The 72,089-nt window shown below is 40.0% G+C and overlaps 1 protein-coding gene across 2 annotated transcripts; it reads left to right on the top strand.

The window, feature by feature from the left end:
• The first annotated feature begins 30,718 nt into the window (after positions 1-30,718).
• LOC126457835 (COMM domain-containing protein 2) lies at positions 30,719-60,655 on the top strand. 2 transcript variants are annotated; one of them, XM_050094466.1, is made up of 6 exons: positions 30,719-30,967; positions 33,739-34,019; positions 39,912-39,989; positions 40,074-40,156; positions 55,148-55,321; positions 60,090-60,655. In XM_050094466.1, the coding sequence occupies exons 2-6, from the start codon at positions 33,983-33,985 to the stop codon at positions 60,288-60,290; spliced, it is 573 nt and encodes a 190-aa protein (XP_049950423.1). In that variant the 5' UTR covers positions 30,719-30,967; positions 33,739-33,982; the 3' UTR covers positions 60,291-60,655. The 2 variants fall into 2 exon arrangements, with proteins under 2 accessions (XP_049950423.1, XP_049950422.1); XM_050094465.1 differs by lacking the exon at positions 33,739-34,019 and having other exon boundaries at positions 30,721-30,967.
• The last annotated feature ends 11,434 nt before the right edge of the window (positions 60,656-72,089 follow it).

The following is a 72,089-nucleotide window of genomic DNA, read 5'->3' as shown; positions in this document are numbered from 1 at the left end:
TAGTATATAGATGTCTGTAACTCAGTTTCTCAAGAGTGTGTCTCAACATCTAGAAACAATCTTTGTGGCAATTAATGATTGGAAATTGATTATTTTGCTCCATTTTTTAAATATTTATGACGGTATCTGCATCAACATGGCACAAGTCGCCGCCAAGTTCATGGTAGGAGGTAATTAATACAACATGCACACTCAATTACCCCTTTGCAATGTTTACGGTTGGAGACTGGCCAGACAGACACATCTTGCAATCTTGGCTACGCTAAGACAGTGGCCTGCAGAATTTGGATATCATCCAAAAATAACATTTTTCCATAAAAACGAAAATTTATTTCTCAAAATAATTTCCATTGCTTGAAATACATTTGGTCAGAAAAATTGCAATTAGTTTTTATTTTCATAGAAAAAAGTTGCTATATATTCTGTGTAACACTTTCGTATAGCACACATAACCTGTTCATTGAATGAAAAATAATTTCCTTCCAAGTCTTGTTTTGAAGTGAACAAACAGAAAATTTCAAATGGGACGAATCTGCAGAATACAGCAAGTGTTGCGCAACTTCTGGAGCCAGCTGATCCACAGCTTTTATCCATGCCCGAGGCAGGATTCGAACCTGCGACCGTAGCTGTCGCGCGGTTCCAGACTGTCGCGCCTAGAACCGCACGGCCACTCCGGCCGGCCCTAACAGCTAAGAATTCCACTGTCATATTGTTTTAATAAATTCTTAATTTTACCATTCCCACATTTGGTAAACAACACAAGCATATCGTTACTTTTTCTTTGCATCGTATAGCCCTACAACAATGATTTTCATGATGAAGGCTAGTTATACACTTTTTACACAATTTTTCGCTAAGATAGCCATATCATGTCATTAAACTTCAAGAATACGGAAATTACATAGACCACTGTTACAACCCCCTGAGTCAAGGGTTGTAATATGTGAGAACGACCGAGATCTGTGGTTTGGGAGAGAAAGGTGACTCACAGCGAAGTGTTGAGAGAAACACTGGCAAGTGTGTCATTGACTGTATTGCATCAAAGGTACACAGCCGGCCTTTTGCTGATCCCAGTCATAGCGCCCTGTGGTATGCATGCGTTGGTCAGCGCCAGTGCCAACGCTGAAATCTGCTGCGTCTGCGTCTGGTCACATAGTCTTGCAGACATAGTGCTCCTACTCACACCATGGCTAAGTGGCCACTACGTGTGTTGGCTGTGCCAGTAGCCTGGAACATGGCTGACTGCTCCTCAAGTGAAGTTCGTAGACCCCATGTAGGGCAAGTGTGTGTTAGGGAGTGATTTGGACTAGGGTAATCGCTGTGGGTACACTAGATGTAATGCTGTGGTGGTGTAATGACTAGCATATCTGCATAATAAGCAAGGAGACATGGGTTCATGTCCCAGCCAAGGCAATAATTTTAATTCATTTCTTCAGCTTCCATCATTATCGTAGATAAAGATGTAAAGATGAGTCTCAAATGTCTCAAGCAAAATTTCATTATATCAGATCTATATTTTAGCTTTTGCTTTGATAGCCTCAATTTCAGTTCCTGTCCTTACTAGGGTCTGGACAGTAACTTTGGTGCCACAAACAGCCTTTACATATGGCCACAATTTCTTTGGGTTCTGTGAAAGATCACTTGACAATATTCTACTGTGGTAGTCACTGAAGGCCTCACGCATTGCTCTCTTGACAGCCAATCGTGTTTCATTCAGTATCTTTCTATCTATAGCCCTACACTTTGTTTTACATCTATTATACATTAACAAGTTTCTGTAGAAGTTTCTTTACATTGGCTGTATACCACCGAGGTTCCCTCCCTCCCCCCCCCCCTCCCCATTATGAAATGTTCTACTGAGTAACTATCTATCCAGTGCATGGTCAACTACTCTTTAAAACTTGAGCCAGAGGTCCTCTGTATGTTCCTGCCCTGTGCTGAAAGTTTCAAGTTCCTCATTGAGATATGAGACTACTTACTCTTTATCTAGTTCACTGAACATATACACTGAGGAGACAAAGAAACTGGTACACCTGCCTAATATCGCGAAAGTGTCGCAACACGATGTGGAAGGACTTGACTGATGTCTGAGGTAGTGCTGGAAGGAATTGAAAATATAAATACTGCAGGGCTGTCCATAAATCCGAAAGAGTATGAGGAGGTGAAGATCTCGTCTGAACAGCACGTTGCAAGGCATCCAGGATATGTTCAATGATGTTCTTGTCTGAGGGGTTTGGCGGCCAGCGAAAGTGTTTAAATTCAGAAGAGTGTTCCTGGAGCCACTCTGAAGCAATTCTGGGCGTGTGGGGTGTGGCAGTTTCCTGCTGGAATAGCCTAAGTCCGTCGGTATGCACAATTGACATGAATGGATGCAGATGACCAGATAGGATGCATACGTTTGTGTCACCTGTCAGAGTCGTATCTAAACACATCAGGTACCTCATATTACTCCAACTTCAGACGCCCTATACGACTGCAGAGCCTCCACCATCTTGAACAGTCCCCTGCTTAAATGCAGGGTCCATTGATTCATGAGATTGTCTCTATACCCGTACAAGTCCACCCGCTGTATACAATTTGAAATGAGACTCGTCCCATCAGGCAATATGTTTCCAGTCATCAACAGGCGAACGTCGGTGTTGACAGGCGCAGACGAGGCGTAAGGCTTTGTGTCGTGCAGTCATCGAGGGTACACGAGTGGACCTTCGGTTCCGAAAGCTCATATCGATGATGTTTCATTGAATGGTTCGCACGCTGACACTTGTTGATGGCCCAGCATTGAAATCTGCAGCTATTGCACTTCCGTCACGTCGAACATTTCTCTCAGTCGTCGTTGGTCCCGTTTTTGCAGGCTCTTTATCCGGCCGCAGCCATGTCGAATGTTTGATGTTTTGCCGGATTCCTGATAGTCACGACACACACTTGAAGAGGTTGTACGGGAAAATCACCACTTCATTGCTACCTCGGATATCCTGTGTCCCATCGCTCGTGCTCCGTCCCTAGTATCATGTTCAACCTCACTTAAAGCTTGATTACCTGCCATTGTAACAGCTGTAACGGATCTAACAACTGCGCCAGACACTTTTTGTCTTATATAGGCGTTGCCGATCACATCGTCGTATTCTACCTGTTTAAGTATCTCTGTATTTGCATACGCATGCATATACCAGTTTTTTTGGCGCTTCAGTGTATATCTTTCTGCTTTTCATAGTTACCCTTTGTACTTTGGTAATCATTGTTCCCACAACTGCATCATGGTCACTGATACAATTATCGATGTGGGCATCCTCAGAGAAGTCAGGTCGGTTTGTTGCCATTAGATCCAATATACTTCCACCATGAGTGGGGTTCCCAACTGTCTGTGACATTACCAAGTGAGCCTGCCTGTCCTTCGAGACTACAGCAACAGCAGGACCATCGTCATTCCCCAGGGTGTCCTTATACATACATTCACCAGCTGTACAACATAGTTGCTCTATCGACCATTTCCTCTTTCTGAGAACGCACACTCCACGAAAAACAATATCAGTAATAACGAAAAACTAACAACTCGGCAAAAAAACAACAAATATCTATATGGCAATAAAAATACATACTCTCCGATATACAAAACCAATAGAAACCCCATCAAATTACAAGTGCACAACTTACTTACGCAACCTTAACCTATATGGCACATCATGCTCACCAATTTCAAATTCCTTGTTTTTACCCATTGTAACTTTCACTTCCTGGCTTGTTGCTGATAACTGTGGTATCCCCTCTGCCATTCCTTTAAATGGTTTTATGCAACTGACGTGTATAACAGACTTTTTGTGGGGAACTATGTCTTCGTGTTGCCCGATGAGCTCATTTCCACAACCTAGTATGGTCCCTGGTAGTTTGTTAAAAATTTCTTCGTTTTCCAGTTTGACATGTTGGGACCAGCGAGCATTACCCACTGCTACATGCGGTACTGTGGCAATTTTCCCATGCAGCTGTTCGATTGTTCCTGGCGTCCTAGCACCTTGTGTTTACCTTTTGCACATTCCTCCATATTTCCTTAATTCTTCTGGCAAACTTCCTCACCAACACCCTATCCGGTCCTAATTTACGAATCAAAATGTCCAAAACGTCCTGCCATACACCATCTCAAACGGCGACATTCCCATTGTAGTATCAACCTTCGAATTTCAGGCACGCTGTACATAAGGTAACAGGTGTCACAATCATCGCGCCTGGAACCTACGTAACAGCTTTGCAGTAAACTGTCTTGTGAACATGTTGCATTGCCTGCCGGCGTGGCCGAGCGGCTCTAGGCGCTTCAGTCTGGAACCGCGTGACCGCTACGGTCGCAGGTTCGAATCCTGCTTCGGGAATGGATGTGTGTGCTGTTCTTAGGTTAGTTAGGTTTAAGTAGTTCTAAGTCTACGGGACTGATGACCTCAGATGTTAAGTCACATATTGCTCAGAACCATTTGAACCATTTTGAACATGTTCCGTTTTCCCACTGGTCTGCAGACGAAAATGACTCGTCCCTAACTTCTGCATATGCAACACGCAGCATAGTTGTTTCATTAAATCCGAGACAAAATTCGTTCCCTGGTCCGTAATCATAATCTCAGGTAACCCAGGCTTTAAGATCCGGTTCGCCGCGACTAGTAGCCGTGCGGTTTGAGGCGCCATGTCACGGACTGCGCGGCCTCTCCCGCCGGAGGTTCGAGTACTCTCTTGGGCATGGGTGTGTGTGTCGTTCTTAGCGTAAGTTAGGTTAAGTAGTGTGTAAGTCTAGGAACCGATGACCTCAGCAGTTTGGTCCCTTAGGAATTCACACACATTTGAACATTTTTCTTTTTTTTTTTTAATATCCAGTTGTTTACTATTGCCTTCGCTACTGTTCTAGCCCGTTGGTCTGGCATCAGTACCATTGCCAAAAATCAAGAAAAACAATCGATGATCGTGAAAGCGTACTTATTTCCTGCAGGTGTTTTATTAAATGACCCTAACATTGAAAATGGACTGGAAGCCTGTGGTAACCTTTGCAATGCCACTTTCTGAGAGGATCGGCCCTCTGTGCGCATAACACACAGTCTGTAACTTACTGCTCCACAACACGTTTCCTGTTTCTACACCAAAACTGCTCTGCTACACGTCTGTCCGTTGCACATCACCCACCATGACCTGACAACATATGCTCGTGAACCTGCTGCGAAACTTCCTCTCGAAAATCCTCTGGAACCACCACATTTTGTGTACACCTCGTCGTTCTGCACAACGGACCCTCGTGCATAACGACATGTGGCTGTGACTTACTGCCTGGCACTCCTTATGCCTTGTCTGTGCCTGCCGCCACTCCTCAACGCTCTTCCCCAGCGTACTTAACATTGCTACTCCGCGGCGTAACGAATCTGCATTTGCGTGTGATCTCCCTGGCTTATGGATTACATCGTACACAAATTTACTAAGCTTAAATGTCTATCGTGTTAATCTACTACGTGGATCTTTCAAACTAAGCAACTATTTCAATGAGGCATGATTTGTCACGATTTAAACTTGCTATCATACAGTAACATCGAAAATAAATAATACCATATATGACTACCAATACCTCTTTCTCCGTTGCTGAGTAGTTATGCTCTGTCTTGTTTAACTGCCTTGAAGCGTAAACTACTTGATGTTCCTGACCATCTACCATCTGTCCCAAAACACTATCGATTGACTCATTTGAAGCTTCTCATGAAAGGATAAACTCTTTCTCAAAATCCGGAAATCCAATACTGGATCTGAAACTAACATTTATTTCAATATTTCAAATGCCTCCTGACATTCCTGCGACTAATGGAATTTCATCCACTTCTTCAGTAGCTTGTTCAAGGGTCTGGCTATTTTCGCAAAGTCCTTCATGAACTACAATGAGCGACTGTACTTGCTTAGTTGTTTGTGGTATACAATAATTTTGAACTGCGTCTGTAAGACCAGAATTGGTCTGTACGCCACGTTCACTAATCAAGTGCCCCAGATAGTTTACCTGAGTTTGCACAAAATGGCACTCGTCCTCTCTTAATATCAAACGTGCCGATTGTAGTCTACTAAAGACATCATCCGAACGTCTCGTATGCTCTGGTAAATGCTTTGAACAGACAATTATGTCATTGAGATATACCAAACAAGCTTTTGGCTTTAATCCTCTCAATACTCCATCTAAAAACAGCTTAAAAGTTGCCAATGCATACTTTAGTCCAAACAGCATGCGTTTGTAATGAAAATGTTCTGCTCTCTTCAGGTGCCACCTGCAATTGATGGTATCAGCTACTGTGGTCTAATTGTAAAGACCAGACACTGACCCAGATTATCCAAAGTTTCCTTGCTGTTTGGAATTGGATAAGCATCCGGAATGGTGCGTGCATTTAGATATCTGTAGTTACAGGAAATCTGTATTTCCATGTCCCGTCTGTCGATTTGTTTGGCCCGACGATTATATTTGTGCTCCACGGACCATCACCCAGCTTTATGATCCCATCCTGTAGTTGCTGTTCAATAAATTCTTCTATCAATGGTTGCAGCTACTTTCATATATATGGTAGGGCTTCCTATAATTTGGTGCACTATCCCCTGTCAGTTTGTGACGTTTAATCAGCGGGGTTGCCAGTAACCCTCCATTCATACAAAATAAATCACTAAATCTCAACAACAAGTTCTCCATAGCCATTCAGTCACTGACCTTCAAACCACCTACTTTCCCTTGTAACACTTCCATATCGACTGTTTGCTTGTAGTTTTCCTCTGCACTCAACTTATCGAAGTCCTTATCTTCCAAGAGTTTCAAAGTGGCTGTTACCTATTATTGTACCCTTTGACAGAATCACTTCCCCTCCATCAGAGTTATCCTCACTAACCAGAATCCTCTATTACATGTTAATGTCACTCACATGTTCTAAACTCCTGCGGATAAAACAATGCAAACTATACAACTCTTCATTGGTTAAGACTGGTTCAACCGTGTATAATGTTAATTGGCAAATTGGTATCCTCTGAAAAACACACTCTGTTTCCTGAACCTGCTGGTACTCTATCTTGCTGATCGATATTTACTGAAAACGTACGCAGTTTAGTTGGTCTCACCACCATGATAGGTTGAAACGTCCCCTTTGAAAAATTGTGAATGAAAATGCTGGTAGACTTCTACGTTATTTGATTTTCAAACAGTTGAGTAAAACTCAACGTACTCAGACAGTTTTCTCTTTACTTATTCTGATCATCACTAAACTGACACACAATCTGATTTCAGTAATCCCTACAAAAGAATGCCCCTGACTAACAATAACCTATACGTTTCATGAATCACTTATCTCACAAAAACCTTTGTTACTCGAACTACCGCAATACAGCGAGCGCCAATACTGCCAGCTGAATAAAAGATTCTAATTACAGAAGGCACTAACTCCTGATAGGCACAGTTAGCAAATGAAAGATATATATATATATATATATATATATATATATATATATATATATATATATATATATATGTATGTATGTATGTATGTATATATACACAGGGTGTCCCAGCTATCTTGTCCACCCAAAATATCTCTGGAACAATAACAGCTATTGGAAAACGACTTTCGCCGGTATCAATATAGGGCTGGGGCCCATGAATGTACATATTTGAAAACATTCTAAAACGAAAGCATATGTGTTTTTTAACACAAACTTATGTTTTTTAAATGGACCTCCTATATTTTTTCTTCAGCAATCCATAGCATGACAAAGTACATACACAATGGCGTTGATTGCATCGCAATATTCCCATTACATCCCGAGATATTGAGACGCGAAGTTGACGCTTCAAACACCCGACATGCGCTGCTAGCGCACGTTCTGAGGCTCAGGCGTGAACCCCATGCTGCCCGTAATCGCGATGTGATTGACATGCGTAATCACACCTCCATACTTATCAAGAGGTCCGAAACGAATAATACGGTCTACTGCGCGTCAACTTCGCGTCTCAGTATCTCGGGATGTAGTGGGAATATTGCGATGCAATCAACGCCATTGTGTATGTGCTTTGTCATGCTATGGATTGCTGAAGAAAAAATATAGGAGGTCCATTTAAAAAACATATGTTTGTGTTAAAAAACACATATGCTTTCGTTTTAGAATGTTTCCAAATATGTACATTCATGGGCTCCAGACCTACATTGATACCGGTGAAAGTCGTTTTCCAATAGCTGTTATTGTTCCAGAGATATTTTGGGTGGACAAGATAGCTGGGACACCCTGTATATATATATATATATATATACAAATTTTATTTTTCTGGCGGACACACGTCCAGATCGTCCGCTTATAGCAACTTCTCAAAATTCTGGCATCACTCTCTCCACATCCACCACTGCTGGCGGCTCACCTCCAACTGCCCAACGCTACACGCTGTTTACATTCAACTGCCCAACACTACACTAGCGAATATTCCAACAATGAGTCTAACCAGCCATAGACTGCACACAGCACAGTCAGCGATTTGCATACAGAGCACTACGTGGCATTACCAACATAAAAACCTAAACAGCCTAATTACATAGCCCCCATGCTCACCACAAAAAATTTTACAAATTGTTTTGGGCAATGACCACTACGTATTTGCTAAAAAAATTTATATTAACGCTAATAAATAAATCAAATGCATACAATTATTCTTACACTGTTGGTCAAAAGCAAAATTGTCCTCACAGTCCATAAAGACAGTCCTGATCATTCATCACAGTAGTGCAAAGTCTGAGCAGCAAAAGAAAATGCACACCGAAGTAGTGGATTTCCATGCAGTCTTCAAGAAGTAGTGTTGTCCCTCCAACAGAAAGACAGTGCTGACTCTTGACATGCAGACAGGTAAAGGGGCCACAACAGAGCAAACCCACAGCAGAGTCAGTCGAAGCTTTGAAGAACATTGGTAGGTAGGTCATCGCAGAGCAGACCCATAGTATTTCTTGTAGAGATAATGGTATTGTTGGGCCACCAAATGTGCAGACCTACTGTAGTCCTTGTAGAGGTGGCTAGCAGCCATCTGTTGCGACTGTGCGGGTGCACAGTCAACATCGAAGAGTCTTGCGGTTAATACAGCAAGTCCATAAACCACCAGTTGGGCACTCACAAACTTTTTGGAATGTCCTTAGAACCAGCAAGGCTGTTAACCAGTCCCTTGCTGAATTATCAACACATGTGACAGTGCTAACAGTCCCTTTTTTTTAACTTCTAACATATTGTCCATATACTATGAGCAACAGAAATGAGTGCAGTGAAATGAAACTTAATTTGAAGAACTGGTGTCTATATAATTACTAATTTACAATATAAGAATACAATTATAAAAATACAGAAAACATCATTAAAGAACATAATAATACAGACAACATTTGTAGTAATACAGGCTTTACACAAGAATAGAAATAAATATGTACATCAGCGTTACAGGAATTATGACGTAAGTAAGTAAATATAAAAATGATAATAGCTTTCGAAACATTAACTTCACACATGTGCATTAAAACAGAACAGAATAAATAATATATAAACATCTTTACACAGTAAATAACACATTATTAATGCAAATTATATTTGAGGATAACAGTATTCCTCATCACAGTGAATGTAGCTTAGTATCAGAAAAATTCTACAGCATAACTCTTATCAGATAAACACATAAAGATAGGAAGAACACAAATACGCAAGAGTACACAAACACATAGCGTAATAACACATAATGAAAGGACAGGGTTTGTTTTCAGTATAACATTTGGTAATGTAGTATTTATAGTATTTAATTTGCAAACAAAATTTTCTTTACTTCTCGGAGATCTCCCTTAGTTCATTATTTGTTTACAAGAAAATACTACCTAAACCTGTTATACCTGAACCCTACTTTTTTTTTCATATCCTCGTTCAAAAAAATTATTCTTCACTGTACACTACTTTTTTGGCCAGACCTTTTTCTTATAGCTTCTCAACGCGTTTCTTCGAGTTCATCACAACTCATTCTCTTATATACCCTACCCCCTCATAAGATAACTTAAATCTGCTGAGCTCAGGTATACAGGGTGGTCCATTGATCGTGAATGAGTCAAATATCTCACGAAATAAACGTCAAACGAAAAAACTACAAAGGCACAAAACTTGTCTAGCTTGAAGGAGGAAATCAGATGGCGCTATGGTTGGCCCACTAGATAGCGCTGCCATAGATCAAACAGATATCAACTGCGTTTTTCTAAATCGGAACGCACATTTTTTATTACATATTCGTGTAGTACGTAAAGAAAATAAATATTTTAGTTGGACCACTTTTTTCGCTTTGTGATAGATGGCGCTGTAATAGTCACAAACATATGGCTCTCAATTTTAGATGAACAGTTGGTAACAGGTAGGTTTTTTTTAAAATTAAAATACAGAACATAGGTACATTTGAACATTTTATTTTGATTGTTCCAATGTGATACATGTATCATTGTGAACTTATCATTTCTGAGAACACATGCTGTTCCATGGTGTGATTACCTGTAAATACCACATTAATGCAATAAATGCTCAAAATGATGTCCGTCAACCTCAATTCATTTGGCAATATGTGTAACGACATTCCTCTCAACAGTGAGTAGTTCACCTTCCGTAATGTTCCACATGCATTGACAATGCGCGGATGCATGTTGTCAGGTGTTGTCAGTGGAACACGATAGCAAATATCCTTCAACTTTCCCCACAGAAAGAAATCCGGGGACGTCAGATCCGGTGAACGTGCGGGCCATGGTGTGGTGCTTCGACAACGAATCCACCTGTCATGAAATATGCTATTCAATACTGCTTCAACCACATGCGACCTATGTGCCGGACATCCATCATGCTGGAAGTTGTGACGACTGTGATTCTACCCTGTCACGAAGTATCGCCAAAATACCCTAAAAGTACCGTGTTAACTAATGCAGTCCAAATGAAGTCGAATCTAAATAGACATTTCTCCAAATTTTACTTCCCAACACAATATCTGACCTTACATTTATCCCAGTTTAGCATAGATTAACCATATTAAATAAGATTTAAGGACATTGACAAAAAAATTTGTTGCTTGCCATTAAATTCAATTTTCACCAGTTCGTAAAAGTCACAACTCGCACAGTAAAACATGTATCTGCCTCTCTAGCTACCCAACAACACAAACCCCTTTGCTGGATCGACTATCGATATTGCTCTCTCTCTTTCTCAATACTCTCGCCCACAGTTTATACAACATCAAAGTAAATTACATATATCTTCACACAACTATTTTCTACCAAACTTATTACAGCAAACGATAAAAACAAAAAAATTAAAGCTTTCCTCAATCAATAAACTCCAAACATATTTATCTACTTACAAAAAAGAAATAATTTCCAGTTACATATTACATCTAGAAAACAACTTTTATCTCTATATTACAGGACAAAAGAAAAAAAAATGCACTACAACACCAAACATATATGAACAGACGGGAAAAAACAAGATAAAAATGTGTATCTACCGCAAAATAACGATGTCTTCACATGCGCCCCCCATTTTATCATGAGATGTTCCCAAAAAACCTTTCAAGATAAAATGTCCATGACCCATATGAGACAACTGACCTCATAAAACTAGATAATATTCTGGTATATGTTGACTTGACTTATCCAAAGCTTCTATTTACAAATATTACCTCAGTAACTTCTTATATTATTTAATAACGTATAATCTACCTGACAATCATGAAAACAATATTCAACAAAATTCCTACAGGATAATAATTTCAATTAAGCAAACCAATTAAATGAATGATTATTTTATGTTCTGAATCCAGCACTAAGAAATGTATGAGCAGTAACAATTTAAAAAAAATTCTCATATAAAGAAATAATTACAACAAAATTATACAATATCACTGAAGACTCGTTAGTCCATTCCTCACTGTATACATCACTTTTTATCACATACTTTCGAGTCTTTGTAACAAGTCATGTTTTCACACAAAATTTTATGGCTCTAAATTATCGAGTCTGTCACAATGTTGTGTATTTTAGTGTACTCAAATAATTGATTCTACAACTAAAATTATATTGCCTATAGCGAATAATATAGTCCTATACTCCTTAAACATGTCCCTCAGTTCATTAAATTCTGGTTCAGATTTGAAAAAGAAAAGGGAGAAGGGGTTCATCACCCATACCTCATGCCCTGGGTTTATATGGTTTCAAATCTACTATATTCTTCAAACCAAACTTCTTTTTTGACTTTGGATACACCAGATAATAAGCATTCGGATGCAGTATACCCACTACCTCAAACGGACCTTTAAACACATCAAAAAACTTTGATATCTCATTGTTAATCTCCTTAGATTTTTCATAAGTCTGCACCAATACCAGGTCTCCCACCTTAATTTCAACCTTCTTTAATTTTTTATCATGCTGTCTCCTCCTCTCCTCTAACCTCTTTTCCACTAATTCTCACAGTCTTTTCTTCTTCTCATCCCAACTTAACTCATCCCTTGATGGAAACGACAACTTCTCCTCTACAAAACTCAAGGATCTTTCTCCCTTCATAATCTCATATGGGGTAAACCCAGTTACATCATGAGGCACTGTGTTCATTACATCCTCAATATTTTCCACATCTCCACAGGAACTGTGATTATTACTACAATACATGCGGCATAACCTTCCTATTTCCCTCATATAGCGCTCAACCGGGTTCCCGGCTGGGTGGTAAGTTGACGTATATATTACCGCCATTTCCTGGTCAGTAAGACCTTCCTTCCAATGCTTACTAGTAAACTGGGATCCGTTGTCAGAAAGTATTGCTTTTGGCTTACAAAATTTTACAAAATAGTCCTTTTCAGGTTTAGTCAGAATTGCCTTATCAGTGGCTTTACACAAAGGGTACAACCTAATAAATCTAGAAAATATTTCCAATACCACAAAAATTTAGGAAAAACTTCCTTTTGTGTTTTGCAAAGGGCCATAGAAATCGATAGCTAATAACTCCATCAAATCATTAGGTTTTACATTCTGCATAGGAAGCCGGCATGTCTGATTTGTAACCTTGGCTCTCTGACACTTATCACATGTCCTAATCCTGTTATTTACCCTTTTTACCATGTTGTCAAAGGCCACACATTCTCTTAATTTCTGTATACATTTCCTTGCACCTATATGCCCAAAACTCAAATGAATGTAGTCAATTATTTCATCAATGCAGTCACTAGGCCAACACACCTTCCAATCCTCTGAACTTTCATTAGTTCGCCTAAACAAGATTCCACGATGCACTTTATAGTATTTCGGCAGTTTATCATTACCATTCGGCATATCTAACTCTCTCTTAATCATTTTCCAGATCCCATCATGGTTCTGATACCTTCTCATGTATTTACATATATTTTCTATTTTCTTTTCCCCTTGAACTCCCTTAATATAGAATAATTTCACATGCTCTTCATCTACATCTTGTCCTATTTCCCCATTTTCCCCTAAAGCTAATCTGGATAATGCATCTGCAACTTTACTTTGAGTACCCTTAACATACTTGATTTCAAATTGAAACTGTTGCATGAACACTACCCATCTTGTCAACCTAGTATGCATCAACCTAAATTTCTAGAAAAATATCAAAGCCCTATGATCAGTATAAATGATGATTTTATTTACCCACAGATAATCCCTAAATTTTCTAAATCCCCAGATTATTGCCAAAGCTTCTTTTTCTGTCACACTATAATTCTTTTCATACTTAGTTAATGACCTGCTCACAAATGCAATTCTTCTATGATCTTTCTTCCCACCTTCTCCAAAATCCTGAAATAATTCTACTCCAATACCATATCGACTAGAATCAGTCCCCAAACAAAAAGGTTTAATAAGGTCAGGATGATGCAAAATCCTATCCTCTTTTAAAGCTCCCTTAAGCTGCGTAAAAACTTCCTGACACTCACTGGTCCAAACAAATGGCACTTTAGGACTCATAACTTATTTAAACTTGGATTGTTAAATACTTGTCCTGATACAAAATTTCTATAAAAGTTACATAAACCGAGAAAGGACTTCAATTGTTTTCGATTCTTCGGAGATGGGCATTCTTTAACAGCTTTGATCTTCTCAGGGTCAACTTTGATACCCATAGTGGGCAAGATTCTACCTAAAAACTGTATTTCCTTCCTCACAAACTCACATTTCTTAAGTCTAAGGGTCATGCCCCCTTTTCTCAAAGCCTGAAACACATCATCCAATAAACTACAATGTTCCTCCCATGACTCGGTGGCAATCAACAAATCATCTACATACACAGTTATTCTTGAACTCAACTCTGGTCCCAAGACTTGGTCTAATGCTCGAATGAATACGGACACATTAATATTCAAACCAAAGGGTACTATAGTATATTGGTAACATTTCCCATTTACCAAAAAGGCCGTATACTTCCTATACTCCTCTGCAAGTGGAACCTGCCAGTACCTGGCCGTGAGATGGAGGCTAGTCATGTAGTTCATATTATAATACTTCTGTAATATCACGTCCACATTTTTGGGGCGATTGGTCTCTCTACTCACTATGTCGTTCAAAGCTCTAGCATCAATAACCACTCTTACACTACCATCTTTCTTGCCCACCACTATTAAGGGACTATTGTATTCACTCTTGCTTCTTTCTATAACTCCACAGTCTACCATTCTCTCACTCTCTCTATGTACAGCTTCCTTCAACACAAATGGTATAGAAAACGGCTTTCTTGCAAAGGGTTCATGCGGTTTCACATCTAATTTACACTCAAAGTTCTTAACTGTACCAGGTCTGTCTGAAAATACCTCTCTATTTATCCATAATACTTCCCTTAACTCTTCTTTCTGTTGTTTACTTAACCCTTCTACCTTGTCTATCTGGTTCTTCAATTCTTCTATTATCTCTCTCTCCTCTCTGCTACCCCTATAATCCAAGTTAAACTCTAAATCTCTCATATTGACTCCTACTGTCATCACTCTCATTTTCAACAGACCAACTAAATCATTGCTACTCACTATCATTCCATCAAATTTCACACTTGTTTCTAATCCTTTATTATAAAAAGTGACAAAACCGTCCCCACAATTTACTCCTGCTTTACACTCTGTCAACCAGTCTATGCCCAGGATAATTTCCACACTGAGCCCAGGAACAACAAAAAAATTATGTACTAAGCTTATGGCCCCAAGTTCAAATTCTAAGATGATCTGTTGCTTGACTGCTTTGCTCAACTTGCCCGTAGCACCCATTATTTTTAACCCCAACACAGGTACGTCCATTACCTCATTACCTTCCTTTATACAGTTATATAATTCCTCTGATACAGCACTTATTTCACTACCTGTATCCAAAAGAGCCTTTTGTTCCCTGCCATAGGTTTTCATTTTCACAAAAGGTTGTCCAGCTTTAATATCCCCCATATCTTCACCTTCATGTAACAAATCTCTTTCAATATTATCATATTCCCATTTTCTACAACCTATCTCTGAGCTTTCCTCTTCTCTTGACTCCCTTCTAATTGCACATAAACTCTCTTCCTCCTCGCTACAAGTTGCGACATCCTTATCCTTGCCAATAATAAACACATTAATTTTTTCCTCATCATCAGCATCTACACCATGGTTCAAGGAATCGGTAGAAATCTCTCCCTCAATAACTTCAGAAACTGGCCCGTTCTCTTCCCCTTTACTCCTATGCAAATTACTCTGGAAAAGAAACGTATCCTCTGGTACCTCTTCTTCTCCCCCTTCACTGTTACTACTAACACTACTTGTCTCTTCCTCCTCACTTTCAATACTTTCCATTTGTATCACTTCATTCTCCTTCTCCCTGTCTATTTGCTCCTTTTCATATTCTGTAACACCATCATACATTTGAGAAAATACCTCCATACATGAACCTCCCGAGTCTATATTATTCCCACACTTAATTTTGGGCCCTACCTCTTCAATTACTAAGTTCTGACTTCCACACCCCCTATCACCATGATTAGTACTACTATTGCTGCACATCACAAAACATCTGACATCATTGTGGCAACTAGCAACATTGGTAGGCCCTGATACTTGACCCGGCCCAGCATGGGCCCTTACTGTTGCGCTGTACCGTTTCCCGTATTAAAACTTCCTCTCCTATCATAACCTCTACCATTACCCCTAAAATTCCCTCGACCTCTTTCTCCCCTAACTCTCACATTTACCTGATTCACTCCACTGGTCTGTTCCCTGTTCTCTTGGTACCTCCAAGAATCTCTATTTACATTAAAAGAACAATTTGTCTGCCATCTACCCACATCTCTCACTCTATTCAGAAAATCTTTCAGATTATTATTATGCCCTATTAATCCACATCTCCTATTAGGAGGTAACTTCCCCGTCAATACTTCTATTGTATCTTGATCACTCCAAGTACTGTCCAAATGCTTCAACCTATTGATCCATCTTTCACAATATTCTCTCATGCTCTCCCTATTTCGGTTATCATACCATTGTGCCTTCTTAAAAGCCTCAAATACATCACTCTGTTTTTCTTTAGACCAGTACTCTGCTAGGAAAGCTGACACAAAATCCTCAAAAGTTTCATATCTATCTGGTGCATCTGCTCCCCAATCTAAACTTTCACCCTTTAAACATGCACCAACCATCCTTAATTTATCTTTCTCAATCCACTCTACAGTAAACTGACTTCATAAACTATTCACAAAAGCCACTGGATGGACGTTGTCTTTAGGATCAAATACTATATTATTAAAAGTACTACCATCTCTCATATGTACTACCACAGATGGAGCTGTACAATTCCTATCTTCTATTTTTCTTTCCAAAGTTCCTACTCTTTTCTCAATCACAGAAGTGGACTCCCTGATTCATCCCACTTTTGCTTGAGCTTTCTCACTATGTCCCTCTAAAATTCTATCACAATATTCCTTCACTTCTGTCTGTCTTTTATCACACACTTCAGCCTGTGCTACAATATTCTTATCCAAGCAATCTACCCTTCCATTTACCTCCTCCCTAAAACTCTTTTGCATTTCCATCAGCTCGAATTCAGTTCCTTCAAATTTCTCTTTAACAGCATATTTAAATTTGTTAAAATCTTTGCCTATATCCAACTTTATATTTGAAATCCTCTTTTCTATCCCATCATCTAGTTCCCTTTTAAAATCCTCAAACCTTTGTTCAAATTTCCTATCTAAATTCTTTAGTTCTTCTCCCATATCCTTTTGTGATTTGCTAACAGCTTCCATTTTCTTATTTATACCCTCTATATCTTCTCTTAAACCTATATGGCCCTCTTTCATTCCTCTAATTTCCGCTAACAGCACAGCAAACATACTTTATACCCCTCCTGTTCCATCTACATCTTTATCAACCTCTGGTTCTGTCTTAATTACTGTATCCTTTTCCACCTTTTCCATAGCAATTTCATGTTCTTTATTTTCCCCTTGCTCGTCATCCCACTCTTTAAAACTGGCTACACGTTCATCCTCTTTAATAGTCATCTTGTCTATTTTCTGATCCTAACACCAACAAACCACTCCCACTAATTATCAAAATTTTTGAAACTGAGACCCGAAGATTGCAATTCTTTAAGACAGCGTCAAAATACCCTGTCCTGTCGCTCCACGGTCGCCATATGTGACGTCCGCGATTCTACCGTGTCACTAAGTATCGCCAAAATACCCTAAAAGTACCGTGTTAACTAATGCAGTCCAAATCAAGTCGAATCTAAATAGACGTTTCTCCAAATTTTACTTCCCAACACAATATCTGATCGTGCATTTATCCCAGTTTAGTATAGAATAACCATATTAAATAAGATTTAAGGACACTGACAAAAAAAATTGTTTCTAACATCAATAAACAAAAGAATACCAAAGTTGAGTGATGAACCCACAATTTTACACGACTCTCATTCAAAGTAATCACAACCCGTGTGGTTTGACAGCTACCCACCTTTGAATTACCCACTATAGAATGTTAGCACCAATAGTAAGCGAGCTTCACTGTCATTGTTTGACGTTTAAGAAATTAATCGCGGGCGCCCTTGTCCAAGTAGCAAAGCATTACAATACTTCTGGTAAATGCTACGGACACGAATTTACACACATACCCTCCAAAAGTTATAAAAAAAAATACACATGCAGCGGCAGTGGATTTAAAATGTAAAAAAATGAAAATGGAAATAATTATAAGAGAAATGGCTACTGCTAATGAAAGTCAACAATGTCAACATAGAACACACCACTTTGTGGGGAACACTTTTATTCTAAAGAAGACAAATGTTACGTGTATGTCAGCCAAAAGGAAATTAAAATTGTTTGCAATAATTTTGAGTCTTTGAGAGGAGAGCGCTGCTTTTAAATCTTATCTTGTGTGTTGTGAGGATGGTCACGACATCGACGGCAGCTGGCTGGTCCTGGTGAAACGCTGAGATCTGCTCCCATGGTCGTGTGATTGCAGCTTGTTAAAAGAAAAGAAAAAAAAATCCTTTAGGTCCATGTTTGTGTGCTGCTCTATGACTCTGGTATCAATATCTTTATTCTTGGCTTGTGTGTAACTTCTGTTTTTTCTTTCAGTAAATGTGGTTTTTTTCGTATCCAGGGTGTAATTACAAAGCTAATAAAATGTTTTCTTGCCTTTAAATAATATTTTTCATCAGGTTATGGGCCCAGTACACGTGTAAAGGCAAACAACATAGTTTAGTTAAAACAATGTTTGAAATGAGCTTATGTCTGTAAAGAAACATGACTGCTAGCGGCGATTATAAGGTCAGCATTGATAAGCTTGAAGGACCTGACGACTGGGCCAAATGGAAATGGCATATTTCTATGGTGCTGCGTTCATATGGACTAGAAGGTATTGTTAACGGTACACGTGAACGTGTAGAATTGCCGCAAGATGCGACAAGTGCACAAAAAGAAGCGTATGTGGAATGGCACAAGGACGACGCAAAGGCAGCAAGTCTTATAGCAAGTGCACTAAGTAAACCTGTTGCAGAACTCGTCTTAACGTGCAAGAATGCTAAAGAAATCTGGGACAAATTACGCGCCCGATTTGAACGTTGCAGTACTCAGCGTTTGAATATGTTGATTGAAACATCTTTTCGTGTTAAACGTGATGAAACGGAAGATATTAGTGCACATGTGGCCAAACTGTAAAAGTTATTTGTGGACCTGAACGCTGAATTAGCAAAACATGAAGAAAATACGCTATCTGAAAGAATCTTAAATGGTCGAATTTTGTCTACACTGGGAAAAGACTACGACAATTTTAAGGATCTCTGGGATACGATACTGACAGAAAAGCAAAGCTTGAATTTATTGATTGAAAAACTCCGTACTATTGAACTGCGTGAACAAGACATTAATGGACGTGCAGCTTTTGTCGTTTCTAAAACAAGAAAACGGCAAACAAGTAATCAGCAAGTAAAGATGACAAAGTCACAATTAAAACAGAAGTTTCCCCGTAATATATGCAAACAATTAGGTCACTGGGCAGCAGAGTGTCCACAGAACACTCGTGACAGTAATGAAAGAAAAGCGAAGACGCGAGAAAGTGAAGAGGCTGCATTTACTTCATACGCTATGGGTGTGTGTACCAGTAATCACAGTGACCCAAATAAATGGTATTGCGACAGTGGCGCTACAAATCATATCACTCCCAACAAACAGTATTTTGTTTCGTATAGTGAATTTGATGTTCCTCAAGTCATTTCATTGGGAAAACAAGATGTCAAAATGTGTGCGTACGGTCAAGGAACAGTTTACATCCAAATTAGACGAAACAATAAATGGTACAATGCTAGAATGGACAATGTTTTGTACGTCCCTGATGCAAGTGCTAATCTGTTCTCTGTGAGAGCCATTGCCCGCAGAGGCTACAGTACTAATTTTAGTTATAATAATGTCTGTGTTCGAAAACAAGTCAGTGGCAATATTGTTATGACAGGTTATGTGAAAAATGGACTTTATGTGTTGAACATGCGTGTTGTTAGAAATGCAAAAATTAATCGTGTGAGCTTGATGACTTCATCCGAAACATTGCAAGTGTACCATGAACGGTTTGGTCATCAAAATAAACAATGTGAAGAATATTTTAAAAGGAATGAACATTAATGTGGAAGATGCCAAGAGTGGATTTTGTGACGGCTGTGCGGTTGGAAAGATGCATAGGCTGCCATTCAAAACACGAACAATATGCGCTACCAGTACTGGGGAATTAATCCATGCAGATGTCAATGGACCAAAGAGCACGAAATCTTTTGGAGGCAAGCATTATTATGTATGTTTCAAAGACGATTTTAGTAAATTTCGTCGAATTTTCTTTTTAAGACACAAAAGTGAAGTGTGTACTGTGCTTAAGCAGTTTTTAAATGAAGCACGAACTAATGGACATGTTGTCAAACAATTTAGATGTGATGGTGGCAAAGAATTTAACAATAAGAATGTCAGTGAACTGCTTGCAGACAGGGGAATAGAGCTACTGATTCCTCCTTACACTCCTGAACAAAATGGTGTGGCTGAACAAGAAAATAGGAGCATTGTTGAAGCTGCCCGGTCAATGCTAAATCCGAGTAAATTACCTAAAGGGTTGTGGGCAGAGGCATGTAGCACAGCAGTCTACCTATTAAATCGTACTGGAAAATCTTCAGTTGAAAATAAAACCCCTTATGAACTATGGTTTAATCGACCAGTAGGGCGACTTGATCATCTCAGAATTTTTGGCTCAGGATGCTATGTTCACATTAACAAACAATTCCGTTCCAAGTTTGATGATAAGGCAGTTTTTGGACGACTTGGATATGTTAATGACAAAGATGGGTTTAGAGTTTGGATTCCATCTAAAAGAAAAGTGGTGTTGAGTCACGATGTGAAATTTAAGCCAGAAATTGTTTGTGATTTACATAGTGATCATGTTGAATATAGTGATCATGTTGAATTTGAAGTCCCTCAGGAAGAATTTAATGATCCGAATTCATCTAAAGACGACCAATGTAAATCTCCTAGGCTGTACACTTCTGGAGGAAGCCAAACTCAAGAAAAAATTGGCACTCTCGATTCTAGAGAAAGTCAAGAGTCGAGTGAATCTGATGAAAATAAAGAATTAACAGAATTTCTAAAAGCAGAAGCTGCTGAATCTTCTAATGAAGAGAAACAGAAGAATAAAAGACAATGAAGAAAACCAACCTGGATGGAAAGTGATGAATTTTGTATGGCAACAAAAGTTGATGCACTTGAATACAAAGATCCAAACTGTTTTTCAGAAATATTGCAGTCAAACGAGAAGGGAGAATGGATGCAAGCTATTAGTGAAGAACTTCAGTCACTAAAGAAAAACAATACCTGGGTGCTGGTTGACCGTCTGAGGAATGCCAAAGTATTGCAAAACCGCTGGGTTCTACGGCGAAAGGTCGCAGTCAATGGAGGTACTCGCTTTAAAGCCAGATTGGTTGCAAAAGGCTGTATTCAGAAAGCAGGAATTGATTATGACGACGCCTTTAGCCCTGTGGCACGTTATGACACCATACGAACTCTGTTGGCTGTAGCTGCTTCAAAGAAAATGCTGCTAGAACAATTCGATGTAAAGACAGCTTTTTTGAATGGAATACTTGAAGATGAAGTATATATGGAACAACCAGAAGGTTTCGAAGATAGTACAGGTCGAGTGTGTTTCTTAAAAAAGAGTCTTTATGGGTTGAAGCAAGCGCCACGTTGCTGGAACAAACGTTTTGTTGAATTCATGAAGAAAGCTGGTTTTTCAAACAGTGATGCAGACCTATGCCTATTTTGTCATAGACAAAATGGAAATATCTTTTATGTGGCAATCTACGTTGATGATGGCCTGATTGTCGGCAGTAACAAGAAAGAAATTGCTGTTTTTATGGATGTTTTACAACATGAATTCGAAATAACAACTGGCAGTCTTGACAATTTTCTTGGCATAAAAATAAAGCAGTACGAAGAGGGAGCAATAATGATAAGTCAAGAGAAATACACAGAAGAAATTCTGCAAAGATTTCGAATGGTAGAATGCAATACAATCTCAACTCCTATTGGACCTGAGGACAATAACAAAACGAAGAAGTTTCGTCATCTGTACCCTACCGTGAAGCAATTGGTTTTCTCATGTACCTTTCAACAGTAACTCGTCCAGACATCACTTTTGCAGTCAATAAAGCTGCTCGAGCTATGGAGAAACCAACCACTGAAGACTGGAATAGAGTAAAGCGCATTTTCCGGTATTTGAAAGGGACCTTAAATTTTGGAATTGTATACAATAAAAAAGAAGAGTTAAAGATTTACGCTGATGCAGATTTCGCAGGTGATAACCGGACAAGGCGCTCAACAACTGGAATTCTTGCAAAGTACTCAGGATGTGCAGCGTCATGGACAAGTCAGTTGCAGAAAGTAAAGCAATAATTTCATGATTTTTTTTTTTGGAGGAAGTGTTAAAAGAAATGAAAAAAAAAATTCCTTGAGGTCTATGTTTGTGTGCTGCTCCATGACTCTGGTATCAATATCTTTATTCTTGGCTTGTGTGTAACTTCTGTTTTTCTTTCAGTAAATGTGTTTTTTTTTTTTTGTATCCAGGGTGTAATTACAAAGCTAATAAAATGTTTTCTTGCCTTTAAATAATATTTTTCATCACAGCTGATGATTTTTCCTCATAATCGGGTGGGCGGTGGTATTCATTAAGCTGCAAATCTGATTACAGATGCGTTTTGCAGGCCACAGGTTGGTCGATGTAATTGTTGTTACAGATGTCCGTATGTGCACAGTATTAATGTTTCTGGCACACACAATTTAAGTTTACTTATGCCACACACAGTTTATAAAACTTGCCGACGGCGAATTCTATAGAAAGTCAATTCGTATTATGACTGCCGCGATCGCGAAAAACCGTCCTGGGCAGGAATGTACTCACACACAATAGACAGTTCGTATAAGCTCATAACCACTGTTACTGATTGTAGGCGTCCGACAGTTCATCGAAACGCGAATAAATATGTAAGTTCACAGTACTTGAGTGTACGAAAACACAGTCAAAATACAAGTGCAGTTCAATTCACAGACACAGAGCTACAATACCGCCCATTCTCGGTTACATTGTCATAGTTACTTCGTCTCACGGCACAGCCTCAGTATTTACTACGCCCAGTTTCTACACTCACTATCATCATATCACGTACTGGTATAAAACAGTCATTCAAAACGTACATCGCTTGCCACTAAACTCAATTTTCACCAGCTCGTAAAAGTCACAACTCGCACAGTAAAACATGTGTCCACTTCTCTAGCTACCCAACAACACAAACCCCTTTGTTGGATCGACTATCGATATTGCTCTCTCTCTTTCTCAATACTCTCGCCCACAGTTTACACAACATCAAAGTAAATTACATATATCTTCACACAACTATTTTCTACCAAACTTATTACAGTAAACGATAAACACAAAAAATTAAAGCTTTCCACAATCAATAAACTCCAAACTTATTTATCTACTTACAAAAAAGAAATAATTTCCAGTTACATATTACATCTAGAAAACAACTTTTATCTCTATATTACAGGACAAAAGAAAAAAAAATGCGCTACAACATCAAAGATATATGAACAGACGGGAAAAAAACAAGATAAAAATGTGTATCTATCGCAAAATAACGATGTCTTCACAAAGTACATCGCCATTCTGTCATGCAGTGAAACATCTTGTAGTAACATCGGTAGAACATTACTTAGGAAATCAGCATACATTGCACCTTTTGGTTTCCATCGATAAAATGGGGGCCAATTATCCTTCCTCCCATAATGCCACACCATACATTAACCCGCCAAGGCTGCTGATATTCCACTTGTCGCAGCCATCGTGGATTTTACGTTGCCCAATAGTTCATATTATGCCGGTTTACGTTACCGCTGTTGGTGAATGACGCTTCGTCGCTAAATTGAACGCGGCAAAAAATCTGTCATCGTCCCGCAATTTCTCTTGTGCCCAGTGGCAGAAGTGTACACGACATTCAAAGTCGTCACCATGCAATTCCTGGTGCATAGAAATATGGTACGGAAGCAATCGATGTTGATGTAGCATTCCCAACACCGACGTTTTTGAGATTCCCGATTCTCGCGCAGTTTTTCTGCTCCTGATGTGTGGATTAGCCGTGACAGCAGCTAAAACACCTACTTGGGCATCATCATTTGTTTCAGGTCGTGGTAGACGTTTCACACGTGGCTGAACGCTTCCTGTTTCCTTAAATAACGCAACTGTCCGGCGAACGGTCCGGACACTTGGATGATGTCGTCCAGGATACCGAGCAGCATACATAGCACACGCCTGTTGGGCACTTTGATCACAAGAGCCACATATCAACACGATATGTACCTTTTCCGCAATTGGTAAATGGTCCATTTTAACACGGGTAATGTATCACGAAGCAAATACCGTCCGCACTAGCGGAATGTTGCGTGATACCACGTACTTCTATGTTTGCGACTATTACAGCGCCATCTGTCACAAAGCGAAAAAAGTTGTCCAACTAAAACATTCATATTTCTTTACGTACTACACGAATATGTAATAAAAACCGAGCGAGGTGGCGCAGTGGCTAGCACACTGGACTCGCATTCGGGAGGACGACGGTTCAATCCCGCGTCCGGCCATCCTGATTTAGGTTTTCCGTGATTTCCCTAAATCACTCCAGGCAAATGCCGGGATGGTTCCTTTCAAAAAGGCACGGCCGATTTCCTTCTCCGTCCTTCCCTAACCCGATGAGACCGATGACCTCGCTGTTTGGTCTCTTCCCCCAAACCAACCAACCAACCTATGTAATAAAAAAGGGGGTTTCTATTTTTAAAAAAACGCAGTTGATATCCGTTTGAGCTATGACAGCGTCATCTAGTTGGCCAACCATAGGCCGGTATTACACTATCAAATTTCTTTGTCCAAGATCTTTGTCCAATATCTTTGTCAAAGATATTTGATAGTGTAATAGGGATCTTTGACAAATGTCGTCCAATATTTGATCAAATCTAGGCCGAGGCCGTATATTTGATCAAAGAAATCGCTTGTCTTCTGTTCACTGCAATGCGATATGTTACCACGCCGAGCGCCAGCATCGCTGGAGCGTTCTGTCATCTTTTGTGTTTGTAAACATGGCTGCTAAATACAATTGGTGTGTGGCGTCTACCACAAAATTAATTGAAATGTACGAAGCGGATGAGGCGCTTTACAATGTGAGGCACCCTGAATATAAAAATAGGTTAAGAAGATTGGAAAGTTATAAAAATATTGCAGAGATAATCAGCCGAGACATACGGCCAGGATGTATGGCCGAGGACATAAAGAGGAAGATAAATGGCCTCCGTACTAGCTACTCGTACGAGAAAGCAAAAGTACGTATTGACATATTCATTTATATTTATTTATGCAAGTAAAGTTTACATGTCATACAAATGATTAGCATTAATTTGTTCACTGCAGCGACTTGAAGCATACAATAATGTTTACGTAACCTACAAGTAGTTAAATTATTTTCATTATTAATATTGCAGATGAATAAAAGCAAAAGTGGAGCCAGTGCGCAGGCGGTGTATACACCACAAGTGTACTGGTTTCAAATGCTGAAATTTCTAGACCAGTCTACAGAGGCCGACGAGAGTATGTGCAATTTGGAGAGCACGGATAGTGAAGCTGGAAGTGAACGTGCCACACCGACGTTTGAGGATATGTTAGCGGTATGTACATTTGTTTACATTTTACGTTACTAAATGTGATTATCTTGCCAGGGCACCTTCCCAGCGCCATTGTAAAATGTCTTAAAGTATTCCCTAACTGCTCTCCCGTGTACTGTACGTCCAGAAGCAGCTTGGCAAGCTATTGGTTCCATTTGCTGTAGGTCCTCAGTGGTTTGTGTCTCAAAATAAGTGCAGTCTCCTACTACGGCAGACACAGTTTCCTGCCGTGTGTACAAGTGTTTTCTTCTCTCAGTTAACAAGTTGTGCAATGTGCAGGCAGCCAGTGTTATTGTGGTAACTTTTTCAGGAGGCAGATTAATGGTAGTAAGAAAAATCCTGAAACGACTTGCAAGAATGCCAAAGCTGCTCTCCACTAATCTTCTCCCTCGTGACAGTCTGTAATTGAAAACCTTTTCTTCTTTTGTGATTCCTTTTAAGGGGTATGGCTTCATAATGTTATAACTCAGAGGAAAAGCGTCATCTGCCAGTACTACCATTGGAGTTGTAATGTTTGTGTTCCCAAGCTTCCTGCCTTCAGGAATGTCGAGTATAGATCGGTCAATGAGACACTCACGTAGTTTGCTTTTTGAAAACACTCCAGCACCACCAACACGCCCATTAGTTCCTACATCTACATACAAAAATTTGTAGGAAGCATCTACCATGGCAAATAGAATGATACTATTGAAGGATTTATAATTAAAAAAGTGCGATCCACTAGCTTGTGGACATTTAATACGAATGTGCTTTCCGTCCATTGCTCCTATAGTGTTATAACAGTTCCACTTCTTCTCGAAATCCTCTGCAATTTGCTCCCACTCTCCTCTGCTTGTGGGTACCTGTAAATAAATAAGATTTATGTATGTGCAAGGAAGTACGTAACTAATGGCTTTTATCTTTTATTTTATAGCATGAGATGCAAGAGCCTGTCGCATGTAGCAAGGCACAGCCACAGCCCCTGCGTCAAGAGCAGCCTCCCACTAAAAGGAGGAAAGTGACGCCAGACGTGGCAACTAACGTCATACAGGAGGCCAGCAGGACACTTCAGGCTATGGCTGATGCTGCCAGAACCATGCCTGTCCATGATGACCGCTATAGTACCCTTGGCGCCCACATCGCAGCAGATCTGCGTGAAATGGAAAGAGTGGGCGGCAGGGAATACACCACTGCCACTATGCACAGTCTGCAGCGGACATTAATGGACAGGTGGGATTTACTGCATGCGACAGTCCGTGCACAACCGTCCACCTCTGGATATATCCAGGTTGCCTTGCAGCAGGCTGGAATACAGGATGAAGATTCCCTTCCATAAATATATATGTGTCTATAAATTTTGTATCTCTCCAATCTTCTTAATCTATTTTTATAATCAGGGTGCCTCACATTGTAAAGTGTCTCATCCGCTTCATACATTTCAATTAATTTTGTGGTATCACACATCTCATTTGCCATGTAAATAAAATTAAATAAATAAAATAATAACAATTTATCTTCATGAACATAAAGTGTATCGAACAGTTATTTACCTTCAGACAATAGTCCTTTAGTGCTTTGTAAATTGCTTCACACGTTTCAGGTATTATTTTACTTAATGTGCATTGTGGAATTCGAGTGCTGTACTGTAAGCTAGAGTAACTTTCTCCTGTAGCAAGGAATCGTAGTGTTACAGTGAGCCTGTCTTCTGCAGATATAGCAGTTCTTAGGTGAGTATTGTGTTTTGAGATATGAGGAATCACTTCACTGAGAACATACTGAAAAGTATGCTCATCCATTCGCAAGAAATTGATGTATGACTTGACGTCTTCCACTATTAACTCACGTAACAAGTTTTGATGAATGCTTTTTTCGTCTCGTCGTGAAACCCACGGCTTCACCCAGGTACGTTTCCTTTTTTTCCCCCGCTTCTGTATCTCATGTGCACACACAGCAATTGTGGCACAAGCAGCAGCTGCTGCGGTTAATAACAATATGTTTCTGTCAGCCATCTTGAACTTTGACGAAAACTTTGATGACAGTGTAATACCCCTTCTAGCGCTACGTCAAAGATCTTTGTCAAATATATTGGACGGAATATTGGATCACATCTTTGATCAAATCTTTGACAAAGAAATTTGATAGAGTAATACCGGCCATAGCGCCATCTGGTTTCCTCCTTCAAGCTAGAAGCGTTTCGTTCTTTGTAGTTTTTTCGTTTGATGCTTATTTCGTGAGATATTTGGCCCGGTCACTATCAATGGACCACCCTGCATATACCAGAGACGAGGCAATGCAGCAGCACAAAAGAATTAACACAAACAGCAATGACAAAAAAATGCAAATTGGCAAAGCAAGCAGCAGTATATCCAAATTAGCAAAACAAATGCAACATTACAACTAATATGAGCCAATGTGCAGCAACAAGGAAAATGAAAATTAATAAATTAATAATCACACCACATACACATAACAGAGATCTATTCATCAATAATATATTCTCCTTCACTATTTACAACAGTCTGCCAACACTGTGATAACTTTTCGATTCCACAACTTCAAGAAATCACATGATTTTGAGGCAAACAACTCATCGAGCCATTTTCGGAGCATATTTCATCTGGAAAGGAAGTTCCTTGACTGCTGTTCGATATAGAATGGAAAAGGTGAAAACTGAGGGCGCACACGATCAGATGAGTGAGGTGGATGCGGAATGACTTCCCAACCCAACTCCTATACAATATTCTTGTCAGTCTAGCAGAATGAGAGCACGCATTTTCATGGAGAAGCACCACTTCACACAATCTTCAAGGTCGTTGTTCTTGGACTGCATCTGCAAGTCGTCTCAGTTGTTAACAATGAATGTCAGCAGTGATGGTTACACCTCGAGGAAGCAATTTTTAGTACACCACGCCGTCACTGTTCCACAGATGCATAACATTATCTTCTGAAGTTGCAAGCAAATCTTTGTACAGAGACTCGTGCTTTGTTTGGACTCAGCCATTCCTTTCTTTTTCTTATGTTAGCGTAAAGACACCATTTATCGCCACCAGTAACGATACAGGATAGGAATGGTTAGTGTTGTTCAAGATCAAATTGATAACGAGCAACTAGAGACGCACATATGGCTACTTGCTGAGGTTTGCGAGTTTGGCTTCGAGAATGCGGTACCCGTACACCCATTTTTTGAACCTTTCCCACTGCATGCAAATGTGCTAAACAGAGGAAGGATCACTGTTCGTCACATTTGCCCATTCTCAAGTACAATGACGTGCATCATTATGGAGTAATGTGTTTAAACGATTTTCATCAAATACTGAAAATCTTCCTGAATTTGGAGAGCCACTAATGTGAAAACAATCCTCCTTAAAACGAGAATGAGATTTTCACTCTGCAGCGGTCTCGGGACCTTCATGCTTGGGTAGCTCAGTCGGTAGAGCACTTGCCAACGAAAGGCAAAGGTCCCTAGTTCGAACCTCAGTCTGGCACACAGTTTTAATCTGCCAGGAAGTTTCGAGAAAACCATTTTCTTGCCGTGCTCTTTCCAATGACAATATCCCCATTCGGATTTCTCCACTTGGCACTCCATTTCCTAGCGTACACACCTCTACACACTTTCTCCAAATGACAAAATGATAATATGTAAATTCAAATAATAATACTGAACTACAGATAAGAAATAGAAATCGATAAAAAAACCTTAGCAACCAGAATGCCAACATGCAAAACAAATACACTACAAACTTATGCAGCAACCTAATATACAGTATTTGAGAAAACTCAACAGAGAACAAAGATAAACATCTCGTCGCTGAGGTTCACAGTCACATAAGATTTTGTGCATGCGTCATGGTCGCCTTTCGTTTATAAAACTCTTTATTTCTCAAATCTAGTATTGCAATTTCGACTGTGTGGCTTTTATCAGTGGAAATATTTACGCTTTAGCACATGTCAGAACCTAAAAGTCATCTGACATAATGTCACAAAGAAGAATGTTACATCGTATTGTGTCCTTGATTAAAATCTTCTTGAGGGTAATGAGGTCTTTGAATTGCATTGTAAATATGTTGCTCGTATTCTGCTTAATTTTTGCTCGAATACGTAATGTCTTGGGGGGAGAGGGGGTTACCTAAATGATGTCGCTCAGTATTTTTGTTTCATGTAAGACACTAGCTGGTATCTTCGCATGGCATTCTGAAGACTCAAGTCTATTTGTTACTGCTTACGAAACCATGTGTGAACAGCTCGATTTTAATGCATTTTAAGTATATTACCTATACGTTATTTTTGGTCGCACACATTATCATACTTCCATGCATTTCATGGAGGCTACAGGCATGTACATTAGAGAGGATGGGTTGGGTTGGGTTGTTGTGGGGAAGGAGACCAGGCAGCGATGTCACCGGTCTCATCGGAGTAGGGAAGCTTGGGGAAGGAAGTCGGCCGTGCCCTTTGAAAGGAACCATCCCGGCATTTGCCTGGAGCGATTTAGGGAAATCACGGAAAACCTAAACCAGGACAGCCGGACGCGGGATTAATTGCGAGTCCACTGTGCTAACCACTGCACCACCTCGCTCGATGGGAGAGGATGATTCTAGTACGTGCATTTCAGCTAAAATGTATTGTTTAAGTATCTGTAAATAACGCGTGAACACGTTTGCATAGCTACTACAGTTCAATTTTTAGCAATAGCAAGAAAGAATGCTCTAACCACTACGAGTTCAAAGAGTAAGCCTACTCGTCGACATCGGCATCCATACTCTGCAAATCATTGTGAAACGCCTGGCACTCAGTGGCAAGAAGTATCATCATTCAGAGCACAAGTGCATACTCGTTCCATAACAAGGTGCAATAAAGGTGAAAACCAATTCTGTCATAAGTTACTAACATCGAGTGATCCATTCACGCAGGTGGCGAACCTGCCTTGCCAGCAACAGTTTGTAAAGTTAGTAGGGCATCTTTGCTGATGGATGTATAAGAACTTTGATGAAAACTTGTTTACCTTTCGCATCTGTCTTCTGTCAGTAAGTCAGCTTCATAAAGGATAGGGTACAGATAAATTGTTCCTTAACTGCAGTGGAAGAATAATTAGTTGAGAATTGTGAAGAGATTTTTTGTTCGAGCATATCGTATTTCAGAATAACAGTGCCCTCCAATATGCTGCTGACACTAACAGATGACCACAAAAAGCATTTAAGTTTGTTGATTGCTCAAACTCCTCAAGGTACGCCCTCATATTTCATACAGAAAAGCATACTCATTTCGTAACAGGTACTTGGCCGCGTGACATCGGCTGAAGTAATGTTACACTCTGCGTACTGAATCCAGTGTGCAGTAGCGTAGGATGCATCAGAGGTATTGTATGGTATACAACCTCAAACTGGAGTTGAAAACATTTATGCACCTTTCTAACAGACTGTTGATAACAGATGATTACCTTGCAGCTCGTAGAGAAATATAATTGAAAAGTTGTGTATTGATACATTTGCAACCACGTTAATTTTGAGTAGATACTTCGTGTGTTGTAACTATAAAAGTGCAAGAAAGCCTCGTTATATGACGCTGCCATTACCTTAAGCACAATTTATATTTCCACCGAATATATATATAAAATTTATGGAAGGATTTTCCAAACAGCAAACTTTGTCTCATCTATTGGAACCTTACCAGCTTCAGAACATCTATCCAGAGTATTAGATGCACATATTTTAAACTGTCATATAAACTACACAATATATGTTGTCATGACCTCTGTAGTTCGTAGGGGGCTAGAGTGGGATACATCCAGCACCACAATTTGAACAGTACCAACCAAAGTTTATTATTTGAACGACATATTAGGGCGTTTACATTGTATGTTTGTAAAGATAAAATTGAAAAAATGTGGTAAGGAATGTTATGACACAACATAAATAATTTCGAAGTAAAAGAGACCATGACAAGGGAAGATGCAGATATAATTTTTACAGTTGACAAACATATTACATTGACTAATATCCTTTTTTTTATCTCTTAAGTGTGATACATTTGGCTGTCAGCTTTTTACAAAGTTTTACTAAAATTTTTACATTGAGAACTGATAGTAAAATCATTTAAAGAATGAATAGTTTCATGTGCGTAATAGCAGAATGTTGGTACACCAGTACTGAATGTGCCGAAGACACTAGTCTTCCATTTAGGATTGTGGATGAACTCAAAATCAGGTCATATAGGATGTTTCCTCCAATGTGGTCGCAGCCATTTTCATTGCCAACAATTTCATCCGAGATATAGCACTTTCATTAGTAAGAATAGTATCAATGAGATGTTATACTCCATCTCTTCTGTCGCTTCTGAAAGACAGTGAAATTTATTAAGCATAAAAACATTCAAAACCTGTTGTCCTCTGTTTAGCTGTTTGATTTTGATTGATGTTTCTCACTTTATATTGAAACTAACGTGATGAGGTTTTAACCATAAGTTTGTTGAACATGGCACCTTGTTACAGACTTTGATCTTAAATAGTATCTTTTTCTCTTTATCAGAGTGCTGCATTTCAAGATGTCTAGGCTGGAGCTCAAATATTTTCATTCTTCAATGCTAAGAAGATTCTGAAAATAATTGATTCGAGAGAGAGAGAGAGAGAGAGAGAGAGAGAGAGAGAGAGAGAGAGAGAGTGCCTGTACAGGTCATGCTGTTTCCATATAGTACATGCTGGTGGTTTGAGTCCACACAGCTGATGGTATCCCTGGTATATTACATTTGGTTTAGATCAAGCATACTTGGCAGGCAAGAAATCAGCATGCATTCACTGTCATGCTCATGAGACCACTGTAGTGTGATTCCATCCTTGTGACATGGGCAGTTATCCTGCTGGAAGCTGCAATCTCTGTTGGAGAAGATATATATCCACAATGCAACTGGCTGGCATTAAATTTTGTGATGGGCAGTGGTTATAATGTTTTGTCTCTTTAATGTAAACCAGGATGTGTCGATCTCAAGACATGATCCTTAATCCAAATCCCATGCATATATATATATATAGGTCCAAAGAGAGAGTGATTATGTTTCTAATGACATACATCACTCTTCATGAATTCCACTTACCTTGAATTACAAGCAGTGGCAGTCAGAATGTGTGCTGCTACCACATGATCTTGTAGACATAAAGGTTCATGGAGACCTCTGTAGACAAGTCCTCTTCATTTCTGCTGTGTGTTGGAGATATTTAGTGTGCATAACATTCTGTAAGTTCTGTGACACCTGCTGCCAGGGTTGTCACATAAAGTCTTATACTCAAATACATTTTTGTAATGAATAGTGAACATATGAAAACTGGCTGTTTGTGTCTACCTGTTCTCCTAACATGCATCTATCCCTATTCCTTCATTCCTCCAATCCAAAACTATTAGCATTTACTCAAATATGATTTGTTAATTGATAAGTCCATGATCAACAACTCTTTTTTTTCTGCACTGATATATATTAGCCCATATATCAAAGGATCCAGACAGCACACACACAGAGAGAGATCGTGATGGAATTTTATGGCAAGTGTCAGGGAGTTGTTGTAGACTTAGTCGAACAACATCCCTAAATGTAATGTGTTACAGATATTTGTTACACTGAGATTGGAACTTTCTCCCACTTGCATGTAGTGTTTCTATATATCTTAAAGCCTCTACACACATGGTTGAGTATCAATCCACTTTGAAATCAATGCATATACCTCAGAAATAACAATTGCTTTCCCATACATACAGACTTCATTCATTTGTACTCAGCTGAATTGTTGGTGACATCATGCAATTTTTGTTTAATCACTCTAGAGGCATAACTCAGCATTGCAATAGGGTTGGTATCAGCTGCCTATTTTTCCTTCTGGTAGCCTATTCTTGGGGATACTGATCGGTGGGAAGTTGCAAATTATTGCATTCAAGTGACCAATTCCCCTAAATGGTTTCAGCTTACTGGAAAAACAGTATGTATAAGGACTTTCGGATTGATGTTTAACAGGCATGTAGGACACCTCAATTACTGGGCTGTGTCAGAACACTGAGAGACAGTATACAGGACATAGTGGATCTCATCACTGGTGATTCACCAATCTTTCCAACATCCATCCCAAGATCATTGTCAGCTGAATGGACAACCTGTCCTATAATGGAACGCAAAATGCCACTTGACCAAGAGGGACAGCTATGCAGCCCTGCAGACATTTGAATGCAACTCACCAGCAGAAAGTGTAATAGCCTCTAACATGGAAGGAACAAAATACCACTATATATTAAGAAAAGGCAACTAAATATCTTGGTATGAATGGTATCTTGGTATACACATGTAGAACTATTTGAAGATGACAGATTATTTGCCACTGACTAGTTGACTCAATGAATGTCTCACTAAAAATTAAAAGGTTTGGGATCCAATCGGCGTTCAGTTCTAGGATGTTTCCTGTCACTTATTGCTTCCTTCACCTCCAACAATCACTTGTTAATGTGAAAAAATTCCTGGTTGCACATTGGTTTGGGGTCCCTCTGTAACTGGCTGGTCAGTCAGTCCAAAGCTCAGAGGAAGGCAAGGGCATACCACCTGCAATGCCTATTTAAATAGATCAACTTTAAAAGTTGTGGACAGTGTTATTTCAATGTTCAACAGGCATGTGTTGCTGTTACCCAGCTCTGAATTTGTCTACAGAGCCTGGGGAACCATTGCTCTGAATATATCAGCACTTCCATTTCGTAAGACAAGATCCGAAAGTACTAACTTTGCAATAGGCACTAGCATCTGATGTGATTCATTGTCCAGTTTTGATATGACTATCAGAAATGACCAAGCGTTTTTGATTCTGTAAGAGTTTCTCTTGGAGCTGAGTATATCAGAACTCGAGACAATAAGTCAAGATTGGAATAATGTATCTACGTGTCTTGTACAGAAAGTGTGATTCCTAAACATTCACACACTGGATGATCATCTCATGACTTGAGGAAGCTGTAAGCCAATAGGCAATGTTCTATCCTTACCCTTCTAAGTGTCACTATTTTCCAGTGTTGTGTGTTAAAGACTGAACATGGCTGGATGGTTTTTTTTACTGTTAGAAGCCTATTTGCTGTTTAACACTCTGGTGGGCATGCCTTCTGATTTCACGCGAGTGGGCATGCCGCGGCATTTCCACCATAATTTCGTCTCCACTTTGTTCTCAGTTTTAGGCAAACCAAAGGGAAAAAACTGAAATAAAACAGCATATCATTGCATTAATTATTTATTTCAGATAAAAGTAAAAGAAAAAAATCAGTCAACTCTATTAATGTAGGTTACATAAATAAACATCTTCAGCCAGAACAAATTTCCATCTGCTGGTCTTTAGTACCACAAGAGAAACACACAACATTCTGACGAGAACGCTTCTTGCAGACATTACTTCCACAGTTGTCACATGATGTCTTCATCATGACTTTTTGTGTCGTCCCCATACGTGACATATTCCAGGTTTGTCATGAAGTGGGCCTCCTTTTCTGAATTTTTCAAGGAATATTTGTATATCTTTCGGAAGATTCGTTAGTTTCACTCTTTGTCCTAGATGATAGGTTTTCTAGAAAAAGCTGTCGTCTGTTTTTATTATCTGGGCGGTTGTGGCTAAAGATGACATTCAAATTTATTCCTGCGATATCAGGATGTTGATAGAATAATGCCATCGGCCATCTCCTGGTTATTCTGCTTGTTGTATGACACACACATCTGATCCACAGTATCCACTCCTCCCATGGTTCTGTTATAGACCAAATTTATTGCTGATTTCCCACTTTTTTTTTTTTTTTAAGTGACAGTTGAAGATAAACAGAAATCGTACTGAAAGCCACTGAGTACTGATTTGCTTTCCCTTGTGGTTACTAGCCTGAAATTCAGGTGGAATTTCCTTCTTGGTTTTTTTAATATTTATTTCAAAGTTCCGATGGTGGTCAACTTTATCTTGTAGATTCTGAGCTAGACTATAACTGGTGTAATAGTTATGTCGTAACATTCCTGTTCATGCCCTCTGTGGGAGTTACCAGTCTTTTGACAATATCTGCAGATTTATTTGATTTTAGATGTGGCCAAGCGAACTGTTTGCCACTTTGAAATTGAGGGTATAACATGTTTTTGTGTCACTAAGGGCATATATTTTGATACCATACTTTGCAGGCTTATATGGAACATACTGTACAAACCCACAATGGTCTTTAAAAGCCTCCAGCATTTCATCAGTTGTCACAAATTCACTGACCTTATAGTGAGCAATACAGTTATTTACAAATTCTTGGTGAAACTCACTAAGAGGAGCCAGTTTATCTGTAGACCTTCATTCAATTCTTGTTTCTATATTGTCAAACCTAATTGCTCTAAGAAGAAAAAGGAAATGTTTATAACTGAAAAGTGATCATAAGATAGTCATACCAGTACCATCAGATGCCAACAGTTGGCATGATGTTCTTTCTTTTTGCCAGCCAAAAAAAGTGCAGTGAAAAGAGCATGAATTTCTTCTGCTGAAGTGTCTTTGCAGTGGCGAGCTCTAGAATAGTCGGTATCATTACTTTTTTTCTCAATCCATCTGTTGGTATGAGCTACGATGTCTTCTATCATGTTTTTAGTGATAAAAAGATAAAATGCATCTAAAGATGTAAGTGCATTTCTGGCAGTCCCTTTCGGGCTGAGCAAATTTCTGATATGTTTTTAGCACTTGTTTTCCCTGCAGGTAGGGGCTGACTAATCCAAACTGTTTCACCATCTTTTCCAATATAAAATGTATAGTTACCTTCCGTAACATCATGTGCTACTGTTTCCTGACTGTCATCTTCGTCCTAAGACTGTTCTGATCCACTACTGTGGTTGTTTCCTTTTCCCCATCAAAACCGAGTGAGGTGGCGCAGTGGTTAGACATTGGACTCGCATTTGGGAGGACGACGGTTCAATCCCGCGTCCGGCCATCCTGATTTAGGTTTTCCGTGATTTCCCTAAATCGCTCCAGGCAAATGCCGGGATGGTTCCTTTCAAAGGGCACGGCCGACTTCCTTCCCCGTCCTTCCCTAATCCGATGAGACCGATGACCTCGCTGTCTGGTCTCCTTCCCCCAAAAACCACCACCACCACCCCATCAAAATTGTATTCAGATTCATCACGCGTCAACTCATCTTCTGAAATTTCCACTAGAATTCATAGGTTCTCTTCAGGATCCTTTACAATATCACTTTGCCTGGAAATAAATATAATGTGCCCACAAAACAACAAGTTAACACTCTAAACAAGAATAAATGATGAAAATGTGTGTAACAAATTGTAAGCATGTAATGTTGAACAAATACTTACATGACAAGGCGTGTTGCGGCAATCGCACCGCAGAGGCAGAACTGAAGTTAACAATGTTGTTGCAACAGAACAATGGCCATGTCTGATTTCAAACGAGGTTCCACACTCCATCTATGATGAAGATTGCATACTAGATTCCATGGAAACCAACAACTAGCACCAGCTAGTGAACACTCAGAAAACTAAAATTTGCGGTGCGTATGCCATAGTGCACCCACTGGAGCGTTAAACCATTTGCTTTACCATAGACACATGGTCTTTGTAGTCAGCAACAAGATGACAATGTGCGATTAAGGATGGTTCCCACATTACGGTGTTCGGACGAAACTGTTTTTGCTTTGGGAGCCGATTAACTTTTCTGCATTCAATTCATCCAGGTACTGCAGAATGCCATCCTTGCATTGTTTTTGTACCTATTATAAGGTATCTTGAATCATTTTCTGCTGGCTACATTTCAATTTTTTTTTTTTTTCTTCGCATCCATTCCAATGTCTTAAGGAGTGAATATACATCAATGTAATGATTTGTTAGTCACTCAGAAAGATGGTATCTGAGGACACTGTGAAGGAAACCAGCAGAGCATTAAAGGGTATTCCTCTGGCTAGACCTAGCACTGGTACATAGCAATAAAATATTGAAATCCCCCAGGGCAACAGGTTATTCCAACCTTGACTTATTAAGTTTTGACACACTCAACTCCAAGAGAGATTCTTACAGCACATGTCTGGAAATACCCCAAAAATGGATGACAAATGTTAAACATGAGACAGTGGCAGGTGACATAGCTTACCCATAGCTCACTGCACTTGAAGCGACTGGGCTTGTCGATCCTACTGTCACTGGTAGGGGGCATTGTTACACATTGCTCTGCTTGGATACTCTGTTTTTGAACACCTTTTGTAAATGAGATCTGCTGTAAACATAGAAGTTGCAGAAATATTGTCCTCACTGTAACCAAACAAAATCTGTTCTGATTTTGTGTTTCTTTCCTTTTGTCCCTTCTTTTATTATACAGGGTTTATTTAATAAAGAATATGCAGATCATTTACTGCTAGTGATTCAAATTGGAGGCTTATATTTATTTATTTGTGATGCAGTATGGTAGATTGTTCTTGTACTGCTCTGTGCAGTGAACCAGTGGAGACCATGAGGCTGTTAAATACAATAATAAATCATACCTAAATGTAGACACAAGGATATCTAATAAAATGAAAAAAAATAATAATAATAATACTGCCTACCAGATGCAAGACTAAAACCATGACACGAAATGCTAAAGTCACACACATAAGCTTAACCCACACTGAGGTAAATACTTGACTTGGGTTGGGATGATTGTGTGACAGACCAACAGGCTCCACCATTGCAAGTGCAGTAGCAAGTCATCAAGTCATACAGTGACGTCACACATTCAATGTTTGACATCCACTTTTGAGGTATTTCCTGACATTTACTGCCTCATGTATCTTTATTAAATTATTTGTCTGAGCATTATCTACATTGCTTTGGGGAGTTTTAAACATTAATAGGAACAATTTTCATCATTCACTCTTTGCTGTGGACATCCAAATGACTATGTAATTTTTGGAATGCCCTCAACTTGAAGCAGTATGAGGACGGACAGAATGAGTGTTGGCATTGGTTTGTTGGCTCTTCTTGCACAGTTGGGACCCTCCTAGCTGTCTCTGACAGATGTTCTTCACTGTTAAGCTGATTAAATGCACATGTTTATATTCAGCAAGGATGGCGATGGAGCACGTTGTTGAATGCTATGTAGTCGTCATATGTAATGTGGTATGAGAGGTTATTTGAAATTATTTGATAGTATTGTAAATAACCTTTCCTATCTTTTGCCTTTTGTATGGAGTATAGCTACGTATGGAAGTGAAACGTGAATGATAAATAGTTTAGACAAAAAGAGAATAGAATCTTTTGAAATGTGGTGCTACAGAAGAATGCTGAAGATTAGGTGGGTCTATCACATAACTAATGAGGAGGTATTGAATAGAATTGGGGAGAAGGGAAATCTGTGGCACAACTTGACTAGAAGACGGGATCGGTTGGTAGGACATATTCTGATGCATCAAGGGATCACCAATTTAGTATTGGAGGGCAGAGTGGAGGGTAAAAGTCTTAGAGGGAGACCAAGAGATGAATACACTGAACAGATTCAGAAGGATGTAGGTTACAGTGGGTACGGGGAGATGAAGCAGCTTGCACAGGATAGAGTAGCATGGAGAACTGCATCAAACCAGTCTCTGGACTGAAGACCACAACAACAACAACAACAACAACAACATCTTTTGCCTCACATTTTATATTGTTGCTGGTTCTCTTGTAAAACAACATGCTGAAATTTCTAATGTATTGGAAGGAGGTGAACCAAAAATTCAAGGGGGTGGTATAGATCTAATATATAGTTTCATTGTCTGATAGCTCCTCACATTGTTGTAGTCTTAATGGACCACTCAGTAATCAGATTTCTTATCTTGTGCAGAACACCTGGTTAAGGGTTTCAGATAGTTTAAAGTATTGTTTATGATTGACTGCCATAAAACATTCTGATGTCCAAAGTTTTCTACACATGTTCTATCCAATTTTCATATTCCACGTTTTTCATAAATAATTTACGGTGAATGCCAGTGTGGTTCCTTTTTTGGAGGGAAGCAAAAAATGTGAATGCTAAAATCATATTCTGGGCATCACGCTTCTGGCTGATGTCATACAGGACCAATATACTAATTACATTCACATCACCTGACTTCTAGCAAGTGTGTGTGTGTGTGTGGGGGGGGGGGGGGGGGGGGACCACTCACATAAATGTATTGAAATTTTATGTTTTACAGTTCTGCAAGACTTCTGCAAGCTGGCACTGGACTTCCTACGTAAAGGTGCAAACATGAAGTTGTACCATACTGCTGCAAGTTAGTATTTTATAAGTAACTTGTTATCTAATTTTTATGAAAGATATAACAAATTTGTTTTAAAAAAATATTTGATTCTTTCAGATAAACTTGGGGTTCAGCCCGAAGCAATACGAAATGTTGTTGAGGGACTTGTCAACCTGCTTGTAGAAAGCAGTAAACATGAGGTACTTCCTGCTTTGCACATGTCTGAAGAGTAGTCATAAGAAAAAATTTGTAGACATATTTGGAATAAGGGAAAGTTTTAAGTAGCATAGTTATTCATTTGAGAAATAATTGACAGTATATTCAACTTTATTTGTATATTTCACAGTAACAGAAGAGTTACAGAAGTAGTAGTGAGACAATAGTAATAGAGTAATAAGCAATAAGTACTATATGTAGATCACTGTTTGCCTGTCATATTTTAGCTTCATGTGATTGTTATACTGAATCCTCCAATAAAGCCATAGCTGTAGTCATCTATTCTTGGTTCAGTTAAAACACAAGCAGCATCGTACATACGTAACTAAAAATGTCACCAAGCAAGTAGCAACTATAGAATTCATCCATATACATAGTGTGGCCAAGTATGATGATTTAAGGTAATTTAAAAACTTTGTAACTTTTAAAATACACCCAGTTGAATAATGTCCAACGTTTACCATTATGTTGTGTGGCAGTACACAGTGATAAATTCAGATAATTATGTAAAATCTTAACCAGAAAAAGATTTTATCTTCGAATTGTAATTGTAGCTTTATACCATATTTACAATTTTATAAATAGTCATGATGGCTCTCTTTTAATCCAAAAGTCTAGGGTTTGTTTTCTATATCCACACTCTTTATTGACAATTACTAAATGCACAAAAATTAAATCAGCTAATTACTGCATGCCGAATAATGACAAAGTTAGAGACACATTAACATAACTAATAACTGTCTGGGTACTGACTGCACACTGGCACGGAGCTGGTCTGACTTGAGAACATTTGCATATGGTGGAGAAGGTGCAAGAGGGCGAGGCCCTGCTGTCAGTGGCCCAGCACGTTCATATTTTCTGGCCAGGACACTGTGTGTGGGTGATGGTGGCACATTTGCTTCATCTGGCTGCTGCTGTTGTCGTGTTCAAATGCTGCAGTTGTGGATTGTACGGGGGCACCGTCGCATCCCTCCTCTCTTCCGCAGAGCTGGCTCCACGGCTATCAGTGCACAGAAAAGGAGGACCACACTAGCCAGACTGCTGCTGGTGGAAGATTGGCACAGACAAGGAAGCCACCCAATCCACCCAGGTGTCCTGACAACAATGATAGTGTTGATGGCGGCAGTGCAGTGGCAACTGCAGAGTGACAGTGCTGGCTTCTATTGGCTAATCAGCATCTGCAGAGGCACCACCCTTGCGGGGACTGGCTGTCTGCTGTCTCCAGCCCATCGAGGTGTGCAGTCGGCTGTATTCCAGACAATGGTGCACGTGCCTCGGTGATGGCCCCTCGCATGGGGCCTCTGTGGACTGTGCAGTGGCAAGAGACAGAAGCTGCGATGACTGGGTAACATCGGTCCAGGGGCTCTGATGAATAGGGGGCAGTGGGAGGGTGTGGTTCCTGCAGGAGGTCCCTCTGACGGTGTCTGCTGTGACTGCAGTGGGTTGTTGCCCCACTGAGGGTGGAGTTAATTATGACAGTAGGAGAGAGGTGACCTGCTGCTAACTGCAGTGAATGTTTGCCAGCTGTGCATCTCGCAAACTGTAGACAGTGCCCGTATTGGCCACTGACTGAAAGTACGTGCCCAGGCTGGATTGCCCACAGCATATCAAGAAGGGTGCAGCTATGCCACAGGCCATGACGCAGGATGGAACAGGTGTAGCAGCATCTGCTGGGCTGTGGTCTTTTATCGTGGTGGTATTGTTGATGTTTAGGAACAGACACAATGCCATATCAGCAGGCGAGTCCATCAAGCACTTTGCCAATTGCATCCCAAATGTATGCACCACATGTTCCACATCATCATTCGATTGGGGTAAAGTGGTATGGATGTGAGGTAATACCGCTCCAGATGCAGAAATCACTGAACAGTGCAGAGGCAAATTGTGGGCCAGTCAACGCGGAGTGGGACACAGAGCAAAAGTTTATGTGGTGGCTGCCTGATGCTTGGCACACTGTTTGTGCACACAGACAGGCTTCTCAATCGGTGAATCAGCTCCAGGCCAGTAGAGAAAATGCTTCACTAGCATTTTAAAATGGGTTATGCCACAATGACCACAGTGGAGAAGTGCAAGAATATGCTATCATAGGACTGGCAGGATAACAGTGTAGACCTTGTCTGAATGTGTGCTAAGGAGATGTGTTCAATCAACCATCGCCAGCTGATTACGAAGAAGGAAAAAGTTGCGGAGCAGACCTGATTCCTTAGTGAATAACCATTCGGGCCAATCTTTAGAGACACAGTGGGAGACCTGACAGGGCACTGCATCTTGTTGAGTGGCTTTCTCTGTGCACTTTACTGTGAGTGGGAGCCTATCCAATGCCTGGTGCACATGTTCATTGATTTAGAAGCACCTAATTTCCATTTTGTCAAATTCAGAGTCAGGGTCAATGGTAAGTGTGACAGCGCATCTACATTGGCATGATGAACAGTGAGATGGCGATGACTCTTGCACTGATACACACTCAGAAATAAAGCCCACTGCTGCAGTCTTTGTGTGGTCCTGTCAAGAAGCAGAGAAAGGGGGCAGATAAGTGCCACAGGCAGTTTATGGTTGTTGATGAGATGGAATTCATTTCCACTAAGGAAAATGTTGAACTTGCAGACTGTGTAGACAGTCACCAGTACTTCATTTTCTATTTGAAAATAATTTGTTTGAGTAGCTGTCCACATCTTTGAGGCATATGCCAAAGGTTGTTCACGTACATCATCTTCCCTATGAGACAAAGCCACTCCAAGTCCATAGTGGGACGTGTCTGTGGCAAGAACCAACTCTTTACTTGGTGCAAAGGTACCAAGAAACGGGGAAGACAGTAGAAGCAACTTGATAGGGCGAATGCATTGGTGCAGTCCACCAACGAGGCAAAAGGAACACCTTTCTCCCATAAGTTGTTTAAGGGGTGAATGACATCCACTGTATTGGAGATAAATTTTGAATAGTAACTGACTTTTCCCAAAAATGCTTAGAATTGTTTCAGGTTTTGTGACTTAGGAGTGTTGGCAATAGCCTTTAGATGATCATATGTAAGATGGACACTGTTCTTCAAGAGATGACGACACACATATTCTACTTCTGCCTGAAAACACTCTGACTGCAGGTTGCACTTAAGGCCTGCCTCTTGCAGTTTAGTGAAGATACTCCAAAGGTTGTCAAGATGTTCCTGCCTTGGGAACCCTGTGACTAAAATGTCATCTAGACAGTTTGCACAACAGGGGATGTTGCATGTTAACTATTCTAAGAATCGCTGAAAAATAGTCAGGGCACTTGCTATGCCAAAAGGCAAGCTCGTGTAATGATGTAACCCGAATGGGGTGTTGGGGATTGGAATCCAGGGGAAACTGTAGGTACGCCTCCACCAAATCAATTTTTGAAAAAAGCATTCACCACTTGCCAGTTTCATGAGGCTTTTTTTTGGTCTGAAGAATCAGATAAGAATCCAATATCGACTGAGTGTTAATGGTGGACTTCAGATCTCCACACAAACTGGAAGTTTGCGAATGACAACTAATGGTGTAGGTCATTGGCTAGAGGTGACTGGTTCAATGATACCAAGACCCTGCAGTCTATTAAGTTCCTCCTAGACTGCCAATCTCAGTGTGAAGGGGAGAGGCTGAACAAGACAAAATATAGGTCTGGCTGCCTGTTTGAGGGTGAAGTGTGCCACTCCCAAACCTAGCGAAAACAGTGGACCAAACTCACGGCAGAGGATAATAACATCTACTATTTAGAGATTTGATAAAAGACTAGCAATGAAAATAGAACAATCAACTAGACAGAAAGCTAAAATTATGCAATAATTTATGCCATGTTCTTCAGACAACAAAATCTTTTTTCCAATTTTCAAGCCTCTAGGCCCTGGTTGTTCCTTGTAGCTAGATTCAGATTTCACCACAGCCATTTTTGTAAACAGTTGCACAAACTGAAAATTGTGGAGTCTCCTTTCTGTTCAGGCAGTTGACACAGTCAGGCTCTTCTATGGGTGTTGTGTCATACGACTAGTGTCTGTGATCCTATTAACAATCATACAGCCACGTGCAGAGAGTGGTTGTCGTCCATGGCTGCTTGCTGCACGGCCTCAGGTGATCACAGGTACACATAAACATGCAGGATTATTTTCCTTCATGTCTCCAACAGTTGCCTTGGCTCCTTATGATGCGACCCTTGCCACAGGTGGGACTGACAGAGCTGACATTAACACTACATTGATGGCCCCCAGTCACTTGCCTCCAAGTACTATTCCCTGTATCCATCCATGCCCTGGCTATGTCACCACTCGACCAATCTATAGCTGACTTTCTGTGGTCCCTTAATACAGAGCTCCCTTTGCCAAGTGTTCCAGTCACTCTGATATCAATACTGGTTGCAGCTCGCGGCACCTCCAGTGAGTGTCCACTGCTGAAGGTTGAGAAGCGTATCGCAGGCCACATGTGAAAGCACTGGTCCCTCGCCGAGTGCCTCCTCGGCACGTTTTATGGGATACTGCCTCTGTCATCATCTCCAGGCTCTCCACCTTGTGGGATTTCATTCTACCACTGATTGTGGCTAGTTACAACCAATAGTAGAGCATCACAGTATGCAGTGATGGACTCTAAGCCAGCACCCAGTTATGACTATTGTTGTGTTGTTCAGCAACTTAATAAAGTTGTATGTTCTGGGCTGCCTGGGCTCATATGTAGCAAAATCTCATTTCATCTGTCACAAACACAAAAATGGGTGTCCCAAACTGTTGTGTACATAGATCCACGTAGTCAGTGCGTACACAACTTTCCCACCAGAGCGCGCCCCGCTAAGCACAACAGCGCAGGCGCAGCGCTCGTCCATCTCCGCACTACAAGATGGCACTGCCTAAGAGACGGACCAAATTCTGCTTCCGCCGATCCGCGTATTAATATGTAACGCAGCCAATGAGATTGCTGCTAACGTAGATCCTTTTCTCCTCGCGGATCACACTCGCGCAGTGATACCTGAACGCGTGAGGTATTATGACGAGTGTACAGACCTCCGATTAGTTAATCTGCATTAGTCTGTACCAGTGTATAGTCTCTCTCTCTCTCTCTCTCTCTCTCTCTCTCTCTCTCTCTCTCTCTTTCTCTCTGTGTGTGTGTGTGTGTGTGTGTGCGTGTGTGCGTGTGTGCGTGTGTGTGTGTGAGTGAGAGATAACACTATCCCAATAACTGGCAGTGCTTGTTTGAGAGAGAGAGAGAGAGAGAGAGAGAGAGAGAGAGAGAGAGAGAGAGAGAGAGAGAGAGAGAGAGACATCATTGGGTAAGTTTCAAAGAATTTTGTGTCTGAATACACCACTCCTTTTTGTGCCACATTAAGGCTGAGTGATGGATGGTGAAAATCTTTTTACTTCTATTATTATATTCATGAATGTCTTTAAGTTGTGGTTGACTGGTGACAACAAACTTGTAAGATAGTAAATGCACTGTGGTATTGTGTAGCGGTTGTCAGAATGGCTAGTTGTTTAGAGAGATTTCTTCTAAACCACCATTATTACCCACTTCTGTGCAACAAACTCTTCTTCCTCGTTGTTGAGGTACTTCTCAGTATGATGATCCCATAACACATTAGTGAATGGAAATAGGAAGAGTCAGTAATTTTATTTGTAAAATTGGTTGAAAATACAAGTTTGCTAGAATTGTGACGAGGTTAACGTGGGCCATCCAAAGACTGTGTTAGCTAATTTCCTATATGTTTTGACTGATACTTCATTTTTATTATCACTGTTGTTTGTGGTAGATGACAGCATCATGCATTTCAAGGCAGTTTTCTTCCTTGTTGTTAAGGTATCCCTCAATATGATGATCCCGTAATACATTGTTGTTGTTGTTGTTGTTGTTGTGGTCTTCAGTCCTGAGACTGGTTTGATGCAGCTCTCCATGCTACTCTATCATGTGCAAGCTTCTTCATCTCCCAGTACCTACTGCAACCTACATCCTTCTGAATCCGCTTAGTGTATTCGTCTCCCTCTATGATTTTTACCCTCCACGCTGCCCTCCAATGCTAAATTTGTGATCCCTTGATGCCTCAAAACATGTCCTACTAACCGATCCCTTCTTCTAGTCAAGTTGTGCCACAAACTTCTCTTCTCCCCAATCCTATTCAATACCTCCTCATTAGTTACGTGATCTACCCACCTTATCTTCAGCATTCTTCTGTAGCACCACATTTCGAAAGCTTCTATTCTCTTCTTGTCCAAACTATTTATCGTCCATGTTTCACTTCCATACATGGCTACACTCCATACAAATACTTTCAGAAACGACTTCCTGACACTTAAATCTATACTCGATGTTAACAAATTTCTCTTCTTGAGAAACACTTTCCTTGCCATTGCCAGTCTACATTTTATATCCTCTCTACTTCGACCATCATCAGTTATTTTACTCCATAAATAGCAAAACTCCTTTACTACTTTTAGTGTCTCATTTCCTAATCTAATTCCCTCAGCATCACCCGACTTAATTTGACTACATTCCATTATCCTCGTTTTGCTTTTGTTGATGTTCATCGTATATCCTCCTTTCAAGACACTGTCCATTCCGTTCAACTGCTCTTCCAAGTCCTTTGCTGTCTCTGACAGAATTACAATGTCATCGGCGAACCTCAAAGTTTTTACTTCTTCTCCATGAATTTTAATACCTACTCTGAATTTTTCTTTTGTTTCCTTTACTGCTTGCTCAATATACAGCTTGAATAACATTGGGGAGAGGCTACAACCCTGTCTCACTCCTTTCCCAACCACTGCTTCCCTTTCATGCCCCTCGACTCTTATAACTGCCATCTGGTTTCTGTACAAATTGTAAATAGCCTTTCGCTCCCTGTATTTTACCCCTGCCACCTTCAGAATTTGAAAGAGAGTATTCCAGTTAACATTGTCAAAAGCTTTCTCTAAGTCTACAAATGCTAGAAACGTAGGTTTGCCTTTTCTTAATCTTTCTTCTAAGATAAGTCGTAAGGTCAGTATTGCCTCACGTGTTCCAACATTTCTACGGAATCCAAACTGATCTTCCCCGAGGTCGGCTTCTACCAGTTTTTCCATTCATCTGTAAAGAATTCGCGTTAGTATTTTGCAGCTGTGACTTATTAAACTGATAGTTCGGTAACTTTCACATCTGTCAACACCTGATTTCTTTGGGATTGGAATTATTATATTCTTCTTGAAGTCTAGGGGTATTTCGCCTGTCTCATACATCGTGCTCACCAGATGGTAGAGTTTTGTCATGACTGGCTCTCCCGAGGCCATCAGTAGTTCTAATGGAATGTTGTCTACTCCCGGGGCCTTGTTTCGACTCAGGTCTTTCAGTGCTCTGTCAAACTCTTCACGCAGTATCTTGTCTCCCATTTCGTCTTCATCTACATCCTCTTCCATTTGCATAATATTGTCCTCAAGTACATCGCCCTTGTATAGGGTAAACCCTCTATATACTCCTTCCACCTTTCTGCCTTCCCTTCTTTGGATAGAACTGGGTTTCCATCTGAGCTCTTGATATTCATACAAGTGGTTCTCTTCTCTCCGAAGGTCTCTTTAATTTTCCTGTAGGCAGTTTCTATCTTACCCCTAGTGAGACAAGCCTCTACATCCTTACATTTGTCCTCTAGCCATCCCTGCGTAACCATTTTGCACTTCCTGTCGATCTCATTTTTGAGACGTTTGTATTCCTTTTTGCCTGCTTCATTTACTGCATTTTTATATTTTCTCCTTTCATCAATTAAATTCAATATTTCTTCTGTTATCCAAGGATTTCTACTAGCCCTCGTCTTTTTACCTACTTGATCCTCTGCTGCCTTCACTACTTCATCCCTCAGAGCTACCCATTCTTCTTCTACTGTATTTCTTTCCCCCATTCCTGTCAATTGTTCCCTTATGCTCTCCCTGAAACTCTCTACAACCTCTGGTTCTTTCAGTTTGTCCAGGTCCCATCTCCTTAAATTAGCACCTTTTTGCAGTTTGTTCAGTTTCAATCTGCAGTTCATAACCAATAGATTGTGGTCAGAATCCACATCTGCCTCAGGAAATGTCTTACAATTTAAAACCTGGTTCCTAAATCTCTGTCTTACCATTATATAATCTATCTGATACCTTTTAGTATCTCCAGGGTTCTTCCATGTATACAACCTTCTTTCATGATTCTTAAACCAAGTGTTAGCTATGATTAAGTTATGATCTGTGCAAAATTCTTCCAGGCGGCTTCCTCTTTCATTCCTTACCCCCATTCCAGATTCACCTACTATGTTTCCTTCTCTCCCTTTTCCTACTGACGAATTCCAGTCACCCATGACTATTAAATTTTCGTCTCCCTTCACTACCTGAATAATTTCTTTTATCTCGTCATACATTTCATCTATTTCTTCATCATTTGCAGAGCTAGTTGGCATATAAACTTGTACTACTGTAGTAGGCATGGGCTTTGTGTCTATCTTGGCCACAATAATGCGTTCACTATGTTGTTTGTAGTAGCTAACCCACACTCCTATTTTTTTATTCATTATTAAAACTACTCCTGCATTACCCCTATTTGATATTGTATTTATAACCCTGTAATAACCTGACCAAAAGTCTTGTTCCTCCTGCCACTGAACTTCACTAATTCCCACTATATCTAACTTTAACCTATCCATTTCCCTTTTTAAATTTTCTAACCTACCTGCCCGATTATATGAACTTTGTTGCAACCATTGAGCAGTATTCCATGTGGCCATCAGACTTCTTGTTACCTTTCATTTTAATTAAAAGTATATCTAAAGCTAATGTTCTCTGTCTCAGAGCCTTTCTCTCATACTGAGTCCTCTGTACTGATACTGTTACTGTTGTTGTTGTTGTTGTTGTTGTTGGTGGTGGTGGTGGTGGTGGTGGTGGTGGTGGTCTTCAGTCCGCAGACTGATTTGAGATCAGTTCTCCATGCTACACTGTGCTGTGTTAGCCTCTTCACCTCCACATAACTACTACAACCTACATCAATTTGGAGCTGCTTACTGCATTATAGCCTTGCCCTCTCCCTTTCTGTAAAATTTTTACACCCCACACTTCCTTCCATGCCGCAGAATGTGTCTTATTAATCAGTTCCTTGTTTAGTCAAGACTTCCTATAAATTTCTTCCCCCCCCCCCCCCCCCCCCCATTTAATTTAGTATCTCATTTATTATTCAATCCATCTTATCTTCAGTATTATTCTGTAGCACCACATTTCAAAAACTTCTATTCTTTTCTTGCCTGAACTGCTTATCATCAGTGTTTCACTTTTGCACAAGGCTACACTCCAGGCAAACACCAAGGAACATCAGGTGAAGTAACAGTAAATCTTATTGCACCTTTGAGGTAGTGCACCTCGAGTTACACTGACTTGGCTATGCTGCATTTCACCATTAGGTGCCTGGCAGAGGATTCATCAAAACACTTTTACTATTCCTCTGCCATTCCATTCTCTAAAACTTTCTTGAAAAAGCCTTGATGCATCAAAAACACCTTTGTTTTCATGATTGACACCCCAACTCGCACATCATATCCCTGACACTCTCTCCCATATTTTGTGATAGTACAAAACAACCTTAAATTCTTTGAACTTTTTCAATGTGTTCCATCAATCCTGTCTGGTAAGGAGACCATACCGCACAGCAGAATTCTAGCAGAGGGCAGACAAGCATAGTGTAAGCAGTCTCTTCAGTAGACCTGTTGTATCTTCTAACTGTTCTGCCAATAAAAGTCAGTTTTTGATTTGCTTTCCCTAAAACATTATCTGTGTGATTGTTCAGATTTCAGGAACATTGCATCATAATTCTGAACAACACAGGCACTATAATATCATATTAATCCACTGACACCAGGCAGGCAACTTTCATTTAAATTTGGCTCCTTTGTATGGGAATGTACATAATGAATGGACGAGTGCATTTTGTAGACACATGGAAGTTTGGTTCTGGCCATGGGACATGCTCGGACAGCGTAGTGGTAAGGCAGCAGCATGCAATTAGAGGGAAATTTGGGTTGAGTCCCAGTCTGGCACAAATTTTCATTGTCGTCATTCCGTTACACAGCTGATGGTTGTTCGTATTTGCGACTATGACTACATTTCATGTACTTCTCCCTGTGTTAACCTGCAGACAGATTTGATAGCATACTCTGACTCAGTTCTGTCCTACGCCATAATCTTCTGATGTGTTGGAGTCAAATTGAAAAAGGTATTTATGCTATAGAAGGTGCAACAAGATTATAGTGACAAGTAGATAAGTAAATAACTTGAAGTTTCTGAAGGGAGCCAAGAATTCGTATACATACTTGTCAATATGTATACTCTATACTGGTATTTCTGGTTAGTAACAAGACTGAATTTAGGGTGAATTCAGGAATTCACTAACACAATACGAGGTGTAAAATATAACTTCTCCATAGACTGTGTATTAATATCTAGGATTGAGGGTGGAGCTATTTTATTCTGGTGGGAAGGGTTATAACTGGTTGTCAGTTGACTTCTGACAGAAAACTGAAAATTGACAAATATTTAAAGTAAAAGTAAAAGAATACATTAGTCACCCTGTTTACAATATATCAGAACACTTGTACTCAAGAACGTAAATTCCACATATCTCGCTGAGCAAGGTGGCACAGTGGTTAGCACATTGGACCCACATTCAGGATGACGATGGTTAAAACCTGCATTCAGCCATCCCGATTGTTTTTCGTGATTTCCCTAAATTGCTTCAGGCAAATGCCAGGATGTTTTCTGGCATTGTTGTGTTGTGTCGTGGCCGACTTCCCTCCCCGTCCTTCCCTAATCTAATGGGACCGATGACCTCGCTGTTTGGTCCCCTCCCCCACATCAACGAACCAATCCATGTATCTTTGCCATTATATAAACAGCTGGTTGTCTGAATAAAGGTGCTGAAACACTTTGTTTGAAGTGCTAAATTAAAACAGCCGCTAATTAGTTTAGGGAGAGGAGTACCTTGTTTTCTATTTTCTTTTTTTCCAAAGTAGTTGTTTCCCTCCTAACATAAATATACAAACTAATCTAGTTCTAAGTACCATAATTATAGTTTGAGTAGATTAGTGCTGGTAATAGTTTCTTGTTAGTATATTTCAAGGAAATGCAATATTCCAGTTCCAAAGAACGGTGGTTTTGACAGGTGTGAATATTATCGAACTATCAGTTTAATAAGTCGTGTTCGAAAAATACTGACAGGAATTCTTTACAGAAGAATGAAAAACTGGTAAAGCTGACCTTGGTGAATATCAATTTGGATTCTAGAGAAATGTAGGAACATGTGAGGCAATACTGAGCGTATGACATCTCGTAGAGGATATATTAAGGAAAGACAAACCTACATTTACAGCTTTTGTCATTTGTAGACTTTGAGAAAGCTCTGGATACCTATAGAAACAACTTTTTAACCTTTAAATTTATATTAAATTTTAACATATACCTCTTTTATCAGAAATAACGGAGATGGTGATTCACAGGTAGGCACAACAAAAAGATGTTTAGAAAGTGAGCTGTTGGCCAACAAGGCCTTCATTGAAAACACACACACACACACACACACACACACACACACACACACACACAAGCTTCTGAGGCTTCAGCAGTCTGTGTGTGTGTGTTTTGTCTATTTTTAATGAAAGCCTTGTTGGCTGAAAGCTCACTTTCTGACAGTCTTTTTGTTGTTTCTATCTGTGACTCAATGTCTCCGTTATGTGGTGAGTAGCAACTATCCTTTTCATAATATTGTTATGTTCCATCCTGGATCTTCCACTGTTTGTTTTTTTCTTTTTCAGAAATACTTTTTGAGCTATTGCCAGTCTGCATTTTATGTCTCCTCCACTTCGGCCATCATCAGTTCTTTTGCTTCCCAAATAGCAAACCTCTTCTACCACTTTTAATGTCTCATCTCCTAATCTAATTCCCTTAGCATTGCATTATACAAGTTATCCTTGTTTTATTTTTGTTGATGTTCATTTGATAATCTCTTTTCAAAACTTTATCCGTGCTATTCAAGTGCTCTCCCAAGTTTTCTCGCATCTGACAGAATTACACTGTCATTGGCAAACCTCAAAAGTTTTTGTTTTTCCTCCCTGAACTTCCAAATTTTTCCTTGATTTCTTTCAGTCTTCAGATTGACTAACATTGGGGATAAGCTACAACCTGTCTCACTTGCTTCTCAACTATGGCTTCCCTTTCACGTCCTTCAACACTTATAACTACCGTTGGGTCTCTCTGCAAATTGTAAATAACCTTTGGCTTCCTTTATTTTATCCCTACTACCTTCAAAAATTGACCACGACTTATTAAATTGATGGTTTGGTAGTAGAATTGCCGGCTGCGGTGGCCGAGCAGTTCTAGGTGCTTCAGTCCGGAACCACGCGGCGGCTGCTGCGGTTGCAGGTTCGAATCCTGCCTTGGCCATGGATGTGTGAGATGTCCTTAGATTAGTTAGGTTTAAGTAGTTCTAGGTCTAGGGGACTGATGACCTCAGATCTTAAGTCCGATAGTGCTTTGAGCCATTTGAACCATTTCTAACTGGGTGTTGTGTGATGTCCTTAGGTTAGTTAGGTTTAAGCAGTTCTAAGTATAGGGGACTGATGACCATAGATGTTAAGTCCCATAGTGATCAGAGCCATTTGAACCATTTTGAACCATTTGTAGTAGAATACACATCTATCAGCACCAGTCTTCTTTGGAATTGGAACTGTTACATTCTTCTTAAAGTCTGCGAGTATCTCACCTGTCTCATTTATCTTGCACACCAGGTGGAATAATTTTGTCATTGCTGGCTCTCCCACAGAACTCATTAATTTTGAGAGAAGTAGTCTATTTCATGGGCCTTGTTGTGGTGTAGGTTTTTCAGTAATCTTTCAAATTCTCCTTACGGTATTGTATCTCCCATGTCATCTTCACCTTCTTCTCCGTCTCTTCCTCTTACATAATCTTCTTCTTCTTCTCCCTCTCTTCCTCTCACATCGTCTTCTAGTTTGTTTCCCTTATAAACACTCTATATATTCATTCCATTTTTCAGCCTTCTCTTCCTTGCTTAATCCTGCATTGCCATTTGAGCTCTTGATATCGTACAGTTGCTCTCTTTTGTCCAAAGGTCTCTTTGATTTTCTGACACCATCTATCTTTCCCATAGGTATGCATGCTTCTACAGCCTTGCATTTGTCTTCTAGCCATTCCTGCTTTACCATTTTCTGCTTTCTGTCTATCTCATTTTTAGATGTCTGTATTCCCTTTTGCCTGCTTCCTTTGCTGCATGTTTATAATTTCCCCATTCATCAGTTAAATTTAGTATCTCGTTTCATCCAAAGATTTCTACTAGACCTTGTCTTTTTACTTATGATCTCCACTGCCTTCCCTATTTCACCTCTTAAAGCTCTCCATTTGCCTTCTATTGTCTTCCTTTTCTTTGTTTCAGTCCAGCGCTGCCTAATGCTCTTTCTGAAACTCCCAACAAGCTCTGGTTCCATTGATTTATTAAAGTCATATCTCCTTAATTTCCTACACCTTTTTGCAATGACTTCAGTTTCACTCTGCAGTTCATAACCAATACATCTTAGAGTCCACATCAGCCCCTGGAAGTGTATGCATACATAACCTCCTTTCATTACTCTTAAGGCAAGTGTTAGCAATGGCTAAATTACAATGTGTGTAAAATTCTACAAGGATCTTCCATCCCCCCCAGCCCATTGTTCTCTTCCTTCGTTCTCTTTCTTTTCACATTATTGAATTCCAGTGATCCATCACAATTAAATTTTCTTCTCCCTTAACTACCTGAATAATTTCGTTTATCTCATTTTACATTATTTCAGTCTCATCAGTTTGTTGACATAGTAGCTTGTACTACGGTGGTGGTTGTTGTCTTCATGCCTGTCTGTGATAAGTCACCACACTGTTCAAAATAGTTTAGCCACATTGCTGTTTTCTTTTTTATTACGGCTCCTGCATTATCACTATTTGATTTTGTAGTTATAACCTTACACTCATCTGATCAGAAGTCCTGTTGTACTTGCCACTGACCTTCACTAATACCCATGGTAACAAACTTCATGCTATCCATTCCTGTTTTAATTTCATTAACCTACCTAACATTTCACACCCTGACTCACAGAATGTCAGTGATCCTGATGGGGAGACCATTTTGCCTCTGGAATATTTTACCTAAGATTATGTGATTGTCATTAAGCCATACAGTAGAGCTGTGTACCCCTGGAGGAAAAAAAAAAAAGGGCTGTAGCTTCATCTTGCTTTCAGCCTGGAATATTTTACCTAAGATTATGTGATTGTCATTAAGCCATACAGTAGAGCTGTGTACCCCTGGAGGAAAAAAAAAGGGCTGTAGCTTCCTCTTGCTTTCAGCCGTCTGCAATACCAGCACAGCAAGGCTGTGTTGGGTGGTAATGTTACAAGGCCATATCAGTCAGTTACCCAGAATGTTGCTCCTGAAACTACTGAAAAGGCTGCTGCCGTGCTTCAGAAACCACTGGTTATTATGGTTGTTCCACAGTACCCCTCGATTGTGGCTGTCTGTATCACTGAGGCACGTAAACCATCCCACTTTAGTAGGGACCATTGTTCATGGGTAATCTACACATTGCTTCCATAATTATCATGTTTCATCTTGCTCTTTCCTTTATCATCATGTAAGGATCCAGGCCATTAGCCTGATGTGGACCAGTGCGAGATGCTCCTACTCACATTTTCTAACTTCCCCCTTATTGTTCCTTAATCTACTTCTTAGTCTCCTCTTACCTTTTGGTCTCCTTGTGTCTTCTGTGTACATTCCATCCAACATATCTGACACAACTACTCACTCTAATTGGGTCACTGTTTTGAGAAAGAGTATTGGGTGTGGATGGATGGATATATGTAACACTATTACATGCTTAGGTTCTGCAAGCCCAGCCCTATACTTCCCTGCAAACATATTGACTTTTGAAACAACGTAAATCAAAATTTGTCTAATCCTATGTTTGTTTTGCAGCTTACTGCAGCTGACTTTAAGGACACTCTAGTAACACTGGGGTTTACTGACCAGCATCAAGAAGTGCTATGTTCATTTTATGAAGGAGTGAAGTCTGAGATCAGAGATGTTCTCTCTAATATGACAGTTAGTCTTCCACATTATAAAAATCTTGAATGGAGGTTTGAAGCTCAAGTAAGCCAGTTTTTCTTTTTATGTGTGTGTTAATGGTATTGCTAAGCATACTAGCTTTTGGATGTATTGATAGATAATGTAGTGTAATAAATTACACACTGTTATTTTGAAATTGTGCAGTGCATTTGACTGACACATTCAAAATGTATTTTGTGAGTGCCTAAGATCATCTTTAAAAGATCTATTGTTGGAGGGCCAACCTGATCTATGACCATTCATCCATCACCATAGATGAAAATGTTGGAGCTTGAACTAGTGCAAGCACAGTTCGCTCAGTAGTGTGTGTGTGTCCAAAATGTGCTCTATGTAACTGAGGCAACAAAGGCAGTCATCTGCGAAGTGTGATCCACAAACCATTCTGTAACAGCCCTGCAGAGATGGAGCCATGAGATGAAAGTCACCGTAGAATAGAGTAGATGAATGAACAGATATATATGAGTGACAGTATGTTCCTTTATTGTTAGGCAGTGATAAATGATGGCAGATATATCAGAGAGCTGAAACTTTCTGCCAGATCAAAACTGTGTGCTGGACCAGGACTCAAACCTGGAACTTTCCTAAAACTGTCAGCTGCACTTTACATTGTTTGGAGACTGTTCAGTTCACATTATGACTCAGGGGATTACACTGTGGCTGTAATGGTTTTACCCAGGTTGAGGTATTCACAATACACCTTTGATTTGGTGACATGTGAAAATCCCAGTTTCTGGGATAGTGCCCCTATCCTGAGGAATTCACAACCTGGACATTATTAAATGAACTGATATTGCATTCTGACACTTATACTGCACTAGGCCAGGGCTTCACAACCAATGTGCTCTGCAAGCAGTTGGCAACCACTGGCCATTGAGCACCAGTCACTGCAACCACTCTTATCACAGGGAAGGGTGGGGAACCATGTGGCGACCTGAATGGGAACAATGCATTTAATGATGCAGTTCCACATATTTCTGAGGCTAATTTATTTTGCAACCAGTAGCATGTAAGTCACAGTAAATGAGATTTCACTGCTATATGGAAAACAAAAAACTTAAAAAGTACAGCTACCTCTTAATTTTATTATTGCTCATTTCAGTTAATCAGATATTACAAATGTAATGATTTTTAACCAAGTCTTGCACTCTTGGTCCTCTTTGTGCATCCTTTCATGTGCATTACAGGTGCAGTGTGCAATTCAGGTGATCATCTGATATTTTATTGTTCTTCTTTCATGAAAACAGTTGCCCAGGTATAGATGGAACCATACATTGATAATTTGACTGCAGCCATGTTGTGCACATTAGGAACTAGATTCGGAGGCATTTTCTTTGTCCAGCTAATTCATCCAAAGTGACAGTTTCATTTTTAATGCACAAGCATCAAAAATGAAACTGTAACTTTGGGCAAATTGCTCAAAGAAATGAGTTATCAGTAGATCCTTGCCCTCAAATAAAATGCTGAAGTTGTTCAAAATGGCTGATTATTTTGACAAGGAATGTCAGATCACTTTTCCATGAGTACTTTTTTGAGTTTAGAAATATACCCATTACTCATTTCGAGAAAAATAGCACTTTGATCCAAAAGATAAAAAAAATCAGTTTAACAATTGGCCCCAAATAAGGTCTGCACCTCATTGCAATAAGGAAGAATTTTGTACTGGTTGTTGATATTTTCAAGAAAGTTCTTGAATTACATTTTTGAAAGTGACATTCTTTGCACATAAATTCCTCAGGTGAAGCTTGCAATGAACACCTGTAATTTCATTGGGTACTGGAAGGTTTCCCATTTAGTCTTTCACTTGCACTACGAATCCCCTCAGTTATTTCACAAGATGGCTGCACTCTGTCTGTGCATACAGAAAACAATAGATCACATGAGTTTTCATATTCTACATTGTTACTAAGTCCAGAAGCTCTTACATGACCTGTTGTTCACTGTTTACATGTTTGATAGGTAGCTAGCTAGGCTGTGTCCTTAATGTCTGTACTTTCTTCAATTACGACAGAATACACAAAAAACTCTTTACAAAGATTTGCAAGCTGACTGCCATATCCTGTATGCAATGCATAAGTGCCATTTTTGGTAGTAGCACCATCCAAAATGGTTCTTCTGAACTGGTCATAAATGTTCAGCTGCAACTACTAACCAGTTTTTATTAAATCACTGTCAGTGAAAAGTTGCAAGAACTCTGCTAAAAGTATTGCAGTTGTGTAACTCTCCTGACCAGCAGGCTCACTTCATTTTTCTGTCTTTATGCTCCTCTTCAGAGAGCTTACTTTCAAGTTTTAAGACTGCTTGTACACTCTCGGGTCCTTCACATGTTCCAGTTCCATATGCTTTGATGTGACAAGACATGTAACATGTAAAGTTGTTGTAAATTGAATTTCTGAAAAGTATCCCATGTCTTCCACCAACTACAGTACTCAGGGCATTCCATCGTGGCTAGTTTCTGTGCTCCCACTGAGAGAATCTCTGCTCTCTCCTATCACTCATAATCTATTCTGATATATAAAAAGATTTTAACCATTTCTTCCACCAACTCTCCACAGTTTGTGTTCCTGTTCCTTTACCACTATTGAAGCCACCTCCCCGTGTACTAACATCCCTTAAGTCTGTGGCCTTACTGCTATTGAACACTACCTTTGTCAGTGCCCGACTGTCTCCATATGTACAATCTCCTTCCTGGTCACCATGAACAACTCCATCCCCAGTCACAATTACTTCACCCTTGAAGGCATTACATACAAACAAATACATGATATAGGAATGGCCACCTGTGTTTCACCATCCTGTGCCAACCTGTTTATTGACCATACAGAGAAATCCTTTGTGACCATTCAGAATCTCAAACACTTCATGTGGTCCAGATTCATTGATGGCATCTCCATGGTCTGGAATGAGGGTGAGGACACCCTATTCACATTTCTCCAGAAGCTTAACATCTTCTCCCCCATTCGCTTCACCTGCTTCTCCTCAACCCAACATGTCACCTTCCTCAACATTGACCTCCACCTCATAGATGGCTACATCAGTACTTCTGTCCAAATCAACCTACCAAACACCAGCAATACCTCCACTTTGACAGCTGCCAACCATTCCACACCAAGTAGTCTGTTCCATACGGCCTAGCCACCTATGGACATGACATGTGTAGTGATGAGGAGTCCTTCGCCAAGTATATCAGAGATCTGCTTAGGCTTTCGCAAGCTGAAACTACCCTCCCAACCCTGTAAAGAAACAGATCTCCCATGCCTTACCTCTCTAGTCACCTGCCCCTCCCACATGCCCTCTACCTGGCCACAAAGGAGAACTCCCCTCATGACTCAGTACCAACCAGCATCTGAATCACATTCTTCACCAGGGTTTTGACTAAATCTTGTCATACCCTGATATAAGGTATATCCTGTCCGTTATCCTTCCCACCCTCCCTCCTGGCTCATATCCCTGAAATAGACATAATGCATACATTGTCGTACCACCATCACTTGCTGCAGTGTGGTCACAGACATCACCTACCCCATCAGAGGCAGGGGTACTTTTGAAAGCAGTCATGTGATATACAAACTAAGCTGCAACTAATGTGCTGTTTTCTACTTTGGCATGTTAATAAGAAGCTGTCTGTCTGTATGGATAGCCACTGACAATCTGTTACCAAGAGACAACTGGACCATCCAGTTGCTGAACATGCTGCCCAACACATTGTGCTTCAGTTAATTGACTATTTCATAGTGTGTGGCATCTGGATCCTTCCTACCGACACCAATTTTTCTGAATTGCCCAAGTGAGAACTGTCCCTGCAATATATCCTATGTTCCCATAACCCCCCTGGCCTCAACCTATGCTAGTCCCTGTCCTTCACCCACCTATCCTTATCTGTACCACTCCAGCACTGCACAGCCTTCTATTCCATCAATACGCCCACAAGTCTGTTTCCCCTCCTTTATGTGTCTCCTTTTTGCGCTCCCCTTCCACCTCCCCCCCCCCCTCCTCAAACCTCACAAATGAGCTGAGCCTAGCAGTCTTACCCTTTCCCTACCATGTGTCTGTATACTCTTACAAGCAGCAGTACACACTCCCCCACCCCTATACTGCTTTCCCTCCCCTCATCCTGTTTTCCCTCCCCCCATCCTGTTTTCCCTCCCCCCATCCTGTTTTCCCTCCCCCCATCCTGTTTTCCCTCCCCCCATCCTGTTTTCCCTCCCCCTCCCCACCCCAGCCCTTTCTTAACCCTTCCTGCCCACAGATTGCTTCTCCCATCAGGCACCCACAGATTGATTCTCTCATCAGGCATAGTCAGTCTCTCTCTCTCTCTCTCTCTCTCTCTCTCTCTCTCTCTCTCTCTCTGTGTGTGTGTGTGTGTGTGTGTGTGTGTGTGTGTGTTCTCTCTCTCTCTCTCTCTCTCTCTCTCTCTCTCTCTCTCTGTGTGTGTGTGTGTGTGTGTGTGTGTGTGTGTGTGTGTGTGTGTGTGTGTGTGTTTTAGGAGGCGGCCGCCTATTAGCTGAAAGCTCAAATGTGTAGCAATCTTTTTCTTGTACTTATCTGCAACTCAACTTCTCCTCTGTATGGTGAGTAGCAATGTATCTTTCTTACAATATTACCAGTAGTCCATCCTGATTTTCCATTGTTTGAAATATACTCATTACACTGTTTGATCATGTGTTTACCATAAATTGCAATTACACTGAAGCCTTTGGGAGAAAGTAATATAGCATATTATTTGTTCTTTGTTACAACAAAAAATATTATGTGTGAGATAAAAATGGTTTGTATGTATTCCTTTTCTTTTCAGGTAGCATCAAGATCATTAATGCAACAGGTAACTCCCCTTATAACAATGAATCTTACATTGACAGAAGCTGGTAAGGGTGATAACAATATTTGCCTTCAAACAGATCCAAATAATTTACTTCATATTACACAAGTACTTGAAGAAGCCCTCCGTGAAGCAAAGAGTCAGCACACACGCAGGGTTTTACGGAGCTTTAAATAGAAAATATCCTGTTTGCTCTCTCTCACACCTGTTTACAGTGCTTTCATATTGAAAGCAAATATGTTGCTAACTGTGGAGCTTACAGACCAGAATTACATGCATATTCTTACAGAAGATTTGGTGCCAAAGAGAAATGACATGATTTGGATAAAGTTCTGATTGCTGGAAGCAGTACAGTTATTGCAGTTTGTCTGGTATCTGAAATCAAATGAGCAAGAGATAAATTACATATGTTAGAATTAATGGACAATACTTTCCAGTGTTTTGCTCACATTGTTACATGCATAATTGTTTTCGTCTTTTTTTAGGTTTCAAATGCTGTAAAGCGTATATATTCCAAATAAAATATATACTTTTTGTTTTTATTTTTAAGTGTAATTCATTCTTCACCAACATTAGTCAGTTTACTTGTGATCTCATTTGTTCATTCATTTCTTAACTATTTGAATCTTTGAGTAGATGTATCTATCCACAGCAGTCTTTCATTCTTAATATAATGTGAAGAAGTAGGACAGTAATCGTCTTTACTTGATCCAGCCATCTGCCTACTTGTCCTGCAGTATCTCCGTCTACCGAAATAGTGTATCCCCATTTCGGTAATGATATTTTTATCTTTGTTAAAAAAGTTTCAGTAAATCTAAGTATGTAGAAAAGAAGGGCTAATGGGAAGTGGAGGTGTTCATTGATTACAGTAGAAAAGAAACTCTAATTTACTGATATTGTAATTGAAACTGCTGAGGCAAGGTTCATTTTCATGGCTGGGCAATAATTCATAACTGGGGTACCTGACCATCACTTTCACCTTCAGATGTAACAAAATGTGAAAATTTAGCACTCTGTAGGAGAATGTGGTGGGACTACACTATGTGATGAAAGGTATCTGAACACCCCCAAAAACATAAGTTTTTTATATTAGGTGTGTTGTGCTGCCACCTACTGCATATTAATGACTTCAGTAGTCATTAGACATAATGAGAGAGCAGAATGGGGCACTCCGCCGAACTCACGGACTTCGAATGTGGTCTGGTGACTGGGTGACACTTGGGTCATACGTCTGTATGCGAGATTTCCACACTCCTAAACATCCCTAGGTCCACTGTTTCTGATGTATAGTGAAGTGGAAACGTGAAGGGACACGTACAGAACAAAAGTGTACAGGCCAACCTTGTCTGTTGACTGACAGAGACCGCCAACAGTTGAAGAGGGTTGTAATGTGTAATAGGCAGACATTTATCCAGACCATCACACAGAAATGCCAAACTGCATCAGGAGCCATTGCAAGTACCATGACAGTTAGGTGGGATGTGAGAAAACTTGGATATCATGGTCGAGTGGCTACTCGGAAGCCACACATCATGTCGGTAAATACCAAACAATGCCTCGCTTGGTGTAAGGTGTGTAAACATTGGACAATTGAACAGTGGAAGAAACATTGTGTGGACTGACGAATCACGGTACACAATGCGGCAAGCCGATGGCAGGGTGAGGATATGGCGAAAGACAAGTGAATGTCATCTGCCAGTGTGTGCAGTGCAAACAGTAAAATTAGGAGGTGGTGGTGTTATGGTGTGGTCATGTTTTTCACGGAAGGGGCTTGCACCCCTTGATGTTTTGTGTGGCACTATCTCACCACAGGCTTACATTGATGTTTTAATCACCTTCTTGATTCCCACTCTTGAAGAGCAATTCAGGGATGGCGATTGCATCGTTCAACACGTGGTTACACAACCATAACATCCCTGCAATGGAGTGACCTGCACAGTGTCCTGACCTGAATCCTATAGAACACCTTTGGGATGTTTTGGAACGCCGACTACTTGCCAGGCCTCACCAACCGACATTGATACCTCTCCTCAGTGGAGCATTCCATGAAGAATGGGGAGCCATTCCCCAAGAAATCTTCCAGCACCTGATTGAACGTATGCTTGCGAGAGTGGATGCTATCATCAAGGCTAAGGGTGGGCCAACACCATATTGAATTCTACCATTACCGATGGAGGTCACCACGAAATTGTAAGCAATTTTCAGCCAGGTTTCCGGATACTTTTGATCACACAGTGTATGTTTAGAATAATAGCGGACAAAGCACCGGGCAGATATGTACCTTGTTGAATAGTTCATAACGGGAGCAACCCTAGTCTTCACGGGAGTTTTAACCTCTTCACAGGCAGTGGGAAGTATACTTAGCACCAGTGAAGCTTGGTGGCAGGAGGAACAGGACTTCTCGTCAGGTGTGCACAGGTTTGTAAACACATAATCAAATAGGGATAATGCAGGTGTAGGTTTAATAATGAATAAGTAAATAGAAAAGTTGGTAAGCTAATACAAACAGCATAGTGAACACATTATCGTGGCCATTATAGATATGAAGCCCACACCTAGCACAGTAGTATAAGTTTATATGCGAACTGTCTCCAAAGATGACAAAGAGATTGATGAAATGTATGGTGAGATAAAAGAAATTATTCAGATAGTGAAGGGAGACAAAAATTTAATAGTCATGGGTGACTGGATTTTGATAGGAGGAAAAGGAAGAGAAGGAAACGTAGTAGGTGAATATGGAATGGGGGTAAGGAATGAAAGAGGAAGCCACGTGATAGAATTCTGCACAGAGCGTAATTTAATCTCCGCCAACACTTGGTTTAAGAAATGTAAAAGAAGGCCGTATATGTGAAAGAGACCTGGAGACGCCAGAAGGTTTCAGATTGTTTATATAATGATTAGACAGCGATTTCAGAACCAGCTTTTAAATTGTAAGACATTTCCAGGGACAGATGTGGACTCGGACAACTATTTATTGGTTATGAACTGTAGATTAAAACTGAAGAAATTGCAAAAAGGTAGGAAATTAAGGAAGTGGGACCTGGATAAACTGAAAGAACCAGAGGTTGTTGAGAGTTTCAGAGGGAACAGTAGGGATTGATTGACAACAGCAGGAGAAAGGATGGTTCAAATGGCTCTGAGCACTATGGGACTTAACATCGATGGTCATCAGTCCCCTAGAACTTAGAACTACTTAAACCTAACTAACCTAAGAACAGCACACAACACTCAGTCATCACGAGGCAGAGAAAATCCCTGACCCCGCCAGGAATCGAACCCGGGCGCGGGAAGCGAGAACGCTACCGCACGACCACGAGCTGCGGACGCAGGAGAAAGGAATACAGTAGAAGAAGAATGGGTAGCGTTGAGAGATGACATAGTGAAGGCAATAGAGGATGAAATAGGTAAAAAAAAAAGGGAAGGTGTAGCAGAAATCCTTGGATGACACAAGAGATATTGAATTTAACTGGTAAAAGGAGAAAATGTAAAAATACAGTAAATGAAGCTGGCAACAGCGAATAAAAACATTTAAAAAAAAAGAGATTGACAGGAAATGAAAAATGGCTGAGCAGGAATGGTTAGAGGACAAATGTAAGTATTTAGAAGCGTATGTCACTAGGGGAAAGGCAGATACAGTGTACAGGGAAGTTAAGGAGGCCTTTGGGGAAAAGATAGCCACCTGTATGAATATCAAGAGTACAGATGGGAAACCACTCCTAAGCAAAGAAGTGAAAGCTTAGAGGTGGAAGTAGAACATAGAAAGTCTGTACAAGGGAGATGTACTTGAGGGCAAAATTTTAGAAATAGAAGAGGACGTAAATGTAGATGAGTTGGGAGACATGGTACTGCTAGAAGAATTTGACAGAGTACAGAAGAACCTAAGGTGAAACAAGGCCCCAGGAGTAGATGACATTCCATTGAAACTGCTACTAATGATAGCCTTGGAAGAGCCAGCAATGACAAAACTCTTCCATCTGGCGAATAAGATGTATGAAACAGTTGAAATACCCACAGACTTCAAAAATAATATAATAATTCTAATTCCAAAGAGAGCAAGTTCTGACAGGTGTGAATATTACTGAACTAATAGTTTAATAAGTCGTGGTTGTAAAATACTAGCATGAATATTATTTACGGAAGAATGGAAAAAGTGGTAGAAGCCAACCTTGGGGTAGATCAGTTTCAATTCTGGAGAAATGTAGGAACATGCAAGGCAATACTGATCCTACGACTTAGCGAGAAGATAGGTTAAGGAAAGGCAAATTTACATTTGTAGCATTGATAGAATTAGAGAAGGCTTTTGACAATGTTCTCTGAAATAACCTCAAAATTCTGAGGGTAGCAAGGATAAAACACAGGGAGTGAAAAGCTACTTACAACTTGTACAGAAACCAAACGGCAGTTGTAAGAGTTGTGGGATGTAAAGGGAAGCAGTGGTTGAAAAGGGAGTGAGATAGGGTTGTAGCCTATCCACTACGTTGTTCAATCTGCACTTTGAGTAAGCAGTAAAGGAAATAAAAGAAACATTTGGAGTAGGAATTAACCCTTTCTGCATCTGCGATTCCATATGGCATCATTAAGTATTCCTGGCTTTTTTGAGCTTCCTAATGCTTCAATGATACCGTTTGGCATCGCTTCACATGGTTCCAAGTGTGGCCAACAGATCACAGTGGCGTTTGCTTTCATGACTCGCCGTTTGTTTGAAGTGCAGAACAGAGTAGTGTTGTGAGTTGTTCTGCTGCATTTGTGAGTGAACAATAACTGTTGTGTTTAGTTTTATTCTGTGTATACTGAAATTCTTGGTTATGGAACCAACTTTATGTAGTTCCTCAAGGGCAAGGGAAAGAAATACGGTAAGTTTGCAATACAGTTATGTATGCATTTTTTTGAGTAATTGTTATGTAATTTCTAATGATGCCATTTGGAATCATTATTTTATTTATTAACCAAAAGCTTCAAAAGAACTTTTGCAATGGATATGGCATATGTGCAACATATACAGTAAATATTCATCACAAAAAAAAAAAAAAATTCCTCAATTTTTTTCTAAATGTGATGCACAATGTGTTGAAGTCCAGGAAGAAGAAACAAAAGCTTTGAAGTTTGCCGATGACTATAATTTTGTCAGAGACAGCAAAGGAGCTGAAAGAGCAGCTGCACGGAATGGACAGAGTTTTGAAAGGAGGATATGAGATGAAGAACAACAAAAGCAAAACAAGAATAATGGGATGTAGTCGAATTAAATCAGATGATGCTGAGGGAATTAGATTAGAGAAGGGAAAAAACCACTAAAAGTAGTGCATGAGTTTTTGCTATTTCAGCAGCAAAAAAACTGATGGTGGCTGGTTAGGAGAGGATATAAAATGTAGAGTGGCAATGGCAAGAAAAGCATTTCTGAAGAAGGAAATTTGTTAACATGAAGCATAGATCTGTTAACATCAAGTATAGGTTTAAGTGTCGGGAAGTATTTTCTGAAAGTATTTGTATGGAGTGTAGCCATGTACTGAAGTGAAATGAACAGTTTAGATGAGAAGAGAGCAGGAGATTTTGAAATGTGGTGCTAAAGAAGAATGCTGAAGATTAGATGAGTGGATCACTTAACTAATTTTATTTATTTATTTATTTTATTTATCCATCCGTTGACAATAAATATGTTAATGAGGACGAACTGAACAGAATTGGGCAGCAAAGAAATTTGTTGCACAATCTGACTAGGAGAAAGGATCAATTTGTAGGGTATGTTCTGTGACATCAAGGGATCACCAGTTTAGTAATGGAGGGAAGTGTGAGGGGTAAAAATTGTAGAGGGTGACCAAGAGATTTGTACAATAAGCAGATTCAGAAGGATGTAGGGTGCAGTAGTTACCGTACTTACTCGAATCTAAGCCGCACCTGAAAAATGAGACTCGAAATCAAGGAAAAAAAAAAAAAAAAAAATTCCCGAATCTAAGCCGCACCTGAAATTTGAGACTCGAAATTTCAAGGGGAGAGAAAAGTTTTAGGCCGCACCTCCAAATCGAAACAAAGTTGGTCCATTGTAATATGAGACACAATTTAGGTTGAATGAATGACGATACAGCTACAGTAGTTTGGTTCGAGTCGTAAGCATAGCAGTTAAGCTTTACCAGGTAGCCATTGCTATGCGTCAGGCGCTCCGTCCGTATTTATTCGGGTACCCTTCTTTTTTCACGTGCTTCGTCTGGTTTGAATCGATTGCTTAGTTTGCTTCGATCTGATAATTGCCGTTTTCTTTGTCATAGGTGTTTACGTCACTCTTAAGCTGAAAATGCATTACTGTACTGTGTCATGCATTGTTTGTCGCTTTCTGATAGTGCGTGTTTACGGCCTGTCGCGGCTCGCGGCATGGCTTGCTTTTGTGCGCACTACTGCCACTTATTAAAAAAAAAAAAAAAAGAGAGGAATCGTCTCATTAGCAAAACAATGGCAAGAGACTACTATTTGTTGTTACTTACACTGCTGCTTTCTTCGATAATGACCAACAAGAACCAAATAATAGACTGCGTATGATAGAAGATGCTCTGAACGAGAGTTTAGCGAATACTTTTCTCCGTTTGAAAATCTTTGCAGACGCCTCTTTAGTACATTATATTCTGCACAGAAATTAGTCATCTTAGATTTAAAAATCTAGTCAATTGCCGTGCTTCATTTCTGACTGTACCACTATTAGGCGTAAGAATAATACGAATATAAACATGACATGATATGTATATTCTTCCTCGTTTGCTGTTGTCTCACTCAAGTTTCGTAGTTTATTAGGCAGACAGGATGTAAATGAGATAGCAGCAAACACGAAACAATACATGGCCAAATGTTTATATTCGTATTATTCTTATGGTGAAGAGAATACTGCATGTGATTCACAATACATAAAAGTTCCTATTAGCAACCATCTCTTCTCACAGGTAGGAAAAAATTCAGAACGTAGAGTTCTGACAAACATCCCAAACAGTCTTGCTAGTCGGATTTTCGTAGTACATTGAAATGCTGCGACATTCGAAGATGAACAATACGGAATTTGTATTTACTTCGTTGGATAATGTATGAAAATGCAGTGGTCGAAACTCGGAGCGGAGAAAAAAAGCTCATCTTCCACCTTTTTTTAAAAATTTGTTTACTGACGCAGAGGTTTTGGCGCCAGTAATTTATCTTTGTGTAGCGCTACATATATTCGACGGCAGAACTTAGTTGTGGCGGCACCTTCGGGCGGCATCTACCAACATTTTTCAGAACTTCCGCTTACTTTGCACTCGATTCTAAGCCGCAGGCGGTTTTTTGGATTACAAAAACCGGAAAGAAGTGCGGCTTAGATTCGAGTAAATACGGTACTCAGAGATGAAGAGGCTTACACAGGGTAGAGTAGCTGCATCAAACCACTCTTCAAACTGAAGACCGCAGAAACATGATGTACTAGCTCTGTACACTCCTGGCATCTAGTAGTAGTTCGCAGCAGTAGCTGTATTTTGTGTGTGTTATGAAATATAGATTTTAATTGTTTTGAAGTGCCTCTTGTACCTTACAGGGGCCATGGGAAGTATACAGACCACCAAATAAGATTGTTTTAAAGGCCAGTAGGAAGTATGTGCACCACCAAAGCAATTTTTTCATCACAAATGGGACGTGTAGTTAGCACAGAATTAATCTCTCTTTTTGTGGACTGTGGGAAGTATACTTACCACCAGCTCGATAGTTTTACTGGGCTCATAGGAATGTGTCTTACCATCTCTGAATGGGTCTGATGTCTTATGGTAGTACACTGTACAAGGTGTATTAAAAAAAAAAAAAAAAACAAAAAAAAAAACAAAAAAAAAACTATACAAGGTGTGCATAAAAACGCTGCAACAATCTATCATGACATCACTAAATTTGTCACATGTAGAGCCCGAACACATTGCTTTATTCTACAGTACATACTATTGTGACGTGTCTTGGCTCATTTCTTTATTGTGTGGTAATAGAGTTCCTACGATTGTTTTAATCATTGTGGTAAGTAAACGTGAATCAATGTTAACATAGTATGAAAATTAGTTTATCATATATTATTCATATTGCTACTGTTCATTACCTTTTTTGGAATAATTCTGAGAAGCAAGTCTATACAAAGAAATTCACACCAGAAGCAGCATTGGAGTTGCTGTTTTCACTGTCTGGCAATCCTGATAATTATGAAACAGAAATTGATGAAGGTCCAGATCATGAATTTGTTTCAGGCATTGTGCATGGCTGTGACCGTATTTGCTTCCACACCATGGTAACGATAGTAGTCTAAACAGTACCTGCGCTCTGGATATTGGTGTTTCTAGTTGTGCGGTAAGTGGTGAAGAGTGGTTTGCAGAAGAAGAATGGTCACATGACACTGTATTTGACTTGCTTCACCAAGCTACACAAGGAGAACCAGCTATTGAGTAAGTTATTGACAAAATACCACACAGAGAAAGACGACTTTTGTTTTTTATTTACCACTGAGATACTGGAGCATGTGGTTTACCAAACAAGTCTTCACGCAGAGCAACTGAAACAAAAATAACAAGCCAGTTAGACTATAAGTGAGATGGCAAACAACTGGAGAAATTTATCTGTAGGTGAGTTAGATGTCTGGATTGGGATGAATATCTTGAAGGGTATCACTTTGTTTCCATGAGTAGTGCACTACTGCAGTTCAGAAACTGCTCTGGTCGACCATATACAGGGTGTTACAAAAAGGTACGGCCAAACTTTCAGGAAACATTCCTCACACACAAATAAAGAAAAGATGTTATATAGACATGTGTCCGGAAACGCTTAATTTCCATGTTAGAGCTCATTTTAGTTTCGTCGGTATGTACTGTACTTCCTCGATTCACTGTCAGTTGGCCCAATTGAAGGAAGGTAATGGTGACTTCGATGCTTGTGTTGACATGCGACTCATTGCTCTACAGTACTAGCATCAAGCACATCAGTACGTAGCATCAACAGGTTATTGTTCATCACGAATGTGGTTTTGCAATCAGTGTAATGTTTACAAATGCGGAGTTGGCAGATGCCCATTTGATGTATGGCTTAGAACGGGGCAATAGCCGTGGCGCGGTACATTTGTATCGAGACAGATTTCCAGAACGAAGGTGTCCCGACAGGAAGACGTTCGAAGCAACTGATCAGCATCTTAGGGAGCACAGAACATTCCAGCCTATGACTTGCGACTGGGGAAGACCTAGAACGACAAGGACACCTGCAATGGATGAGGCAATTCTTCGTGCAGTTGACGATAACCCTAATGACAGCGTCAGATAAGTTGCTGCTGTACAAGGTAACGTTGACCACGTCTCTGTATGGAGAGTGCTACGGGAGAACCAGTTGTTTCTGTACCATGTACAGCGTGTGCAGGCACTATCAGCAGCTGATTGGCCTCCACGGGTACACTTCTGCGAATGGTTCATCCAACAATGTGTCAATTCTCATTTCAGTGCAAATGTTCTCTTTACGGATGAGGCTTCATTCCAACGTGATCAGATTGTAAATTTTCACAATCAACATGTGTGGGCTGATGAGAATCCGCACGCAATTGTGCAATCACGTCATCAACACAGATTTTCTGTGAACGTTTGGGCAGGCATTGTTGGTGATGTCTTGATTGGGCCCCACGTTCTTCCACCTATGCTCAATGGAGCACGTTATCATAATTTCATATGGGATACTCTACCTGTGCTGCTAGAACATGTGCCTTTACATGTACGACACAACATGTGGTTCATGCACGATGGAGCTCCTGGACATTTCAGTCGAAGTGTTCGTACGCTTCTCAACAACAGATTCGGTGACCGATGGATTGGTAGAGGCGGACCAATTCCATGGCCTCCACGCTCTCCTGACCTCAACCCTCTTGACTTTCATTTATGGGGGCATTTGAAAGCTCTTGTCTACGCAACTTCGGTACCAAATGTAGAGACTCTTTGTGCTCGTATTGTGGACGGCTGTGATACAATACGCCATTCTCCAGGGCTGCATCAGCGCTTCAGGGATTCCATGCGACGGAGGGTGGATGCATGTATCCTCGCTAACGGAGGACATTTTGAACATTTCCTGTAACAAAGTGTTTGAAGTCACGCTGGTACGTTCTGTTGCTGTGTGTTTCCATTCCATGATTAATGTGATTTGAAGAGAAGTAATAAAATGAGCTCTAACATGGAAAGTAAGCGTTTCCGGACACATGTCCACATAACACATTTTCTTTCTTTGTGTGTGAGGAATGTTTCCTGAAAGTTTGGCCGCACCATTTTGTAACACCCTGTATACTGAAGCCTATGACGTGCAAACATTTCAAAAAGATATGTCAAAATATTCACATGAGTGAGAATAGGATGAATCCTATGGTAAGACTTCATAAGGTCAAGCCACCTATAACTTTTTGAACAGCCCACGTCGTAGGCAATACACCAATAAGGTATTCACTGTGGCTCAAAGCATGATACCTCTCAGATGACAGATATCGTTTAAGCAATAGATGCATTTGAAACCAGTCAAGTGAAGGTACAATGTTTGGTGTTTAGCAGGCTCAGACAGGTGATGTTATACATAGGGGAAGTCAGGTCTACAGAAAATTCCCTGGGAAACTGAGTAGTCATCAGCCTGACTTGTTGAACAATGGTATCTGTTTTATAGGCACTGTGAGAGCAGATTGGGATGGACTCCCTTCAGTGATGAAATAGATACCATGAAAACAGTAGAATTTCTGTTGCAATGCAAAAGTGGTATTGCTGCCATAAAATGCACAGACAATGAACCTGTTACTAGTTTGTCAACTTCCAACAACCCTGTACACACCAAAAGTGTTTCAAGGAAGAATATAGATGGTACTACCAGCCGTAGTAGTTGTCTGACAACTGCAGCAAAATATAACAGTATAATATAAGATGCATATCACTTCAATCAACTCAGAACATTACGCATTAAGTCAAAGTTCTTGTAAATGGTGGCATCAGATTCTCTGCCTCCTTCTAGACATGGGAGTTGTAAATGCTTTTATATGGTACAAAATGGGTAAAGGGCAAGGATACCAGTATCAACGAGCCTTCCATTAATACTTGCGAAACAGGTGATAGGTGGCTTCTTGTCCCACACACAAAAAAGACTTTCTAGTAATCTTTATAACCAAGAAGAAAGCCTTAGCAGGTCACATTTGACTACAAAAGTAGGGAATCATGTAACTGTTTTTGGGGAAAAAATGATGCAGACATTATGAAATATGTTCTACAAAACCCAAGATGAGAGAACAAAATACATGTACATCCACTGCAGAGTGCCCTGTGTATCATCAAACCATGCTTCCGCAAATTTCTTGGAAACGTAAAAAAAATTGACACTTGTCTGAATGTTTGTTTGTGAGAAATATTACTCATTTACAGGCATTGAATTTGAGCCTCTTGTTAAAAATAAAGTGTCAGTACTTTTGAAATAAAGTAAAATAAAAATCTCTATGCCCACTTGAAACAAATTTGGAAACGTTGGTCTCGGAAAACCCATCTTGCACTCTTCTCACATGATATGTTGAAAATTGTGGATCAAAGTAAACAGGTGGACACAGTATTTTGTGACTTCTGAAAAGCTTGTGACTCAGTACCAAACCAATACTTACCAACAGTGATATGGCCTGCAAAAAGACAGCTTGCTGTACACTGTGTGCTGCATGTGGAAATATTTAATTGCCATACCAATATTCAGGCATACAGTCCATCGTCAACGGCATACATTGTGCACCTCTGTGTCATATGAGGTTTGTGTCACATGTGAAATCTTTATGGTGTTAAAATTGATGTGGGCCTGTGTAGTACACAGGTTGTCATGTGTACATGTTAAAACTGCCAAATGCTAAACAGCCACACTTCTTGGTTGTACTTGACAATACATACTACTAAACTAAACCCAATAAAATATGCACTTTTCTTGGTGCAGTGACTCACTACCCCTGAATCATTGGCAGCT

Source organism: Schistocerca serialis, chromosome 2 (assembly GCF_023864345.2).
Source record: "Schistocerca serialis cubense isolate TAMUIC-IGC-003099 chromosome 2, iqSchSeri2.2, whole genome shotgun sequence".
NCBI classification, from domain to species: Eukaryota; Metazoa; Arthropoda; class Insecta; order Orthoptera; family Acrididae; genus Schistocerca; species Schistocerca serialis.
The sequence above is the reverse complement of the archived record's forward strand: the minus strand, read 5'-3'. Positions and strand labels throughout refer to the sequence as shown.

Coding starts and splice junctions, on each gene's coding strand:
- LOC126457835 (XM_050094465.1), top strand. CDS start 30,901: ATGCTGCTGACACTAACAGATGACCACAAAAAGCATTTAAGTTTGTTG. Junction 30,968..39,911: donor GATTGCTCAAACTCCTCAAG/GTACGCCCTCAT, acceptor TATGTTTTACAG/TTCTGCAAGACTTCTGCAAG. Junction 40,157..55,147: donor TAGAAAGCAGTAAACATGAG/GTACTTCCTGCT, acceptor TTTGTTTTGCAG/CTTACTGCAGCTGACTTTAA.